This window comes from Lytechinus pictus, chromosome 1, assembly GCF_037042905.1.
Source record: "Lytechinus pictus isolate F3 Inbred chromosome 1, Lp3.0, whole genome shotgun sequence".
Taxonomy (NCBI): domain Eukaryota; kingdom Metazoa; phylum Echinodermata; class Echinoidea; order Temnopleuroida; family Toxopneustidae; genus Lytechinus; species Lytechinus pictus.
The window spans coordinates 20,151,188-20,223,276 of NC_087245.1; the positions used below are offsets into that span (position 1 = coordinate 20,151,188).

Genomic DNA, 72,089 nt, shown 5'->3' on the forward strand with positions numbered 1-72,089 from the left:
TAACAGTATTTTGCATTCCATATGAGCAAAATTAATACAAATATCAGGAGAGTTTTTCATTAAAAGAAATAGTATGAATTAATTAAACTGTAAGACAATTAATATGACCATTCATTAAACCATCAAAGCTACATATAAATAATATAAAGTACTGATAAGATGAAAAGCTTTTCACTACATACATAACTAATGAGAGAGGACAAGTTACAACACTACATGTACATCATTAAACCTGTTCAATAGTCATTAACACTAATACATCACAAAGGCCAGGCAAGAATGAAAACATTTTCTGGGGATAAGAAAAAAAAAGAAAAAAAAAATATATATTATATCTACCACCTCCGGAACTAAATCAGATCAGCAGAACAACAAAGTTTTGACCATAACCGAGGCAAAACATGTTTACTACCAGTCTACCACTGCATAAGCCATGTCCACGATTTTAACTTTGACACTGACCAAGCTTTTGCCCTCAGGCCTATATACATGTAAGTACGTTGTGTGATTACCTCTACGAAATTATTGTCTTCATTCTTAAAACTTTACCCCATTCAGCACTCAATTTCACTTATGGTGGAGTGACCTTAATTCATGTATTATTCTGCGAACAGTCTTAAAGATAAAATCTGCATTTGTGAAAATATTGGCAAAACATTGGCTTCTGCAGTCGCAAGTATCGCTGTGGCCACCGGCCACGTATTCTGGCGATTGCAATGTTTTCGAATCAGCGGTGAATTAATAACGTGCGAAGATAATAAGTATGGGCTTTAAATCATTGATTTTGATACTGATCAAAGCATAGACATGGAGTGAAATAGAGTGAAACACGAGAGTACATCTCACAGATTCATGGTTAAGGACTATTTTTGCATCAATTTAATCGAGCAGACCACCAAAAAATCCCACCTTTGTGAATCAATGTGTCAATATCTATGGATTTGTGTAGTGTTAGCAGTACCAAAGTGTAGTGGAACATACACGAACCATTACCTGGCTTAAAGGTCAAGTCCATTTCATACAATAAAATACAAAAGAAATAGTGAGTGGATGACGTCATAGTCTCCTCATTTGCATACCAGCCTGGATGTGCATATAACTGTTTTGGGAAATTAAGCAAACATTAAATACCATAACTTTTTTTATTTTATATGGGATTTTGATGAAATTTTCAGTGTTATGCTTGTTCGATTTTTCTCTTTTTATTCAAATCAACTTTTTGTTGGGGTGGACTTGTCCTTTAAGTATCCATATAATATTCACTTAATGTTATGTTTTGCCCTCATTGGTAGATCTCTACTCGTATAGTGACTGATTGTATTACTGACCGGCCTTGTATTTGTATCACCACACGCCCGCATTTACGCCTCAGAAAATAAGACAATACCTTTAAAACTTTGCAACATTATTCCAAAGGGAAATTGAATAGAAAAAAAGTGCAAAATTAAAAACCCCAAAACACACTTTCAAAGTCTTTATTTTCTAAAAATAACAAAATATGGTCAAACTTTTCCCCACAGAAAACACACGCTCAGTAATACAACACCATTTTCAAGTGACAAAAATATTTCAAAATGCGATGAGGGATGTGATTGGAAGCTGACAGCGTAAAAAAGAAACTTATTATTATAACAATTATTTATAATCACTATTAAATTTTAGTATTTGTTAAATAATAATTTTTATGTATACATTGTTCTTCAAAACGGCACTTTGTAACATCGCTAATAGTAGCTACATCATAACGAAGCGGTTCAAGGGTCAGATCTATTGTATTTGCTTTGTTGACAAACGGATCGAGGGATCTACACAAGATCGGTCTGGTAAGAAACCTTCAATTTTTCGCCTTTTCATTAACCAATTTTGGAAACCGTCATACGCATTAGGCGTATGAAGGTGTAAAAGTAAATAAAATCACCATTTACGTGATTTTTATCTTGAAAAGATGGATTTCCTAGGGAAATCCATCTTTGTTTTGGTGAGTCTCTTATACATATATGGCAGGCGGTTCAAGGCTCCATGATGATCGTATATGTCAAAATATTGAAAAAAACATCATCATGGAGTCCTCAAGCCAGGCTAGTTCTTGGCTCCACTCACCAAATACAGAGACCGAAGTTCTAGCTCAATCTGTACAGGGACTCAATGGCCATACTATAGTTTATGTCACTCATTCAATGAACAAGGTTTATGTATTAAATTTGGATAAAACAGGGAAGTGAAGTTGCACCACAGCCAAAGTAAGTCACTGTTTTTTCCCATTATAAGTTTATTTTTCCCCGTTTTGGTACATTTCAGGCCAAAAAGGAATTTAATAATCTTTATTTTGGTACTTTTGCCTTTTGGTAGTTCTTTTTATGAAATAAAGACAAAATCAAAAATCGATGAGCCCCGTCAGGGGGATTTTGCATTCTTAACCCCCTAATGATGGCTGCACGATAGCGAGCCTTACGTGTACGCAGGAGAAAATAAAACAAAAAATGTTAAAAAGCTCCTCGAAACAGACGGCTGCCAGCTGTCTAGGACACTTCACCACCATTACCGCACAGGAATCAACATGTGGGACTACAGTCTACAAATATCGCTCATCATCATGATTTTCAACCGTACAACTCACCAACTAAGCATAATTTTTGCCGATTTACCAAGAGCCATAATTCATTACTTGCTTGAAAATAATTTCACAATAGAAATGCGATTAAACGGCGATGAGTCTTTGTGAGTTTGACTCTTTCTCCAACAGTCAACACTGATTCAGGCAGCGACACTCCACTTTCATAACCGGTACTTTTACGGTATACCTACTTTTACCCTTTTACCCTCGGTATTACCAACTTCCGGTTTACAGGACTAACTCTAGCAGACGACATTTATCTTCAATCAATGTTATACTAGAGTCTAATTAGAAATTAGAAAATCCTTCATACATGCATTTTGTTAAGAAATCACATAAGCTACTTTTTGGAAATAATTTTCCCCCAGGTCGAAAAATCAAGGACAGTCTAATAAAAACAAGAAAAAAGTAAATAATGTCCCTGAATACGTGGCCGGTGTCGTAAGGGGGGGGGGGGGGGGGGACTACATGGGGCATCGGCTGCATATGGGCTTCCCTGAGGGTTTCTAGGAATGATAATGACATCACCAAGTGGGGCCACTGATCTGTACACTATCACTAATATTCAGATCAGTGAGCGGGGCCCAGTGCTTCATCACTGCATATTGAGCATATGAGCTTCAAGGCCGGAATGACACATGCAACATGGCGAATGTTCAATGTGGGAAATTTTCTAAAAAGTCGGAGACCTTTTTAACATGCAAATTTAATTTTGTGATATACTGATTCTACAAACAATATCATATTTCACAATTTTTCTGTATTTTCGTGTTTTACCTGGCCCCGGGTACCTGGCTTTCTCTTTCTTGCATGACCCGTGAAACCCCAGCTCTCATCTGTTAGCCAGAAGCCTATCAGTGATTTTTGTAAGTTATAAAAAAGGAGGGGAAAAAACAAAAAAGAAGGAGGCTGCATGCAATTCAATGGAGGGAAGGTTGATCGACATAAAGAATATTCAGGCCGGCCCTTATTGACCCCCCCCCCATCATCAAAATAATATATCATCTCGCCTGAAATTAATTTATAAATGGCTTGGATCAGGCTGCAATGAATATTCTGCCGGGGGGGGGGGGCACTTCCATTGACGAGTGGATACCAGGCGCGACCAAAGAAACGCGTAAAAAGGATATCTTTTTCAAGATTCGCCGCGTTCCGTACGTAAAAGTAAAAAAAAAAGTATATTCAGAACAAAAGAGTTCGCTAGGAAAGCTACGTGCTTATAAATACGGTCAAATTTGCGAGGGTATATAAAAAAGACAAAAATGCTTTATAAAGGATGTTGGTCTACTTTTTCTCCCCACACCTCGTGTTTAGAGTCCCGCCGATTTTAGCGAGTGTGTTATGTGCGTTCAGAAGTGTGCGGATCAAATAATAACATAATGTCATAAACTCTTCTGCTTCTTAATATTGCTGCTTCAAATCTAAAGCATGTTGATTGAAAAGCGTTTTCTAACACAGGGCATCAGCCAACAAAACCAAAACCAGGAAAGATGCCCCTTTGTAAATAATCAGATACGCCTTGATAGTCGCTACTGTCAAAACACCTGTATATTCTCATTAAGATGCACATAATCACTATGCGGCGGATCTCGTTCGATCAAAGAAATGCTAACGTTAAATGTCCATCTCTAATAGGTCCACGGTGATGACACCCAAGTTTATGTGCTGGTTCAAAAGAGTCATCAGAATGAAGCAATTTTGCAAATCCAGGATTGTATGACAGATATTAAGAATTGGTCTGTTCATAATGGTCTTAAACTTAATGAGGAGAAAACTGAGGTACTACATTTTACAAGTAAATTTAGGCAAAGTAAATCCATTGAGTCCATTTCATTTGGTAACACGGTAATACATACTGTTGGTTCTGCTCGAAACTTAGGTGTTAGACTTGATGAGCATTTGACTTTGTCAGGTCATGTGAAACAGATCTGTAAGGCTACTTCATTTGCTTTGCAAAAGATTGGGACAATTCGACCTTTTCTTTCGAAGAAATCAACAGAGAGACTTGTGCATGCTCAAGTAATGTCTCGCCTTGATTTCTGTAATGGTATTTTGTATGGCCTTCCTGAGAGTGAAATTCAGAAATTGCAAAGAATCCAAAATTCTGCTGCAAGGTTGGTGACTCGCACTAGACTATATGATCATATTACCCCAATCTTACGACAGCTTCATTGGCTTCCGATGGGACAGCGTATTGAATTTAAGATATTGACGTTAGTTTTCTTGTGCATGCAGGAATTGGGCCCTGCTTATTTGCAAGAATTGATCACTAAATACTCTTCTGCAAGAAATCTACGTTCCAAATCAAAATGTCAGTTGGCTTCCCAGTCGGTGTTAACAAATTTATATGGTGCGAGGTCATTTCAACACGCTGCAGCAGAGCTGTGGAACAAGTTACCATTTAACCTGAAACTTGCCGATACAATTGAGAGTTTTAAGAGTCTTTTAAAGCACTGGCGTAAATCCCGGGGGGATGGGGGGGATATATCCCCCCCCACTTTTCGAGGAGGGGGGGATGGCCTGTACAAACATCCCCCCACTTTTTACGAAAGAAATGAAAAAAAATCACAAGAGATAATTGTTTTATTGGTGAAAATTCTTCCTAAAATACCGCTTAACAAATAAAACAATATTATTGAATCATAAAATGCAAATAAAGAGCCAGTTCACAATTTCCAAACAAAATACTTATGTCCTTATTATAACATTGAAGACAAACCCCCGTTTCTTCCAATTCATCAATGTTAGGGTCTTTGGGAAGGGATTAAGATGGAATGTCAAAAAAATATGAATGTAATCTGTAATAAAACCATTAAACCATCATGGGGTAAAAAAGATAATAATATTGGAGGGGTATTTGCCATATGGACATACAGTGGCGTAACTACGGGGGGCATGGGGGCACATCCCCCCATCGGCTGACCAAAAAAAAAAAAAAAAAAAACGGGGAAAGGGGGAAAAGAGGGAGAAAGGAATAAAAACATAGTGAAAGAAGAAAATATTATTCATTATAATATATTATATCATAATTATGTTATGTTACATTACATAAGAAGCATTTTTATCATAACTTTATGATTTGCCCAGGGCCTACGTCTTCATTGTTCCTGGTGCTCGCACTGTCTGTTTAACGAGATATATAATCCTGTTGTACTGAAACATCCCGTTTTCAAGTCAATACAAACCAAATATATTTCCTAGCACTTGAGTTATCATTGTTTTATGTAGTGACATATATGCTTCTTTTTCATGTCTCAAAAAGTGATCGCCCCATGTTAAGGTCTTCGTATATATGAAACATTTCCTGTCCGTGATTACGTTCGCATTAGTGGATTGGTGAGATATGTCTGCTCTTCATGAATTCCGAAAAACAGTCCTTAAAATGTCCCTTCTTCTGATCTGAATATCAAAAATTTTCAGCTCGCGCTTCGCGCTCGCATCACTTGGTTAATGAAATATGTATGGTCCTAGTTAATTCCTACAAAGAAACCTTAGAATGCCCCACTTCAGGTCTGAATTATCTAAATTTTCAGCTCGCGCTTCGCGCTCGCATTGTTTAGCGAAACAGGTACCTATCATAATTACACAAATTTGATTATAATGTCCCTTTTTAGGTGTGAATATAAAAAATTTTAGCTCGCGCTCGCATTATTTGATCAGTGAGATACATATCCGTTTAATGACATTGTCCTTAAAATGTCTCTATTAGGTCAGTATAACTGGCAACTGAGCGCGCTTCGCGCGCTCACTAGCGCATTCACTCAGTGATTCAAAAATTTTGCTGGTGCCCCCCCCCCCCCAAAGCCGGGACCCACGGTACGCCACTGTGGACATATCAATGACAATTCCTCGCATATCTAAAAACATGATTGCAAACAAATGCCAAAATATTTCAGTCATCCCCCCCACCCATCAACACGGATTTACGCCAGTGTTTTAAAGACACATTTCTTTCTTTCTTTATAATAATATTTTTGGAATTTGTGCCAAGGTATTTTCATCTTTATATGACACTGACCATATATCTATTTCTCTTTTTTTCTCTTTTTCTTTTCTTCTTTCAAGCGCATAGGGACTTAAATTTACTTTTTGTGATATGCGCTATAAAAGAATGGTTCATTATTATTATTAAACAAAATCATAAACTACTCCACCACTAGCGTACATACGGGGGGCAGACTGCCCCCCCCCCTGACGAGTCACAACCCATGCAAGGGACATATCCCTGCCCCCTTGACGAGTCTTTTTTTTTTTTTTTTTTTTTTTTTTTTTTTTGCTTGTCCAATTTTTTTCTGGTACGAAATCCTTTATTTCTGGTTGAAGACCTTTTTTTTTTTTCCTTGTCAAATTTTTAGGCGGCCGATTTTGCCCCCCCCCCCCTGTGGAAAATCCTAGGTACGCCACTGTACTCCACGAAAAAATCGAAATGTCCAACCATTTCACTACGAAACATCGAAATTGCAATCAATAGAAACTTCAATACTCAGTGAATGTTCCTTGTCATAAATCTTTTATTTCCGTGGTCCACCCCAACCCCGAATGTCGTACATTATAGAAAATACGAACAACATGATTTCTGTCTGAAATAATGATTTTCTTGCACCCCCTACATTAAAAAAAATTAATTTGTTTAATGTAGGGCACTGCAAGAAAATCATTATTTCAGACAGAAATCGTGTTGTTAATAATGAACCACTCCACGGGAAAAAAAAAAGAAATTTCCAACCATTTTACGACAAACCATAAAAATTGCAACTTCAATACTGCAATAATTGATTAATGTGCAAGCATTCTGTAGCGATGCCCCAGATAACCCTGACTTCTCACCAGCTAGTCACCCCCGCCACCACCCCTTCATGAACTGACATGCCCCATGATGTCAGAGTGAAAATGATGTAGGCTTATACCAGAAGAACTGCATTTATTTTCGTAATGCAATAGCCATTTATACCGATATCACAAAATTATCATGATTGTAAAAAAATATATCAAATGCCCCCGAAGCAATAATTTTTATAAGACTTCTTCTATTTCATCTTCACATATACCGTACCGCGTACATTTAATACAAAAACGATTTTTAGTCGTAAGTTTCAGACTTAAAAGTGAATGAGATCGAGCATATTTTACTCACTTTAATTTCCCGATCAAATATCGATTTAGGCCTAGATAGAGGATAAGGTGGTGAGTGAGCATATTTGAATTTTTTTAGTTGTATCTAGTGCAATCTAATATTTATAGCAATTGGTAGTTGGTTCGTAATTTCATTCATTTATGAAATCACTTGCCTTACATTTTTTGTGTAGCCCCACATGTGGCATTTTTTGATGGAAAGAAGAGCACTGAAGGCAGCTGAAATTAGAGTAACCCAGGGAACTCCCGCCCACTGCGCGGGCGGGAGCCCAGGGGCTTACCGTGTATTTGACCATACTCACGGGACTAGCGTGATTTATGGTCTAAATATTTCTCCAAGTCCAAATGAATTGTGAAAACAGAAATTATGCACTTACCACGATTATATGGATGAAGGTCTAACGAGTGGCAGTTTCCTGAGTTGACATCCACTCCTAGTACCAATGAGGTCCAAACATTACATGTATGGACCTCATAGGCGACATCAGTGATAAAACCGGTTAGACATTGCCGTTTCTATTTGCACCCAAGAACTTTGGCAAATGTACGCCTTAATACATAGTGGATGGTAACAATTTAGGTATTAATTAGTTTTAAACATGATAAGGAAACTTCTACGACATTTGAAATTTAATGGATTGAGGTTAAACTTACATTTTCAGTCTTTTTTCTTGAATTCTTGGTGAGCGTTCCAAACGCTGTGGGGACTGATCAACTACGATGTGATTCACGTACTGGTCAGCTGATCGGTCAGGTGATCGGTTGGTTATCTTTTTGTCAGACGTTCATAATTTATATTACAATATATCAATCTTCAGTATCTTGATTTCAATTATCAGTATTGCAGGGAAAAGTCATTATCGATTGGAATCAATGGCAGATCGGGGGGGGGGGGGGGGGGTTGAGCATTTCTGGCCCGTTCCACCTTTTGAGATTCATAGTCAATATTTTGGATGTAAAAAAAAAATGTCGTTCGTACAAAGTTAAGTCCCCCCCCCCCCCACCTCCTTATGAGAATCACAGCAATATTTGTAATGGGGATATTTTGTTCATATTCTTTGCTCTTTTTTGTCCTTTTCTTTTTTGCTTCCCAAATTTATTTTACTTTGAACATATGACTTTCTATATTTAATGACAAACTTTTTTAGGGGGGTGGGGGCTTGCCAAATATAACGCGCGACAAGATGACCTTCTTTTTTTAGTGACAACTTTTTTTTTATTTGTCAAATTTTACGAGAGACAAAATGACCTTCGATCATTATTAATTAAACCTTTTTTTTGGAGGGTAGGGGGCTCGCCAAATAGTGACACACTTTTTTTTGTAAAATGTTATGCAAGAAAAAATGATCTTCAATCATTATCAGCTACCTTTCATTTTTTTTTAGGGGGGGGGGGGCTTGTCAAATTTTACGTGGGACAAATGACCTTCATTTTTTAGTGATTTTTTTTTTTATACTTGACAAATTTTAAGAGGAACAAAATGGCCTTCAATCATTTTTAGTTAAAACCTTTTTTTGGGAGGGGGGCTTGCCAAATATTTCACAAACAAAATGAACTTCAATTTTAGTGACCATCTTTTTATTACTTTTAAAATTTCACGCAGGACAAAATGACCTTCACTTTTTTTTAATGTTATGTTATATCGAGATTTTTTACCTGACTGCTAAAAAAGCACGAATGCCTGTGAGCAAGCAACCAGGGGACCAACGGCTTAAGGTCCTCTCCGAGGGACCTGGTAATGAGGATAAGCCTTAAGGGCACTAGCGCACCACTTGGGAATCGAACCCGGGTCACCGGAATCCGAAACCCCTGCTCTACCGACTGAGCCATCGCGCCTCCGATATGTTAAACTTGGGGGGGGGGGGGGGGGCTTGCCAAATATTACACGGACAAAATGAGTCTTTTATTTTTAGTAACCATCTTTTCTTTTTACTTGTCAAATCTTACGCGAGACAAAATGACAATTTTTCTGTGATAACCTTTTTGGGGGGGTTGTCAAATTTTACTTGAGAAATTGCACCCCCCTACTTTGGAAAATCGAAGATTAAGATCATGAGTATAGCCTACATCTCAGAGGCATAAACAGATGGGGGCATGGCTGGCCATCCCCCGAGTGGATTTCACCTGAAAAAAAAAACATAGGAGCAACGGAAGGAAGAAAGAAAGAAAAATGAAAGAAAGAACGAAAGGAAATTTAAAAAGGAAAGTAATGTGAGAACAAATAATCCGGGGGGGGGGGGGGGCTACTCAGATAATAAAAAAATCTGCCATCTGTAATTAAATTGGATTAGTTAATATCCAGAGGTCCCAGGGCTACCAACATACATGTAGCGCGGGCAGTGCATGGCGTACCTAGGATTTTCCACAGGGGGGCAAAATCGGCCGCCAAAAAATTTGACAAGCAAAAAAAAAGGAAAAAAAGGCTCTTCAATGAAAAAGGTCTTCAATCGTACCAGAAAAAATTTGACAAGCAAAAAAAAAGTCTTCAAGCTCGCCAGGGGGGGCAAAATAGGTATTCAAGCTCGTCGGGGGGGGGGCAAAATAGGTTTTCAAGCTCGTCAGGGGGGCCGGGGGGCAGAGATATGTAATTTGCATGGGTTTGTGACTCATCGGGGGGGGGGGCAGACTGCCCCCCCCTAGGTACGCTAGTGCTCGGCCCCTGCACAGACTCGTCTACATTGATTTCGATATTTAAGCGTCATTATAAAATTATAGCAAAAAGAACGCCTTGATTAAAGGCCATTACCCCTAGAGACTCGCGAGCGTCATGTGACAACTCGCCCTGGATTTGCACGTACAGGATCCTATGGCGACAAAATCCATCGCAAGAGTTGGCCAGAAGAGGCGATGAAAACACAAAATTTGGAAAGAAAAGAACCCGTGAGTACCCGTTTTACATTATAATTATGAAATTAGTATATAATTGATAACATAGACCTAAATTTAGGCCGTAATTTTGATTAATTTGCTGGAAATTCAAGGCCAAAACGTACCCGTCTGGCGTCGACTTTTCCAACACGCGTTGGAATAGCGGTGTAGCCCCAGAGTGTTGACATCGAGGCACAGACTGGAAGTAGGAACTTCAAAAAAACGAAAACTAAGTTCTCTCCTTCTACCCCCGTCTCGATCGGCCATTTTGTTACGATTCATAACAAAAATGGCCGATCGAGACGGGGGTAGAAGGAGAGAACTTTTCGTTTTTTTGAAGTTCCAGTCTGTGCCTCGATGTCAGGAAACTGCCACTCGTTAGACCTTTTCTTTATCCATATAATCGTGGTAAGTGCATAATTTCTGTTTTCACAATTCATTTGGAGAAATATTTAGACCATAAATCACGCTAGTCCCGTGAGTATGGTCAAATACACGGTAAGCCCCTGGGCTCCGGCCCGCTGTGCGGGCCGGAGCTCCCTGGGTTAAAATTAGAGGTGACACGGGCACGGCGACGGTTGACGCTCCTAGTATGACAATTTGCTCCGGTTGTATTATCTCAAAGGGCATAGGGTTAAGATTGTAAAGTTGTTTTTGGTTTAGAATACTGTAAAGATAAGGATTATTATGAATTAGACTAGATCTATTTGGAGGTTATTATGAATATGAATTTGACTCGGACTCGTTGGAGCAATTTGTTGGCTGGAGTCTAGTTTTTTAACATTTTTATTGCATATGTAGCATATTGGTCAATCCTATAGGCTATACTCTGTGGGCTAGTGGCTAGAAATAGGCATTGTAAAGTCTTTATGCTGACCTAGGACTGTTTGAGCCTCTGAGAGAGGAGCCGTGGAAACATGTCACATCATGTCAATAGATAATCAACTTGGCTGCCAGAAAATGTGAAAATGTCCTAAGTTTAACTACATTTTTCACTCAAAATATAGAAAGAAAATTTGAAGCCAACTCCCCTATTGACGTTTTAGACACATGTCTACAGCACAAATCTAGTGCCATTGCCTAGCCCACTTGTTCACTGCAACCTGCCTGTGGGGAATCTACAGGTAGGACTATGGCATGCCAATGCTCACTCACACGTATTGCGAGGTTAGTATTAGTATACTAACCTCGCACCACAAACCGCGTTTGGCAGTGGATTTCTAACTAGTGGGTCGCGCGTGCTGGGATCTCACTTCTTGGGTCCACAACACACGACTTCTATGGCTTGATTTTTCTGTGCGCAGCGGCATGTAATGAACCCTTTGGTGGCCAATGCTGTACAGAGCACACACTTTAAAAAATTATTAAAATATCACTTTTGTAACCATAATTACTAATTTCCATACAGTTGCAATTTATTTTTCATTTGTAACTTGGGAATAATTTTTGTATTCACTAGAGCGCTCAAAAACTTGAATTTTGGGCATATTTTTGTGTACGCCCTCTGTTGGTGGAAAGTAATATGGGAAGAAAATTTTCATTTTTTAATCTCTATTTTTTATTAAGAAAAAAATAATTTAAAGAATCAAATTGAATTAAGGGCCAAGTTGTATGACGAGTAGGTGTAATGGAAACTGTCAGTGTAAAAATATCAAGCATTTGTCCCATAGAAAAAGAGAAAATAAGCCAAACATTGCCACCCTTATTTTGCCACACATGGAGATATAACTGAGAACAAGGTTATATCATAACCTTGTTCATTGAATGAGTGGCCTAGCCTATCTATGGACAATTACATGCACTGCAAATTTGACGGAATAAAGCAATATTTTGGTATGTATTTCCACTCCCCCATCAAATAAGTTCTATTTTAGGGCTAGATATTGTATTTTGATCCTTCTCAATATTTTTATTTTCAATTTTAGCGGGGGGTTCATATGGAAGTCTTGCCGAGAACTTGAATAAGGGTGCACATTTGGGGCTTTTTCATAGATCTATAGACTAACTTGTTTGCACCATTTTGACTCCTATTTTTGTTGCTAGTATGCATACTTTGACCTCTTTATCATTTACATGTATGGTAATGCATGCCATATGGTATTATAGGAGAAGTTCACCCTGGCAAAAAGTTTCTTGTAAAAATATCAGAAAATATAATGAAAAAATTGCCAAAGGAATATCCATCAAAGAATGAAATAAGTTATTAGAATTTGAATTATTTGATTTGTGACATCATATGTGAGCAGCTTTCCAACATATCGTATGGTAAAAAAATCAATGAAATGTCATTTTCTCAGAAAATTGAAAATTATTTTTATTGCACCTTCAGTATATCAATAGACAAATCATTTCACACCCATTCCTAAAATGAAATGATTGAAAATATGAAATATTGAAACTTATGCATTTTGTATAGTATAACTTATGGGGAAACTGCTTGTTTATAACGTCACAAATCCAAAACTTTTAATTCTAATAACTTATTTAATCTTGATTGGATTTCCCTCAAACCTTCATCATTATTCTTTAAATAATTTTTCTGCGAGTTTTACAACCAACTTTTCTTTAGGGTGAACTTCCTCTTTAATGCAAGGGTGTAATAAAGCTCAACAAGGAGTTATTGTTTATTTCTTCATCATTTGATCTACAATAATAATGAAATCACTGAAACCAAAGCAAAAGGAAATTGTAAATAAGCTTTCATTATCATTCTTCAAATTTTTCTGCTCATGCTTGTCAGAACAGTAAGAAGATGGATCCAAATGGTAATGATGGACAGGACTCTGATCTGGATGAAGGGATAGAGCTTTATGATGATGACAATGACATCCCTGCAGGTGAATACCACTGGCTTTGTGACACTTGATTAAACAACACTTAAAATATTGTATTAGATTTTTAAATTCCTTATTTTCTTCATAATTTGTAAGTAATTAGTAAATTCCATCATTGCCCCCAAAACATAAAATATTGAAATGAACTATTTTATGAGATCAAAGGGTTTTCAAGATATCAAAGGTGTATGTCATTGTTATTGCTATTAAGTGCAGTGACCTGTTAAAATATTATATTTAATATTTAAAGTAATTTCTTTCCTAAATTCATTGATGCCTTCGATGTTTTCCCAAATTTTTGAATTTCACAAATTAATGTGCTCGCATGCTTTTTATACTTAGATAACATAGTAAATGAGATGGATGATATGGATTTCTATGATTACGATGAGTTGGAAGATGAAGGCGATGACGATGAAGGAAGAGGGGTCGATGAAGAAGGAGCTATGGCTGCAGAAGCTCCCAGGGATGATGCCGTCACTCGCTTCGAGAGTCATGCGGGTGAGAAAGCACAATTTGTAAATGGTCTAGGTAATCATCCAGTTGTATATTGCAGAAAGGAAAGTAAAAATGGAATGCACAGATTTTGTATCAAAGCATGTATTGTATGTTATGTGATTATGCAGCCATTTTGTTTTTGAAAGACGTGTATCAATCAAGTGTGATTTGTTCATGTCTTGGAAGGAAATCTTAAGTCATGTTCTGGATCTGATGAACATGACCAAGGGCTGGAACAATGGACCTCTGAATCAATGTGTAACTTTAACATGCAGCTTGATCAGTACAGGCATAGGACACAAAATGGTGTTGTGGGATAGTGCGTGACGTGAACAATTAGGCCTAAATGTTAATGTGATAACTGTGTCTTGGTTAGGATGCCTAGTGCTAAATGCTTGTAAATCTATTGTATCACATGTTGTGATACATCTGTTTAGTAATAATTATCATTTTATTTGTGTTAATTAGGTGCTGTTTTCTGTTGCGACATCCATCCTGCTGGTGGATGTTTGGCTGTCACTGGAGGGGAGGATGACAAGGCCTATATCTGGAATACCACCACAGGAGAATCAGTTTTAGAATGCACCGGTAAGACTCATAGTTAGGCCATTGGTTGCTTTATTCTGTAACTTCCAATCTCCCATAATCTTTTTGAGGGACCAACCTGCTCGAGTAGGTAATATGTTAAACTGCCGATTTAAAAAAAAAATGAATGAAGTTAATGTTTCGATATACAGTGGTGCTTGAAAGTTAGTGAACTCTACCAGAAAATGAACATATTTAAAGTATTGAAGTTCTGCCATGTTTTAGATATGTAATTGTGAAGTCAGATTTTCTAGACTTGCGGAACATTGTAGTGTTGTCTACTACATTCAATACTCACCATGAATGAGTGCATTTTGTGGTGGGATTCACTAACTTTTGAGCACAGCTGTAGGCCTTTGCCTTTATGCAGTGATATTTTCTGTTGAATGCAGTTGATGATGAAATCTACAGTGAAAATAATTTGCATGATTTTTTCTTATTTTTTACCTAGGTCACAATGACTCTGTGACTTGTGTTTGTTTCAGCTATGATGGTGAACTAGTCGCTACAGGTGATATGAGTGGAGTCATCAAAGTTTGGAAGCTAGCAGACAAAGATGAGATCTGGACGTATGAATGCTCAGATTTAGAGGTTTGTTCCATCATGTTATATTGTTCTTGAGCTGAGAGAATGTTTAATTACTGTGGTTAAAAAAAAATATTATCCTTGGAAGGCAGGGAATAATTTTCCTGGTATCGCACCGCAATTTGCTCCACATTTTTGAAAGACTGCAATGCATAAAGTCTTTTGTATAGCATATTTTTACATAGAACTGTATATATATATATATCTGAGTGAGCGCCCTGCGTGGCTGCCTTCCACTCAGTTCTCTATAGTTTTGCTATTTCTAGTGCTGTTTTAATTTTTCAGTCTTCTATTTTTACATCAGCTATATCTCATATACTTTGTGAATCTCCTGGACCAATTTTGTGTTGTATAATTCTGAATTTTTGATGTATTTCAGCTATATTGGATTTAGATTTTTATATCTTCTCTATGCTATTTTAGTGCACAGTCTCCATACTGATAGTCCTTCATGTACAGCATCTGTGCACTCAACTGTCTACTGGTTTGAGTTGATCTTTCTTACTGTGATGTGCTTACATGGTCTGTATAAGCTACCTTTAAGCTTTTAATACTATTGTCTAGGCCTGCTGCTTATAGTTGTCAGGTTCAGTACAATGGAAGGAATGAGACCTTTCTTTATTGTGAGTCTAATGCTGACTCTTCTCATGTTCTCAAACTACCATTGTACAACTTCATGTATTCGTACTTGTAGTTTACCATGTATTAATGTTTGGAAACAAATGCTTGTAAAGGTAAAAGGCTACTCAAATGCACGTATTTTGTACTATAACAATGCAATCCCTACTTTTAATGTTACATTGCTAATTAGTGGGGATGTTGAGAGTAACCCGGGCCCAGATAATGATGGCCAGGTCAATGTCAAGGCAGAGAATAAGCTGTATAGGCCTATATGTAGAAGTGTTAACACAAAATATCTGTATAGTACTCCAAAATTGTTAGAGCTTAACCCATACAATGTCCACTCAAGGTTCAAGAATCTTCGGGTCAGTGAAGCAACATGGAAACAAATCACGACACTACATATCAATAGAGTGAAGAAGACTCATAGAGGAAAGAGAGCAGGTAAACAGACGAGAGAGAAAGCAGAGAAAAACATGCACCTGAACAATGACTTTTTGAGTAAGAACATAAAATTTGCTATGTTGAATGCTAGGTCAGTAAAGAATAAAACTGCTGAACTCGCTGATTACATCATTGAACACAACTTAGACATTATTGCTGTCTGTGAAACCTGGCTATCACCTGATGACGCCTCTCCGATTGGCCAGCTGACACCTCATGGTTTCACTTTCAAGCATGTCCCCCGAGTAGGTAGAAGAGGGGGAGGAGTAGCTGTGCTTTTCAGAAGTCATCTTGATGTCAGAATCGTCGATAACCCAGATATAACCTCATTTGAGATGATTCAGATGACACTGAACCATGAACAGAAGTCACTGCGATTGATTGCTGTGTATCGTCCACCAGGTCAGAGACAGCTCCAGACGTTCTTCGATGAATTTTCCAATCTTCTTGATGGACACCTTCTCCAGACTTCTGACTTAATCATCACAGGAGATTTCAACATACCCATGGATTCTTCAACTCCCACATCTAATTCCTTCTCTGAGTTATTATCTGCCTACAATTTGACCCAACACATAAATGAGCCCACCCATAATCGTGGTCATGTATTAGATTTACTCATTACTCAAAAGTGTAATACTGTTCAACTACTTAAGATTCATGTAAAGGAAGGTATATCTGACCATTCAGTATTAATGTGTGAATTCAACATTCCCAAACGATCTTCCAATAAAAAGCTTGTTACTACACGTAACCTTAAATCTCTAGATCCAAAAGAGTTTGCAAATGACACTCATTTTAATTCGCTCATATTAACACATTCTTGTGCCAAAAGTGTTGATGAAAAGGTGAATTTGTATAATTCTTTACTTACTTCTGCACTTGATAAGCTGGCACCTAAGAAGCAGCTCATTGTAACAATTCACCCTAATACTGAATGGTACAATCAAGAAATAGCAAAAGCAAAACTCCTTCGTAGACAATTAGAAAGGAGAGCAAGGTCCACTAAACTGGAGATTCACAAACAAATGTATCGTACTCAGAAGCAACACGTAAATGCGTTAATTAAGAAAGCTCAATCAAACTATCATTCAAAGAAAGTTGAGGACTGCAAAAAAGATGCAAAGAAATTATATAAAGTTGCTAATAATTTACTTAATAGAAAACAACCATCTCCTTTGCCTCAACATTTCACCCATGGTAATCAATTACAACTTGCTAATCGTTTCAACCAATATTTTGTAGACAAAATTATCACAATTCGACAACACTTTCAAATTGATACTGTGCAACCGTCGAATAATGTTTGTGAACCTAATTCAATGTGGTGTGAATTTCAGCCAGTCACTCTCCACGAGATTGAAACTCTTGTCAAAAATTCACGAAACAAATCATGTGAACTTGATCCTGTCCCTACCGATCTGCTTAAGAAGTGTAGCTCATTCCTAGTACCCATTATTACTAGCATTATAAACGATAGCCTGATTTCAGGAGTTGTCCCACAAACTTTCAAAACAGCTGTCATCCATCCAACATTGAAAAAGTTGAGTTTAGATCAGGAATGCCTTAAAAATTATCGCCCAATTTCGAATTTATCTTTCTTGAGTAAGTTGCTTGAAAGGGTTGTTTTTTCGCAACTGACTTCATATCTACAGGAACATGAATTGGTTGACCCACGCCAATCTGCCTATAGGCCTGGTCATAGTGTAGAAACTTTACTTGTCAATTTAACTGATAACATATTCAGGGAATTAGATTGTGACAATATAACTGCTCTTGTCATGCTCGATATGAGCTCTGCTTTTGATACAATAGATCACGCTATATTAATACACAGACTTACATCTTTAGGTATCTCTGGTACTGTTCTGGACTGGTTCACGTCATATCTCACTGATCGGTCCCAGTATGTCAGAATTGGTAATTTTGCATCCTGCAAAAGTTCTTTACAATATGGTGTACCACAGGGTTCAGTTGGAGGCCCCCTGCTTTTCTCTTTGTATATTCAACCTATCAGTCAAATACTTAAAGAACACAATATCAACTATCACTGTTATGCAGATGACATACAAATCTATCTATCATTTAAACCCTCTTTATCTTCTCTATCATTGGCTATTGGAAAACTTGAAGCATGTCTAAAAGATGTAAAATCATGGCTCACCTTGAATGGTCTTAAACTGAATGATGACAAGTCAGAGTTTTTACTTTTAGGTTCAAGAAAGATGTTAAGTAAGATCAACTATCGATCTTGTCGTCTCAATATTGGTAGCACCTCCATTACACCATCAGATCGAGCTCGTAATTTGGGAGTTATTTTCGATCAGGACATGTCTTTTCGCCATCATCTAACATATGTTCAACAAAGTGTCAGGTATCAACTTCGAAATCTAAGTTTCATAAGAAAGTGTCTTTCCAAACCTGCGGCTGAAATCCTCATTCACTCTTTAATTTCCTCCCGTTTAGATTTTGCCAACTCATTGTTCTGCAATTTACCTAAGAAGGACATAATAAAACTTCAAAGACTACAAAATTCTGCAGCACGCCTACTGACACTGACAAAGAAGTCTGATTCAATAACTCCCATTCTCCGATCTCTCCATTGGCTACCAGTTGATAAAAGAATTATATTCAAAATTTTGTTACTAGTTCATCACTCTGTCTACTCTGTTTCCCCCTTATACCTGTGCAACTCAATTTCTCGATATTGCCCGACACGAAGTCTTCGTTCTTCATCAGATACATTGTTGCTTCAGATACCAAGAACCAGACACACATGGGGGGATAGGGCTTTCTCTGTCATGGGTCCAAAACTCTGGAACGAACTCCCGCTACGAATTCGACAGTTGTCTTCTACAGAATCATTCAAATCCCAACTAAAAACCTATCTATTCCCCTGAAATGATTAATTTAATAATTTAATTTGCCTTGTCCAGGAGATATTTTATTTTATTATTCTTTCTTTTTCTCTTTCCTTTTTTTTTTTTCCTAAGCGCCATGAGCACCTTAATGTGGACCTGTGCGCTATACAAATAACCACTATTATTATTATTTATTATTACTTAGTTGAGAGCTTTTCTCTAATGACCAAAAATGCTATTTAAATTTGTGAAGCAAAATCATTCCTTGGAAGGAATTCATACATTGAAATGATAAAAGGCATAAAAGGCAGCATTGCTAAAGCTGTGGTAATAATTGTGGGTTATAATGTGTGTCATCTCTAACAGTTATGAGCACTTTATAAGTTGTTGTTCTTTGTCTTGTTTGTCTTGACGTCGTCGTGGCAATCGTCACCCTATCAATATTATTATCATAAACATCATCATTATCATCTCTTATAGGAATGTAAGATTGGGTTGATTTATCGTAATAAATGTACTCTTTATATGTGATGAAATAAATGTATCTAATTGAAGTACATCACATATTTTTTTCAGACAAGTAACATAGCAATTTCTATAGTTACTCAGTAAAGATTTACCTGTTTGTAATATGTGCACACTCTTCCCTTCTGATGGACAGATGCAAATAATTTGCTGACAGGATCTGTACTGGTCATGAATTACCAACTCCGTTTCCCAATAGACCAGTCCATAGTTAGCTAATGGTTCAAATAACCTCTCATATTCCACAGTTATTGTCAAACGTGTTGGAGTAATATTATACACTTAGAGCAGCAACAGCAGTATCTCATGGAAGGCTTATAATTCCCTAATAAATAAAACCTGCTGGATATCTTGGAATGCGTATTGAGTAAACAATAGTCCGCTTTGGTAGAGTAGGCCTATTCTAAATAATGCATGTACATTTCCAGGTACCTAGCAACAAGCCATTCATGCTTTTCTAATGAATGATACTCCATGTTAGAATTCAGTTTGCATGAATCAACTGTTGCTCTGTCAGGCATTCCTCAAGAGTTGCATGCCAGTGTGTTTTTAGATTGAAGTTCAATCTAGACTAACCTCCACATGCTCAGATTATATCTATGAATTACTTAATCGATATTAAGTCAGCCTTCCATCAAATACTTAAATTGTTTCATTTTAAGTTATTTACAAGCACTTCTCTTTCTCCTTGATGTATTGTTAACATAATTTAAACTTAGTCACATTATTTCTTCAAGGTAGATTTGATCAGTTGTAGGTGAAGACTGGCTCGCCAATTGTCTGCACCAATTCTGTATATATCCATTAAACACAAGATTGATATATGTTAAAACTTGTTTAATTTATTAAATCAATTATTTATTTTTTAAAATTAATCCCCTTAGAACTTTATGCAATGTAAAATTTATTCCTCATAAGTAGTTTTCATGAACATTTCATTGCAGTGGCTGACATGGCATAGTGGTGCAAACATTCTCCTTGGTGGAACTGTAGAGGGCAGTGTTTGGATGTGGAAGATACCATCGGGTGACTGTAAGATGATGCAGGGGCATGGATGCCATCTTACGTGTGGAAAAATCTTCCCAGACGGTATATTGCTTTTTCATGGTTCATGGTTGTTTTTCTCTTCTTTCTTTTGAGGATTGAGGAAATTTACATGTAGGCCTATCAAAGTTTCATGGTCTCTAGTCTATAGATCAGAGTTATGGGATTGGGTTTAACTCCACGTGTTAATTTCCTTGGTAAAGAATTCATTCATATTATGCTACACCAGACCCAGGTGAGGTAAATAGGGACCTGGTAGGAATGTATCCCTCGAAACACACAGCAGCCAGTGTAATTTTACTATACTTATTGAAAGCTTAGATACATCTTATAAAGTGGAATAAGACATTATTGGACTAATAATGACAACTATAAATATCATTTTGATTGGTAATCAGAATCATTCTCATTGTTTGTTCATATATTGTTTACTTTAAAACTATCATATCTTTCTCTGAAGTATAGTGTATAGTTTATTCTAATTATATTTAAGAAGTGAATGATCTGTGAATTGTACTTAAAAGAAAATATTTCAACCATAATTCTAACTAATGCTATGTAACCTGCCACCCATCCCTGATCCAACAGCAACATTCTTGTTTTAATTAGAATTGTAGGAATATATGTTTCAATTATCTGAATTATGAATTTAGTATTTTAGAAAATAAAAACATATTATAACCAATCCTTTTATTTTGTTTTCTTCTAGAAATTGGATACAAATACTGTATTGATTTATTTTCTAATTGATTTTGAGAAAAAAAATTATGTGCTCATTTTAAGGACTATTTCCTTCTGGACAATGTTTTTAATCACATTTTGCTTTCTTTTCTTTTATTTTGTCTATATTTCTTCAAAATATTAGGAAAGAGATGCTGTGTAGGGTACAAAGATGGTTCAGTCAAGGTTTGGGATTTGAAACAAAATAACACAGTACATCATTTCAAAGGCAAGTATAATGTAAGATTAAAAGTGTTATACAAGTCTCTATCTGACTTAAACTGGAGCATTCCACATATTTAGTGTTTTAAATTTTGTAAGAATATTGATTTTTTTTAAAGTTTAAATCCCCTTACTGTCGGATGTTTATTGAATTGTGTATTGGTGAAACTAAATTAGAGGGAAATTTTGTAACGAATTTTACATGAGAAAATGCTATGGAATTCTTTATGTTTGTGTGTCTGTTTCATAGACCTATTCATTATCAAAAAGACATTATTCGGCCTTGAACCTTTGTCCTTGGCTGAATCGGTTTACAATTTACTGTTAGTTGGATTGATGTATGTCATAAAGCCCGATTCTTGTGCTGCTGCTCATCACTGACAGCAAATTACTTATTATCAAACCTTTATTCACCAGTTATACACATATTATACACAATAATTTATTACCTCTCACCAGACTTATATATTTATGGATGGATCTATTAAACCTGTTTCATGATGCTTTTGGTTGTACAAGATATACCAAGCTATAAATAGCTTTATTTAGAAGTATTTTTAAAGAGTATTATTCCTTATTTGATGATTTTGGAATGATTAAGAATGGTAAATTATCTTGATGTTTTTCAGATGGTAATGGACATGAGGGAGATGTGACAACATTAGACTGTAACCATGACAACATCCTAGGTTTATCTGGTTCAATCGATGGAACAGCGAAACTTCTCAATAGTAACACAGGAAAGGTTTGTAGACATGAATAAAGATTATTCTTTTAAGTTGATTTCACTTTATTATTTTTTATTCAAAGAAAAGGTGCTGTTAGCCTTTAAAACTTTACAGGATCAGACTACCATGTGTCAGCTTACCTACTCAATTGTTTCAGGCCATGTTTTATTTCACAGATTTATGATTCTACATAGCCTTGCTGCTTGATAGCCTGCATGTGTGATCTTTTTCCTTTGAAAAAAAGTCTGACTTTCTCACATTTTCATAGTCACTCTAAAACGTTTCTACATTTATAAAGGCAATTGATACATAATAGAAGCTTGGAAAACAGACTTTCAAACCTTGTTGAAATATGAGAATTTATTTTTTAATGGTTTTTGTCTCACCTGCATAGCAGAGTGAGACTATAGGCGCCGCTTTTCCGACGGCGACGGCGGCGGCGGCGGCGGCGGCGGCGGCGGCGGCGGCGGCGGCGGCGGCGACGGCGGCGTCAACACCAAATCTTAACCTGAGGTTAAGTTTTTGAAATGACAGCATAACTTAGAAAGTATATGGACCTAGTTCATGAAACTTGGCCATAAGGTTAATCAAGTATTACTGAACATCCTGCCTGAGTTTCATGTCACATGACCAAGGTCAAAGGTCATTTAGGGTCAATGAACTTAGACCATGTTGGGGGAATCAACATCAAAATCTTAACCTAAGGTTAAGTTTTTGAAATGTCATCATAAATTAGAAAATATATGGACCTAGTTCATGAAACTTATACATAAGGTTAATCAAGTATCACTGAACATCCTGCATGAGTTTCACGACACATGACCAAGGTCAAAGGTCATTTAGGGTCAATGAACTTTGGCCGAATTGGGGGTATCTGTTGAATTACCATCATAACTTTGAAAGTTTATGGATCTGATTCATGAAACTTGGACATAATAGTAATCAAGTATTACTGAACATCCTGTGCAAGTTTCAGGTCACATGATCAAGGTCAAAGGTCATTTAGGGTCAATGAACTTTGGCCAAATTGGGGTATTTGTTGAATTACAGCCATAAATTTGAAAGTGTGTTGGTCTAGTTCATAAAACTTGGACATAAGAGTAATCAAGTATCACTGAACATCCTGTGCGAGTTTCAGGTCACATGATCAAGGTCAAAGGTCATGTAAGGTCAAAGAACTTTGGCCATGTTGGGGGTATTTGTTGAATTGCCATCATACATGTATCTCTATAAGTGTATTGGTCTAATTCATAAAACGTGGAAATACGAGTAACCAAGTATCACTGAACATCTTGTGCGAGTTATAGTAGTTTTCAAAATCAGCACTGCTGCTATATTGAATCGCGTGATGCAGGTGAGACGGCCAGAGGCATTCCACTTGTTTAAAATTATGTTTGCAGGTTCTTGCTACATTTTCTGGTGGTGCTATCAAGGAAGATATTGGAGAAACAAACTCAGTGGAATCAGTAGGATTCTCACCAAGGTAAGTTCTCAACTGATGAAATAAAATGTATCTCCTGTCGAGAAGGCATGCTTGACACCTCAGGATGCTTATTTGCTATCCACCTTTGAAAATGAATAGCAATTACACAATGAGGATGCAGACGTGGTAACATACATGAAATAATTATGAGTCATTATTTTTACTTAGATTCATGTTGATTATTATATATGAGTTAACATCGATACACGTATATTGGTTAAAATTTCATGGACTGCTTGACATTCATCTTGTTAGCTACCTTATTTAGTAATGGTATTGTGTATTGAGAATCAGTCATGGCTACATTGTATAATCTTATGTCTACACAATCTTTTCCAAGTTCAATAACAAGGAAAACATTTCATTGGATTAATGCTCAAAACAATACAAAAATATACACCAATGATGTTCCATCATGAATGTTGCCAATTTGTACTTTATTTGTGACACTTCAGAAAGTCATAACTTACACAAGATTATTACCAGTATTCTATTCCATTGAGTTACTCATTCCTTAAATTTATTGCTTCTGTTCGAAAAAAAAACAGGATGGATGTTCCTTTAATGACAATTCTTTTCTTGTTTTTTTTTCTTCAGCCAATCCCTCGCTGCCTTGGGCTCCCTTAATGGCATGTTGAGTATCTGGGATCTTCCCACACAGAAGCTAAGGCATCAGTGTGACCATGGGGTAAGTTTATCATCATTTTGATCCCAACATTCTATCAGTGTCCTACGACTTTACCTACGAATTTACACTGAATATGAAAAAAAAGGAAAGGAAAATCAGAGTACTGTCTTGTTTCAATTGTAGCCATTGTAAATGATGAGGAAAGAAGGGAGAAGTACAAATGAGGTTGGAGTAACAGGGTAGCTGATATATATAATTCTGTGTGATTTAAATGTTTTTGATGTCATCAACTATCATTGATGATCTGGTACGAGTTGCAGGTCACATGATCAAAGTCAAAGGTCGTTTGAGGTCAAATGAATGGTGTTTTGTGAAAAATTATTAATCTTAGTTTCCAAAAATCTGCATCACTGCTATGTTGAATTGTGTCATGCAGGCGAGACTGCTAAGGGCGTTCCACTTGTTTTACATTTAAACTGTATATATTTTTTTGAGTATTTTTTTTGGTTTATAATCTGTAAATCAAAACTTCATTGCTCATTGATTTCCTCTTTCTTCACTGATTTGCAGGCTGGCATTGTTAGATTAGCCTGGGATGTTGAGACCCCAATGATCTTCACAGCTGGTCTGGATGGAATGGTCAAGTTATGGGATAGTCGGTCAGCAGAGAAGGTTGCCTCATGGACTGGTCACCAAGGAGAGATCCTCGATCTTGCAATTAGCAGGTCAGTGGTTCTCTGGTTGTGGAAACAATGTAGTTAATTGGTTTATTTGGAAAGCAAAGGTTGTTGATTCAATACCCAACATAGCATTAATTTCCTATGGCTAGGTATCTCCTTTAGGCATTCCATAATTCGTAGAATAATTGATCTTGCAATTAGCAGGTAAGTGGCTCTCTTGTTGTGGGAATAATGTCGTTAAGTGGTTTAGTTGGAAAGCAAAGGTCATTGATTCAATACCCAACATTAGCATTAATTCCTTGTGACTAGGTATCTCTGCCAGGCATTCCATACTTAGTAGAATAATTGGATCTTATAAATAGGATTAGTCATCATGATGACCACATGCTCGAAATATTTCCCGGGAATTTGGAAGGTGTACATGTTCATAAATGAATTGGATGACTTGGAAATTATTTCTCTTTAAAGTGCTTGGAGACAATGCTTTTATTTTATATCTATGTAAGAAGAGGGGCTAGTTGCAGAAAGTGTTTCTATCAAACGCAAATTGATTTTCAGCCAGTCAGGATTGCATATGCAGCACTTGTGTTTAAACACCTCAGGCACCAGAATATTCAAACTTGCACATTTGTTTCAAGCATGACCTCCCCATTATAATAAATCAATTGTTAAAAATCAAGTATAAATTACAATAAGTACAGCATACAAGCATATATAAGATTTTTTGTTAATTATACAAATATTCATCAGTGTTGAGACTCGGTTTAATTTGTATTTCTCAATAGCATTTCTCACAGGATATATATATCATGTAGAATAGATGATTTAGATTCCATATATTCCCTGTATATCAACTTATAAAACTCATTTCTTTCACTTTCATTCATCCGTCCTTGTCTTTTCTCTATCTTAGGGATGGTAACACCATAGTAACTGCATCAGGGGATACATCAGCAAGAGTTTTCAAGGTGCAGCAGCCAGACAGATAGAAGAATTCAAACCAAAGTCTACATCCTTTTCTCTCTCTTGAGCAGCGGAGTATTTTATTGTGAACACATAAGAGCTACCAGTATTTTTATCATGTCTTATTGTACTGGTACATTGTATAGCTTATAAAGCTTAAGAATGAACTATTTTACTACCCTGATATGTGGTTGTGAGGATGGCTGTACAGAATTGCCTTCAGTGTATTGGAAAGACCAGTACATTTTTAAGATAATGAATCAGAAGAAATGTGAGGATGAACATGTGCAAAGATCCCATGCACATTTCATAAAGAAACTATTGATCTGGCCTATTGATTATAGTGGTAACGATATTGGCAAAAAGCCTCAGCACTCAAATGTTTCCATCATAGTTCTCTAATTGCAAAGTTTCCATAATCATTAAAATTTGTATGAAACAGGCTAGAGACACTTTAATTGAGTTATTTCGGTAGAGTTGTCAGTTTGGAATGTGAAGACCTTGATATATTGATCTCTGATGTCACGGCAAATGTATTTTAAGGTTCATAAAGACAACAGGAAAATTAGATCTAAACTTACTACTAAATTTAACAACATTTTGATGGGGACATGCGTGGTAGAAAGTGTTTACGCATTGATTCATGATTTTTCCAGTTGTTGAACTCAGACCATATGAATGATAATTTTTATTGCTTTATTTCTAGGTATTAATCTGTTGTAGACAGGTTTGCCTTGAGTTTTACCATATTCAAATTTGCTTCTTCTTTTTTCTTTGGGGGCCTATTCATAAGGTAAAGAATCAAACCTTTCATGAATGAACTACTGTAATACCTGGAATTGGGATATCCTGAAATTATGTATTCCTTCATAATGTGTGAAATTTCAGATTTCCAAGTATAGTGCTCAAAAGATAGTACATGCCCATGTGTGCATCAGGAATTTGACAAATCGACATCATTATTTTATTCATGAAGGAGGAATGTATTTGCCTTTGGTTAGGGTATAATGGCATTTAACATTGTGTAGCATTTACCTATTTATCAAACAACATGTGCAAGATAGCTGGTTCAGAGATGTGAGCTGTAAGTCATATATTTCTTTGACATTAAAGGTCAGTGTCTTGATGGAAACTATCATATTTGACTGAAACATATCTGTAAACAAGCAGTTCCAGTTGCTTTGATAAACAAAGTTTCAGAAGACAAAATATGACATGCTTCCTCATTTGAGACGGATAAGAATAATTCACAACTTGTCATACTATGAGATTCTAGCCTATTGAGAACAGATTCTGATCCGTGTTGTGTATCATATACCACCAAATAACGAGATAAATACGTACATATATATATATGATACTGATTTTGTTGTCTCTAAAAAGGGGCTCTGATGAATCATTTGAGATTTTGAACATGGCATACAGCCTCTATTGTTTACTACAGAGAGTGGGCAGGTTACAGAGACACTCGGGTCAGTGACAAGCAATGGACGATATGTTCGGCAGGGACTTGTTACTTAATGAGGATGAGATTACCTGGCATAATGCTATGTTTTATGTGTGGACTTTAATTTAGATGTGAGAAAAGAAAGGAAGACAGAAAGATGGAGAAGCCAGAGTGTCTAATCCTTGACCCTTATGGTATATCTGCTGGGCTACGTCATTTAGACTATGTCATCAAGGAGTACTACTGTTGGCCGATTTATTGTTTGATTGATTGATTATATCCTACATAAATTAAATCATGTATGCGGATTGGTATAAATAGCATCTTGTTACCAAACATATTCTCACTATTTTGCGATGATGTTGAAAATGAAACGCCCACTGAAGAAAAATTACTATTCCGTGACGTCAATGATGGAATAGTCCATCGTTGACGTCATAGATCGCGCAATCTCTCGGGCGCAGGCACAAATCCACGTTCCGCTGTGCGTGTAGCTTCAGGAAAAGTAGGTCAGTCAGCGCAGCGCATTATCTATATTTTGGTTCAGATTAAAAAAAGATGAACTAGGTGTACAAGAACTAGATTATCAAGATCTGTTTGTAACATATTAAATGTAGGATATTAAACAAATATACCAGGCCTTTATTTCAAAAGTATAGAGGGAATTATTCATCCTTAGTTGTACTGGCAAAATTACCATTTTTCCCTCAGGGAAAGTACTGAAGTGTGACTTTACTGTCATGACAACGAACCAGAGTGGTCCTAAACAGAGTCACAGCTGACGATCGTCTATACACATTTGTATTTGAAAAAATTACCATCATTCTGAGGTTGCAAGCGATGAGATTCCGTTAGCAGCCATTTTCTCTGATGAGAAACACGCTCCGGATTCAGGCCGCCATGACACCTTGGCAACTGACGTCATCGCTTCAGTACTCTATAATTCCCGCTATACTTACTCAAAGCCTGGTATATTTGTATTTTATCACCGATTTACAAAATTTGACTCTCCATGCACATTGTTCTGTATCTTCTATTCAATCTTATATTTTCCACTGATATTGGTATGCTTGCAAAACTCTGAACTTTGTACTGTCTTAATATTAACCAACGAACGTCATTTATACAGCAATTTGAACATGGCTTGTGGCTTGGATAGGGCTTATTTATGCCATTCACTCACATTGAATGCAGTTGAACTGTTAATGATAAATTATTATTGTCACAGTGTATTATTTCAGATATTACTTGCCGTCATTTTACTCTATACAATAAGGAAGCTGGAAAAAAATACATCATGTGGAAGTTGGCTTTTCATGCAGATTTCACCATAAAATGAAATGTAGAGCTTTGACATAACCAGATTAATTATGCTGCATAATTGTTCAGTACCTAGCTATGGACTTCTGATAAAAAGGTGTTAGGTCTAAAGCAATTATTGTTCGTTTTATTTTTAAAGCTTTTTTCATTACATTTTCATTTTTCTAATCATGTGCCATGTGTGATTGATAATAACCAGGAAACATGGTAAAATTGACTTTTCTATAACCATTTTCAAAGAGGTTATTTTGAGCAATCTCTGTCTGGACCAGTCACTTGTTGAAAATCAAATGTTGAATGGAATTCTTGAAAAGTAATGTTGGAGTAGTCTCTTAATAAACCAAATTCAAGGAGATCCTTTGATAAACCAAGTTCAAAGAGACTACAAAGATCAGAGCCTTCAGAGGGCCTTTTTGCAAATATATTCAAAGACACCCTTTATTAAGCATGGTCAAAAGGGATTCTTTATGAACCGAAATCAAAGAGACTTCTCGCCCTTTCACACGGTAAAAAAAACCGTAATTTGAATGATTCCAGTGAAAAATAAGGCTAATGACGAATTTTTAGCACGTGTGAAACCAAACTAGAAAAGAATTCATTCCAATTAAGTTTCACTCAAATTATGGTACAAATTTTCTCTGTGATAGGTCCAATGATTCTAAAGACGAATTGCAATCATTACAAAGATGATTCATGATTCACGTGTGAAAAGCCCTTCATGAACTAAGTTTAATTGAGACCCCTTATGAACCAAATTCAAAGAGACGTCATTCACTTAGTTCAAAGACTGACTTTATAAACCCAGTTAAAAGAAATACTTTATGAACCAAGTTAGACACTCCTTTTATATCCTGGTTTATGTAACTTCCTCCATAGAGTCTGGGTTCAAAGAAACTTGATAAATAGCAAGGTCAAAAGAGTTCAGTGACTCTTTTGTCACTTGTGCTCAATATGTCAATGGACCAAGAACCAGGATGTCCCGACTCTTGCTGCTTTGTATTATCTTTTTGAGATCTTTCATCCAGTTTGTCTCCAGAGTACTTTCTTTTGTACTATGTTACAAGCCACATTGCTTGTATCTAAAAGTGATGGGGGGGGGGGTGGGCAGAAGTGTCATTCTGGAAAAAATTCAGATTTACAATTTATTTGATTTTACTTCATGTAACTATCAAAATGAATTTCAAATTTGCTTCCAAAGCAGTATCCAGGATTCACTTAACTTTTCCATTTTATATTTATATCATATGCACTTTCTGTCAGTGCATACATCTATCATTTGTATCACTCACATGGAGTATATAATAAAATATTCAAGTACAACACACCACTCTCTGAAATTGCTTAATGTTTGAAGTTGCTTTGTAGTTTAAATTAGAAGTCCATATTACAAAACTGATGTTGCTTTCATTCACAATTAATTTTTACACCCTTTTATCTCATTGAATACAAAAATGCTTTCACCTTTTTATAAATACTTTACCATCACACACATGTCTATTTGTTTTTTTTTCTTCACATATTACTTCTCTTTCACACCACACATTTTTCTACAATTTTGTTATTCATTTCACATTTTTGTTCACCATACTACCCATTTTTTATCACTTCTTTCTACTTGCAAAACAATTAAATTCACATTCAATAAACAGACAATGAACATGATTCTTACGTGCATATTATTTTAATACTTTTCTCCAACATTCCTAAGTTGATTAAAAAGGCAAATTTGCACGCATTAAACACTACTACAAGGTCAATCTATAAAGGGTTATAACAAAATGAATCCTGTAAGTGGTGTTATTGTTTATGGTTTTTTTTCTAGAAAAACTAAGATATTGATATCAGCACTCATAATATGGGACTGCATGTAAATCCAAGTATTCTGCTCTTCAGGCATATTACCCCTTAGAAAGACAAACCTTACAAGATACAATGATAAAATGGTGTGTGTGTGTGGGGTGGGGGGGGGGGTAGGCTTGTAATACATGGATGCTCTGATCCACAGAAAAGCTCAGACGGTTGTTAAAAAAGATTTGCCTCTGCAAAGAAATCTGTGAATAAACCACAGAAATGGATGAGCAAGATTTTGCCTAGTTCCGGGCCTTTTCTCATGAAGCAAACTTTTCTATGGGCATTTTGCATATGGTAGTCTTATTCAGCATGATAATACATGAAAGTGCATGGAACAAGAAATTATCTGAAGTATGATTTTTATGCAAAGAAGAACATCACACCTGCATATTGTGGAAATATCGCAAAATTGTTCAGGTAATCACTTTCCCTGTCCAGCTGATAGGGATTATGATTCAGGTCACTCAGAGTGAGTTTGGGTTTCATACGTGGCTTGAGATGAATATTTTCAATTTACGCAAACCAATATACGAACCAGAAGCCTAAACTACCCAGCAGTCATTACAACTATTGTCAACCTCTTTCCAGAAGGGAATTATTTTACACGTCAAATCATTGTAATAATAATAATATTTTTTTTATATAGCGCTCAAATGTAAGCATGATTTGGAGTACTTGCTGGTTGAGCAAATGTCCTCGAAATCTTCTTATAAGATGTACATGATTCAGAGAAACACAGTAATACATGTATAATGTACTCTGTTAAAAATACTGATGGTTTGTTTACAATGCCCTTTTCTGTACACAAACATGAACATTGTTCATGTTCTAATGAATACCGTAAAAAAAACATGCCATAGGAAGGATATATTTCTGAAAGCCAATAACTAGGCATTCACTAATAATTATAGAATATAATAATCATCCCTACATCTTCACCACATATATGTAAGATCAACAGGATTTGCGACTTGATATGCTCTTTGTCCAAAAGAACATTGAATAATGTAGACTATTTGAACGAATAATTTATATCTGGAATTCAAAGCCGTAGCTGATTCTTTTAGTCTCCATAAAGTGGAACTTGTGTCAACAATTTAAATATAATTGACTCCTGGCTAAGACTAATACATCAAGATTAGTCAGCCAAGGAGTGTCTGAAAGAAAGCTTCATTTCAGATAATTAAAGATATAATTGAGGGCATCCACTAATAAATTGTGAGTGTTGTTATCAGAAGGCATGATGAAAACAATTTTGATATAATTATCCTTGACAAAACCTAATGATAATGGGTGAAAATTAATTATATGACACCTAGATAGATCATTGTGATTTGATTGGTTGTTTGATATCGTTAATTCAGCCCATTTTGCAATGACGTCATCAACCGTGCAATTTTGGATCCACACAGTTTTGTCTATTGCACTCGCGCACCGAGACTGCAGCTCATGCACCAGCAGTGCGCATGTTGTAATGACGTAACAATCAACAGACCAAACTCGCACTGCATGAGCATGTTTTGCATCGAAATTCATGAATTTCATATGAAAAAAATTAGGTGTCATATAAACCAAATAATGATTTTTTTTTCATTCTTGCAATGGACAGAATACTTCATTCGGTGAAAGATGAAATAATGATCCATTCAACTCGACTACGCCTCTTTGAATGGATCATGTCATCTTTCACGTCATGAAGTATTCTGTCCATTGCACTCATAAACATTCATTATTTATTATTATAGTAATGAGTATTATTCATGGAGCTATCATGAAGTATAAATTAAATAAGAAAAAAACACTCTTTACCTATTAAAGCAGTTTAAGCAATGTTGAGGGGTTTCTATAATTATCTGCACAAGCGTACAGAGCAGTGACAGTTCATAGTATTGCAGTTAATAAGTTACAGATTAAAATCAGTACATATAGCTTTTGCTAGCACTAAATGTATAAGAAAGCTGTAATAAACAAAAAATCCAGGCTGGCTGGCCATGTTAGCCTGACATGACAAGACTTTGCCAAGGAAAAAAGGAAAATAAAGCTTTCATAACTTAATGTACCAAGTATTAACTGTGTAGCTTCTGTGGTATAAGCACCTAGATATACATGTAGTCACCTCCACGGAGTACAGTTTTTCTTTCCCTCACCCTCCCTATACTTTCAATCAATACACATGCTTTGTATAGAGGAAAACACCACCACTTCAGCAATCACACCTTTGCTCCACTGCAACTGCAAGTTGACTGCCGTGAACTCTGATATCCCTAAATAATAAATAGACATAGCACAGCAAGTAGAAAACTAATAGGATTATATAGGTAACAGGTCATGCTTCATGACAAATGAATAAATAAGGCATAACTAAAAAGCAACATACATGTAACACACCAGTAATGAAGTATACAGTTAATACACACACCATAATACCGATGGTAAAATAATACCAATTTTATGAAAGAAAATATCAGAATGGGTCTCCTTTATTTTCATTCATGCCAGAGATTGTATTGTATGAAGAGTGATGAGTCAGTTGTAGATCAATGGTGTTGTGAAACCCATGCTTTGAAGAATCTTGGAATTTAAGGGTACTAGTATACTATATTTAGGATCCGTTTAACATTCTTGTGGATATCATTGGGTTGTAGACTGTGGAGCTAAACACAACAAAATTACAAAAGGCTATTCAACTACATGCAGAATATGCCAAATACATAAGTATAAGGCATGTACTCCAACAAAACAATTCAAACCCCACATGGATTAATCTAAGAAGTTAGATAATCAGGGGTGGAAGTAAAAGTACTCAAGAGAATGGCCATTTTTTAACAGAAATCTTCCTTGCTATAGATAAGTAGCCACAATTTTCTTAAAATTATATGATCCTTCCAACCATATATTATTGAAGTACTGATTTTAAACTCAACAAGTTTCATTTAGGCATGCAATTGGGGACCGAATTCGCCATGCAGCATGAGGGATAGAAACACAAACAGTACCTGTTAAAACCACTGTAAGACAGTGAGACATTACCCCAATTATTCTTATCTCAAGGAAACTTTCTCAAGATTACCAAGTTGGTTGTGTCATAGCAAGAAAAAATATTATTTTTACATGCTACCTTGGCAATGTTTGCATATCAAGAATTGTCTGTAATTCTAATGCATTGAATGGGAATAACAATTTGTGTTGGTATTTATAGGTTCTGGGTTATTTGCCTTTCACCAGTGATATATTAGTAGTTTCAAGCCATCGCTGTTGAAATTTCTTGAACCTCATATTCCAAGTTATGGGAAATGCATCATGCTGTAATAAGAGGAATTGTTCCGGTAGTTGCCGTTACTGCAGTCTCCACAATCGACTTTGGTAGCAGCGTATGAATTCTCTCTTGCAGTGTCTTGCGCTTGGCCATGCCATCACAAACAGAACACTGCTTCTTGGAAGCAAGGTTGGATTCCGAGTCCATGTCTGAATCCTTAGGGTTCTTCATGCCTTGACGTCTTGACAACAGAGGACATTTAACGTCCGGAAGATATTCTGACGGGGTTGGAGTCGAAGTGCGCTGTCCTTGAGTTGCGGAGCGGTTGATCTGGTGTGAGCGACTTTTCATCGGACTTCCTGGATCACTGTTGTTGGAGAGAATCGCAGATGTGTCGTGGTAAGCAACAAGAAGGGCATGGTAGAATGAAATCAGAGCCTGGCCAACATCATCTACCTTAGTCCGTAACCAATAGTCATCCTTGAATTCTCTGGTAAGACATTGCTGACAACTTAAAGGCTCCAGCTTTTCATTACCTTGGAGGTGGCAAGGAGAGGTATTGCCGTCAGCCATTCTTCGAGAGTCGAGGTGATCCTGATCAAGGTTACAGCAACACTGCCTGCAATTCGGACAAGGGGATAGCTCAGAGGGTGCTGACGATTGGTCGGAAGCAGAGTGGACCACATTGGGTGGTGGCAGCATGATCTCGCTCTGGTGAGATGAAACCTGGGTTGCCTTGAGAGGGCGAACTCCGTGGAACACATGACTGTAGTTGTCCGAAGCCGGTGCCATTCCTGGAACTGCAGAGTGGTGCTGCATGAGCAGAACTGACCAACAGACGATGGCACTACACAAGGAGTATGCAGCCAGACACATACCAATCATCTACAAAAATGGAGAGACAAAAGAGGATAATTGATTACAAATATATACTGCAGGACCGGACCAATTCAATGTAAAGTATACATTAAATTTACAACATGACAGAGAAGGAACTCTCAGTAACAGTAATCTATACTTACATTTATTCACTCCACTTACTTTCATAATTTCTTGTAGAAGCAAATACTAAGACGATAATGTTAAACCAAACAACTGAACAGAGATTTCCAAAATGAGTTGGATAATGAATTTAAAAAATACCTTGTAAAAATAATTGCGGAAGTTTGTTAAAGGAGTTGGAAACAATTTGATGGCACTTATCAATAACTGTTACAAATGCGTGCATGGAAAACAAACTGATACCTCTAATGCACAGCAAAACTAGAAAAATCTGCCTATCTCTCAACTTTTACTCTGTCATCACTAAAAAATAATAGGGCAGAATTTGTGTTATTTGATTATCAACCATCGCAATATTACAATATGGTGACATACACCCCATGAATAACTGTCAATTAATGTCAGATATAATGTTCACATAACAATTTGTCTTGAGATAGGGATAAGACAGGTGCGATGGACAGGGAAATATATTGGTTTTGGGATGGCCCAGTGATCTGGATTTAGGGGTGGGGATAATGTGTGGGTTTATGACCTTACAGAGAGATTAATAACATTTCAAGAAAGGTTTCTAGTGTGTAACACATTAAAACTTCCATATTCTTTAAAACAATATTATGAGTCGATGTCTTCCTTGAAGTTTTAATGTCACAATATTTTTAACATCATCTTCATATTTTGCAGCCCTAGCAGAAGACCATTCTTTGAACCAAAACATACCTTCAAAGACTGGTCAAGCAGCTGAGAAATGGTGGTATACCAATCTCTATGCTCCATCAGTACATTGAAATCCGAGTAGGAAAACCAACCTCTCCGACGTCCCTCATTTAAGGCGATCCTAGAAAGAACAAGAGTTTGGAACTTTTTAGTAGTTTTCACCAGTCAGTACCCATCCAAGAAAAAGGCAGGAACAGTTTGACAAAGAGTAGACTAAAACTTATAGTCGCCATGTAAAGCACACTAGGCTTAAGTTGAACAGAAAATCAAGTATGGCCAATTCATAAATATCAATGAGAAAGTCTACTTAGAGTTTTAGCATGTTTAAAATCATTTCTTAAATTTACCATAATCATGCAAAGCTGATGTCTGCTATTCATTCCAATTACAATGTAATTCAAAACACATTTGATCCTACTTCCATTTCATTTTTTATCATATTCACTTGCATGTATCACATACTGTGCACCCTGAAAGTTCTGACCTGCTAAGACTAGCTTTTGCTAGATCCCGGCACAGACGTGAAGAAAATCCTGTCATATAAAGGCCACCACACACCTTACGACCCGACTGGTCGGCGACTGGCTTGCGACTGAGAGAGGGGAGATGAATCGCAAGGCGGTCATAAGCCTCGACACCGCACACCTTGCGATCCGATCTGCGACTCACGCATGCGCTTTTTGCTTTTGGGCATAGCAACTGAGAAAGTGCGCTTACTACTGCGTATGCGCGTTGTTTATCATAATACGCATCGTGCAGCTCTGCTGTGTGATTGGCTGGAAGTTGGATTGAGCTTGCGATCCAGTCATAAGGATTCGACATATCAAATCCTTACGATTTTCCTTGCGGCTTGTCTCTGACCGGTCTGCGACGCTCAAGCTGACAAGAGCTGTGACGTCACATCTCCCCTCACTCAGTCGCAAGCCAGTCGCAGACCAGTCGGGTCGTAAGGTGTGCGGTGGCCTTAACACACAGGTCTAAAGGTGGTACAAACAGCTCCAAATCCATGCAACATTTGATGCAACACACTTGTGCACCCAAATGAATTTTATGTAGGTGTACATAAAGCTAGGTGCAGCAGATGCACTGGGTGACAAATTTGGCTGCACCATGTCTATTTTATATGCATAATAATTACAACCTATTCTCAAGAAATGTTTTTTTTATTTTTGTACCATTTCGCTAAGCTCTTTGACCAGACTTAAGTACCTACGATTTAGTCTCGGGCTTAAAATGATATTTCTGAAATGAATTCAAATTCATTGGACAAATTTTTGATATCATAAAATCATATTCATGAGTTTAATCAGTCACTACATAATCACATTCCCAGATCTTGATCTAAGAGAGTGTAAATGATTAAAATTCAAATGTAAACAGAGTAAGACTTATCTGCATGCTGATAATAAAAACATGCATAGAACACACAAATTCTTGTGAAGCTTACCATGTTTCCATTTGTTGTAAGAACTCAAAGAATTCATCTGGTTTGATGTACAGGTCCCAGTCCTGAAATACATGCATGAATGGAATTAATACCATCAGTTTAGTAAACATCCTTGTCAATGATATCCTCAATTATGATATTTGCACAATCTACATTTTTTATCATATTGCTACACTATGATATAGTTTCTGAAAGCAATGTGTATTAGCGCTTTAAATAGTGACGGTAAAAGAACTTTTACAATTATGAGTGTCAATTCAGGGAGAGTGGAATAGATTCTATTGTACACTATTTATCTACCCTTTTCATTGGTTGGGATCAACCAATAACAATTCAAATTTCTACTCTTTTCAAATTCAGTCATAAAGGGAAAATACCAATACAAAAAAGGGAGAAAAAAATGGTTGAGAAAATAGGCAAGTTTTCCACAGGTCAATTTTCATCCATCATTAACAAAGAAAATCCAACAATTGTTTTTTGTTTCCTGTCTTTTTTGAATAAAAAATGATTGTAATGATTAATTACTTCAAATGAATACATGCTTCATTGAGGAGAATCTACTTATTTTTCATCATTTATCACATTTTAAATTAACATGATTTATTTGAGTCACAGTTAAAATATGAAAACATTAGAAATGGAGTCTGAACAAGAATTAGAAATATACTTACAATCGCTTCCAGAAAGTCTCGTTCCAGTTCATTAACCCTTTTAACATCAATTTTAGCTGTTAAAAATAAAAGAAATCATTTTTACATCTTTCAAATATCTTGTTGAACATCTATATTAAACTGTACAATAAATTGGCAAACAAAAATGTGGAACTTGCTATCAAAGAAAGATTGGGACCAAGCATACGCTTGTCCAGTTTGAATGTTTTCTTCATAGCAATTCAGTCTAAACTCAGACTTTTAGAGAGATTATTGCCAGTTAATACTGGATGAGGTCACCTTACTACATGTGTTCTAGTTCTTGACCAATAAATTGGGTGCTCCAACCCCCAAAGGCTTTCCAATGTTGATGGATAGTGCATGCAATTTAACAGTTCATGAATTAGTTTTCTATGGTACAACAATCACCTAGGCTCTACCTACAATGTATTGGGAGTTCTGCACACGAAGGACAATGTACGGCAAACCAGCAAATAACGGCAAGATTGTCGGCATGCATATGGTCTAAGCAGAGGTATGAAATGAGAGGTTTACTTCAAATTCGTCTAATGCCAATTCGTCCAATTGCCAACTCGTCTACTATCATTTGGTCTATCATTAGTTCGTCTACTCACCATATGGTCTACTTTCATTTAGTCCAATGCCATTCCATCTAATAACCAGTTGGTCCAATAACCATTTAGTCCATATACCATTTGGTCTCATTAAACTTAAGTGTTAATTGTGCAAAATGAATAAAAAGAAAATGGGTATTAGACCAAATGGTTATAAGACGAAATGGTAATAGACGAACTGGTCATTAGATGAAGTGATGATTGGACCAGATGATTATTGGACCAAATGGTTGTTAGACGAAATGTTGATGGACGGAATGGTATTAGACTAAATGAAGGTAGACCATGTGGTGAGTGGACGAGTTGGCAGAGGACGAATTGGCAATTTACCAGTATTACTCCTTGATTGCTTCACATACAAATGTTACCCACTTCAACCACAAAACAATGATGATCACCCCCTTGTTTAACCCTTTTTTTGAAAAAGAAAATAACTATGACTGTTTTCATTTCAAAGGTTAAACTTACCACTATCCGCCCATTCATCACTGAATATTTCCTCGTCTTCACCTTCATCATAGAGAAACTTAGTAGCCAGCATCTGAAGAAAAATAAATAAGGCATTAAAATCTATTAGAATGGGGCCAAAACAATGCAATAGTTGAAATATGTGCAACACCAAGTCTTTGCATACACAACAATGATCATGACAAATTTGGACAAATAAGGGCAGTTATTGCAATTTATTAGAGAACTTGCTAAAAGTCCTATTAAGTTGGGCTACAAAGAGGTTATTGAACCTTGTACTTAGCAGTTTAGTGAAATTCAGTTCCTTACAAGATATTTAAAACCCAAGGTTTTTTTTCAATTCGGAAAACGAAAGGAAACTGATGACCTGTAAGTATAATAGAAACTTGCTCAAAAGAATTGGGAATAGAGCCAAGGACACGAGCTCCAAGGACGGGATTGTGGGATTCTGTTTCTCTCATATACTTTGTACACAAGACTAAGCCTATAACAAAACATGTCCCTAAAGCTAGTGTCATTTCCATTCCTGGTACCCATTGTTATTAAACATGAATCTGTTACATGTATCTTTCCTTGTAATGTACATGTGATATTTAAGAAATACATTTAAGAAATAAATTGAAGTAAACTCACCATGGAAACCAGGAAGAGTTCAGTGGAAGTTACTTTCTGGAGGTAGGAAGATTTCTGTCGTTTGAGACGACGAGCGTACATCATACCCAGCATGGAAGACGAAGGGTTTATCTGTCCATTTCTGCACGCAAAAAATAATGATTAATTTCAGTTTCATTCATGCATATATGACTTGTTAAAGAGCTGTACTCAATTACTACATTAAAAAACACAACAAATCTGGAAGCAGCAATTGACTGAGAAAGATGGGGGGGGGGGGGGGGGGGGCTAGACAGCAATTTAGACCCAAAGATGTAAAATATTACATTTGTTATGTTAGGTTAAATTCAAAAGCTTATTTGTAATGAACAGAAGTGAGGAAATGGACCCCTTCATCTGTGACTATCTTCCAGATACCAACCAAAAAATTACTTTTTTTCTTTCCAGGGCTCTTTTTGGAGAAACTTAAAAATTTTCCAGGGCTACTTTTTCATTTTCCAGGGCTCTTTTTCCACTTTCCAGGGCTACAATTTCTACTTTCCAGGGCTACAATTTCTGGAGCTATTTCGCGGCTTTTTTGCGTTTGTGTGTGTGTGTGTGTGTGTATATATATACACGGTAGCTAGCATATACCAGGGAAGTATAACACTTCCCTGGTTTGACCTTCGCATTGTTTCTTCGAAGTGATTGTTTATGATTTTAGTGTTGTGATGATAGATGGATTTTGATGCTTGAACGATATCTGAGTTGATTCATGGACCTAATACAGACCTATTCAGATTAAATCATGGAGGTAGAACCTCCATGAATTAATCCAAGTTTGAATGTTTGATACTTGGTTGACGTGAGCTTTGCGTGTTTACTATTTAGTGTTATAGCCCATTTGTCAAATTAATCTAGAAAGATCTGTATTCGTGTCTAAAGACAATGTAAAAGAAAAAGAAAGTTCTGAATTTGTACAATTCTGAGGTAATTTATTAATATCATACAATATAGGTACCTGCAAATGTTATGAAGTTGAACAAATATCCTTCGTACATATTTGACTGAAAGTTATTTAAATGACACTTTTTAAAAAAGACTTTAAATTATTCATACAAAATAATGATATAAGTCATAAAGGTCATTGAATTGTTAAGCGTTCGTATCAGTTACACAGATTCATGACAAAAAGGCCTACCAGAACGTAAACTGGCAATTTCCATCATCCATCATGAATGCCTAGCCTTGCACAGCCTCTAATTGAAATGAACTTATCCACGTCTTTGCAAATTTTACCTGACCTAATTTCTCCACACAGTGAGAGAGGCCATGTGGCAGCCAAACCAAAACAGAATGAAAAGGGCGGCAATCTCGTACCCCCCCCCCCCCACCACCACCACAAGAATATCAGATTTCCAAACATGTGCTTCTCAAGATTGTGCAATACATGACGGAGACAAAGAAAGTTATGTAAACAAATTGCCGAGGGTTGATGTCCCTGAATTAAGGGGCTAGTCTACGTTTTCAGTCACTTAAGAAAATGGCGAACTGGCCAAAGGTGAAATACATCATTGAAAAAAAAATGAATGTTTGGATTAAAATAACGAAGATTAAATGAAATATGACTGAAAAATATCCATAGTTGAATCTCTACTTTTATTACTGACAGAACAATAACATCATTTTTTTATTAACTTCTTGCCAATATTCCAATAAGGCAAGACTCCCATTTAAGACTAGAATGAAAGAAAAAAATCAAAGCATGATTTTTTTTAAAGGGATACACGAGACTCTTGTTTTGAACAGAGATATAAAAATATTTAAAAACAAACAAGAGGTGATAAACACTTCATTAAAATTATAATGAAGTTCGTAGTGAATTACAACTTGTAAAAGGAGAAATTAACAAGAATAATAGGGAAATAAAGTTTGGAAGAAAAGAAGGAATGAGGAGAGACAAGCTTTGGGGGGAAGGATCAAGATGGGTGGCTGCAGCTCGACATGGGGCTAGATAAATGGGAGGGGGGGGGAGCAATCATCTATCAAGTCGCCCAAAATCTTACACCTTCACCAAACTTCTCACACAATCCACACACAAATCCCAGTTCATGATACAATCACAAGTGTCGCTCAACACATGCGCACGTGGTCTCTACTGGCATTTTACAGTCACACACACAGAAATACACACTACACACAATGCACACGATGCATCCCCATACCACATGCAGTCACACTGAGCCTAAAGCACACAAGCAGAGAAACCTTCTGCTCGAAGTATATGACTCCTCGGCTCCAAATTCTACATTTATTTTATCTCAGTGCTTGGAGTCGGCGCTGGGGCCGATTTTCGTCCATGAATGAGAGAGCATGGCAAAGACTTGAGTCCCTTTATCTCAGAACCGCCGCCGCTTGGTACTCGAGTCTCCAGAGATCAGGGTCGACTCCCCGACTCTGGCATAGAGAATCGGGTAGACTCGATTACCCGGCGCTGGCTCCCAAGCCTAGTTGAATTGACGGGGGCGATTATGAGTTTTGCAGTCGCCCTTGTGTGAATGTTTTTAGCCCTTTTCCGGGGCTCTTTTTGGACTTTCCGGGGCGAATTCGCCCGCCGCCCCCGTGTAATTTTTTGGTTGCCAGATACACTCACTTACCGATTAAACTTGGCAACATGGCGACGTGTAAACGTGCCCAGATTCTTCTCTGCAGCATTCTGGAACAGATCAACAGCAACATCTGAAAAATTGCAGATTAACAATATTCTATTTTTCTAAGGAAATATTTTGTACATTATGTATAAAAAAAACCACAAGACTGAAACATTCTTTTAAAAAAAGAATTACTTTATTTTCGCAATTTTATTGATTTTTATTTCAATATATACTGTACATGTACATGTAGGTATCAAGAAGTAAATTTTTGTTCTTGTTCAACAGGGTTTATTCAGGTTTCATGATTACACCTTTAGTGATCGCTGAAGGGGAAAACAATCTTTGATGTAAATGGTATTTTTCAAACTGTCTTGAACCATACATCATCAACATGGATTGGTACATTAGTAACAATAAATTGAAGGGAATTGAAATTTTGGTGATGCTGGACAGGCTATGTTTGTGAAAATAAAACCAATGTAAGTTTTAGTTAACGAACATTCATTTCTAATCCATTGGTACAAAGGCTGAATTACATGTACTTGTTTTCACTATTAGAAACAAAGTCATTTAACCATGAAAATATGTCCTATACAGTACAATGGTCTTTTTATCTTAAGATGCAAGTATCACATCACATAGAATGACTTATGATGTCTCTTTTTTTTTAAATTATATATTCAGCGTATGGATTGCTTGAGGGAATTTAAGGGTGTTAAAAGGGGGTTTCCAAGGAAGCTTCAGCTAGGGATTAAGGGGTTAATAAAAACTCACCAGCTACAGGCAATGATATCCCCTCGGTAGACTTTCCCAAATACAGGGTGTTTCTGAACCTTCTCTCCAAGGCATTATGTACAGGTAATTGCTGTAGAAAGAGAGAGAGAGTAGTTTACTGCATGTATAGAAAAGCATGAATACCATTGTCCTTAAAGTGAAAATAGTGGAGATACATGTTGTGGAATATTAATTTCAACTTTGATGTGGCTTCACTTGTCAAAAATTGTCTGTATATGTCACCAGAATAGAAACTGCCATCAGAAAAATATTCCCTCTTGAACATACATCAGTAATTCTAGAACTCTAAGGAGTTGTTAGAATGCAACAAAATTCTAGGGGAAAAATTATAGTTATGTTCATTTCTAGTGTGCCCTTACAAACTGTAAGCTGTTCTGTTGACCTGTTTATTGATACATTTTGAATAGAAATGGGTTTTAAATTTAACTTTCAAAACAAGGAGATAGAAGTTTGAATCTAATAAAAACTCATTCTATCTCAGAATATGTTTGATAAGCTGCAAATAATACTTCATACATGTTGGCCTAAAAGCAATTGACAATGAATTCAAATAAAACACCTGTTTTTATTCTCAAGACAACATCATACCGCTCTCTATATGCAGCTCGTAGCTAGGCTACTATCAAAGAGAACAAGATGGCAACATAAACATCGGCAAGTTTTTCCCCATCTTCTCATAATATATTTCTCGGTTTTTTAAATGAACAATAGTTTATAAATGAAATCAATAATGTAAATGTCGGAAATGAAGTTCGAGCTCATTGACATGTACATGATTTAAGGCTAGAAACTTGACAGGGAAAGTAGAATTTGGCGAGGCAAAAATTTTAATTTTGCCTGTCCAGTGCGCACATGATATACATGTACATGTAGGCACAATCTCTGGCTCCGTGGAGAGTAAAGCACACATTAGTGAATGAAACGTTAACTGTACCTCAGGTGATGGTTTGTGTGTAGGCTCCACTACACCTACCATAACCATCGGGCGATAAATACTCGCTCTCAAAAATCAGTGACAAACTTTTTGGTAAAAAAGGCAACACATCATGTCAAAAAAAGACATTAAGCGTCCTCTACAGTGACCAACTTACTAACGGACACAGACTTACTCCTTGCCTTTTCTTGTAAATGTCTCAAAATAGGTGGTGAGGTACGTTGACTGTATTATTAGTGTTCGAAAAACTATAAGTCTAGGCCAAGTCTAGGACTTCGGAGCCTCCTGGCTAACTTTAGTATAATTTACCTCATTTTACTTTTATACTTGACTTATGATATGATGGGGTGACCATAATTTACACATATTTTAGAAATTTTCATGATGAAGTTGATTTTCAATAAAAAATTTCTCCCAGTTCACACAAAAATTAATCAAAATCATAAATAACAGAAGGCAAGATCCTATAGTCAAATTCGCTTGATGGAATTATAAGGTCAAGGGTTGCGCTGGTATGGCGATATCAAAATTCCATGGCGATTGACTAATGCGCACTCGGCTGAAAAAGTGTCCTAAAAAAGTGTGACCTTAGTTTGCGCATGATCGTTTTGCAAAGCTTTAGAAAATAAATCAAGCAAAGGTAAGATAATTGTATCAGATGGAGGTTAAAATGCCAAATTCGGTAGGTATCACATTTTACTTATGGTACTTATTTGGAGACCTCTGCTTGCAAACTGGCAATTTCTTGATGCTTGTCGAGAAGATCAGATTTTCTCGGAGCAGACGCAAAGGCCAAAGCTAACCAAATTTGCCGATGTTTTGCCAATATTTTCACAATTTGAGACCTTACTTTCAAGAAAATTACCATATACTAAGGGGTTGGGTGTCTGGACACTTTATATTTTTGAAGCCTTCTTTTTTGTCTTTGGATTAAACTAAGCATATGAATTCAATAGATGTAATCATCTTCTATTTTGTTCTCTAGAATCTATATTTCCTAACATTTTGTACTAAAAATTGATGAAACTTCGCTTGTAAATTTTTTCAAATGACTATCTAAAATTGATCGTCCAGACACAACCTGTCCTGACACACAACAACTGGCTATATGGTAGGGGGTCCTAAAGCTACGCACAACTCCAATGCGCATGCAATTTCAATTGCAAAATGCGCACTCTGTGTGTGGAGCTAGTGACTGCAGTGTGACGAACGATTCCTATTCATTGTTTTCTACAGAGGCTGCAATAAATCGCTAAATACAGAGAAAACCAGCAACTGTTTGGAATTTTGGAGTTAAATTCACTTTGATTTCATATTTCCTATAAGAATATGAACATTATTTAGAAGTTTAGGCACAGGAAATACTTTTTCTTGGCATGATAAATTGAGTGCGTAGCTTTAGGACCCCTTCTATATCGGGCGGCGAAATCAAGAGGTGTTCGGAAAACACGCCGGGATTTTCGTATTAGTGAGTTTTGTGATATTTTCTTTTTTGGTTATGAATCTTTACAATATTTAACACAAATTTGTGAAAGATGATTTGTTAGAAATTTTTAGAATATTAAAATTGGCATACGGTAGTTTTTATCATTTGGAAACAAAGTGCGTAGCTTTAGGTCCCCGATCATACTATCATGTCATGACTACGACCCAACTTAGTCATTAGAGATCTGCCGGCTATCTAGACTAAGTTAGGCCTATTTTGGGTCGCTTTTTCTCAATTTCTGTTGTGTTGCCGTTCGTGATATCACTCAGTTTTTCAAGATATTAATTATTGTACAACGCCTAGTTAGCTTGTTGTACGCGAGCAAATGGGAGGCTGAATGTCAAACATTCGTACCGTTGCACAAAAGACGTACCATCCAAAATGTACCGTCCAAAATGTACCGTTGCACGGCTTTAGGAGGTGACGTCACAATACGATTCAATTCATTGCGCTCAGTAAAAATGCAGGTGCAATACGCGTATAGCCTGCTGGCTAAATGCGCAATGCTGCCCGAGGTGTTCGCTTGTGGGATTTTGCTTTTCGCTTTCCATATTTTTGCTCCCTTTTCATAGATTACTGCAGGAAAAACTCTTTGTTTTTTCATAAATTCGCTAAACTCCGAGGCGTTGTACAACACAAATAGCGAATATTCTTATTCGTGCAATGGTGCGAGATTTCGCATTCGGTGAAAGAAAGAAACATTCTATTCAACTCCGCTCACGCCTCGTTGAATAGAGCATCTTTCTTTCACCTCATGCGAAATCTCGCGCCATCGCACTCATGCCTATTCGCTATTTGTATATTGTACAACGCCTACTTAGCTTGTTGTACGCGAGCAAATGGGAGGCTGAATGTCAAACATTCGTACCGTTGCACAAAAGACGTACCATCCAAAATGTACCGTTGCACGGCTTTAGGAGGTGACGTCACAATACGATTCAATTCATTGCGCTCAGTAAAAATGCAGGTGCAATACGCGTATAGCCTGCTGGCTAAATGCGCAATGCTGCCCGAGGTGTTCGCTTGTGGGATTTTGCTTTTCGCTTTCCATATTTTTGCTCCCTTTTCATAGATTACTGCAGGAAAAACTCTTTGTTTTTTCATAAATTCGCTAAACTCCGAGGCGTTGTACAACACAAATAGCGAATATTCTTATTCGTGCAATGGTGCGAGATTTCGCATTCGGTGAAAGAAAGAAACATTCTATTCAACTCGGCTAACGCCTCGTTGAATAGAGCATCTTTCTTTCACCTCATGCAAAATCTCGCACCATTGCACTCATGCCTATTCGCTATTTGTATACCGTACTAGGCCTAGGCCTACTTGAATTAGATAAAGAGATATTCGACTGTGTACAAAATTAGGTAGGATGAGTGGGTCACACCACCATACTAAGTTACACGTCATGTGGCAATACCTTTATTTTTATTCACTTGGGTCTGAGTCACGCATGACACAGTCAACAAAGACAAAGTCTCGACTTCCCACGTTACAAACTGCGGGTGGGTGGGTTCTTTCAACAACGGTTTGGATCGGCAATGATCGGGGAAACGCGCGAAAGAAAAAAAGGGCGAGTCTCAAAGAAGACCAAGGTATTTTGGTCAAAGTGTTACGAATTTAAGAAATCATATTTTTTTAAATCAATACGAACCTCGAAGTCATTATAATTCTCGACATCTTCTTCCAAACGACGTAGACTCTCTAGAAACTCCATTCCTTTGACAATTTACCTCGTCATGTCATTCTTACACTTTCACATATGTTTACCTGCAACAAAATCCGATCGATCTTATCGCGATCGACGGTCGCGTTGTATACTGCCCTCTACGATAAAAAAAAATACTTCCGGGATCGAACTTGATATTGCATCGACAACATTCCGTTGCCATCTCGTTATCGGGCCCGTTATTTTCACTGACAAATTTGCTCTCAGCATTATAACCAGAGGCAAGGATTCTGAAAAAATGTATCAGTTGTCAATGAAATCACTTACGCAATTTGTTCATGAAATTCTTTCCAGGGTTCCTGGTCACAAACATGAGAGTCAATGATGCGAAACATATATGTAGGCCTAGATCTATATATCCACTTTATCTGTAAAATGCATTGATAAAAAAAAAAAAAAAAAAAAAAAAATCTCTCTGAGCTCTAATGGTGGGGTGGCCTGTATTATTATCCCCTAATAATATATACATATATATATATGTATATATATATATATATATATATATATATATATATATATATATATACAAGTGGCCCTCGTACGTAGCTCTTTCATTTTATTTTCTAGTATTAGTGATTGACATTTTATTATGTCTTGTTCTTCAATACTGAAATGGAGATTAAGATAATCTAATGTAAAACGCAACATTGCAAAATCGCAGCACTGATGCTTCAAATAATCCGGTAAATGTTAATAATAATGATGATAATAATAATAATAATTAATAATAACAATTATAATAATAATAATAATAATAATCCGCTTTTATATAGCGCTTAATACATCGGAACGACGAGTCTAAGCGCTTTGCAGATATAATTACCCCGGTTATTGGATTCAATCAGTCATTCCCGCACACAATGTGTGCACATCCTCCACTCCTGGGGAGTATTCAGTTCAGTATTCAATACTAGAAATTTATTGAAGCCAACTTATGAAAAGAGTCATTAAAACAAGGGTGGCGCCATGAAAATTTGATATTAGTCAAATAAAAGGAGATACAAGGGTGACTTCATTTTCCGTCAATGAATATGCCTGCAATGAGACACTTTCCTTTTGGAACTTTTTTGTTCGTTCCTCCAAACTCTTTGGGCTCTGATTCTGGACCTTCCTCCAGGTGCAAAGAGCTTCGATTTTACACCGTAACTAAGCGGTTTCCGCACTCACACCTTTATAAATCATTGCAAGCGGATTAATACAGTAACTTGTTTAATACATTTAACAGATTTTATCAGGAACGAAATTTCACATGGGCGCATGGTTGGAATGGTTCTCCTAGACTTACAAAAAGCCTTTGATACTGTAAATCATAACATACTTTTAAAGAAATTAGAAGTGATGGGTTTAGACTCTGCTTGTGTGACATGGTTTAGATCATATTTATCTAACCGTCATCAAGTAGTTACCATGCAGACGGTTCTTTCTGATTCACTGCCTATTAAATGCGGAGTCCCTCAAGGAAGCATTTTAGGCCCCATTCTTTTTATGTCTTACATCAATGATATGTGTACTTGTATAAACGAATCTAAATTAATTTTATATGCTGATGATAGTGTCTTGCTATATTCAGATACAAATCCCAAGATAATTGATAAAAAACTTAGTGCAGATCTGGCAAATTGCATTAAATGGATGTCTGACAACAAGCTTAGTTTACACGTTGGGAAAACAGAAAACATTTTATTTTGTTCGAAACGAAAGTTAAGATATACACACGATTTCAAGGTTTCATATAATAATCAGGTAATTGACAGAAAAGATTCAGTGAAATATTTGGGAATTAATTTAACAAGTAACCTATCATGGACGGGTTTGGTAGACTCAATCGTCAAAAAGGCAAATTCACGCTTGAAATTTTTGTATAGATATCAAACCTGTTTGAATATGAAGTCTAGACGTATTTTATGCTTTGCTTTAATACAATGTCTATTCGACTATGCTAATGCGGCTTGGTACGGTAGTCTGGGTGTTACGGATAAGAAAAAGCTAAGAATAATTCAAAATAAAATTGTGAGATACATAAATGTTTTAGGACCAAGAGCACATGTCGGATGTAAAGAACTTGAAAATGCAGGATTACTTCATGGAGATCACAGATCACAACAATTAGTATTACACCACGTGCATAAAATATTCTATTCGGATACATTAGATCATTATATAGCAAATAATTTCACCCGTGTATCAAATATCCATAGGTACGGTACTCAAAATAGTAATTTTAATTTTGTATTACCAAAACGTGAAGGACATATAGGGAACACTTTTTATTTTAATGGCATCCAATCTTGGAATGCTCTTCCCAATCAAGTAAAAGCAGTTAAAATATTTTCTCAATTTAAGAGTGCATTAAAGAAGCACCTAAAACTGGAAGCTACCCGAGAGCAATATAACCAGTAAAAATCACACATTTTGTACAGTTGGTTTCTAGTATTGTAGATAATGTAGGGTATGTTGAAATATAATCTTGTTTCATATATTAGGAGGATTGTTGTTTGCTTCAGATGTTTGCATATTATTTGACTGATGGATACGTATGTATGTATTTTATTATTTAAAAAAAAAAACCATATTCTAGTACTTGTCGTAGTTTATACTTTTTGTTACAATATGTTAATGTTTTATACTAACTATAGGACCCCATTGGAAATAAGCCTTTCGGCTTTCATGGGCTACCTGTCAAGGTATTCTTCAATTTTATTGTAATCTCCTGTGATATTCTTGACGAATAAAATCAATCAATCAATCAGTAAACCAAAGACCCTTGTAGTATCTTTGAATAAACTGATATTATCAGCAGTTGTCATTTGCATAGCCTCTGGCAAAAGAAGAAGGACTCCACCTTTCGGTGGAAAATTGTATGGTGCTGGTTGATTATTGGATGTCTCTTATGTTTGATATATTGTTTATCATATACATAGGCCTATGTTTTTAGGAAACGATTATTTTGAATTCACTGAACAATGTATTCATCATAGGGTTTTAGGCAACACCTGACGTGTAGGTGTAGCTCAATAATTTTGCGAGATTCTTAGAAAGATAAACAAGGTTCATTATCACCGCATTATCAGCTGTAGTCATCTTCATCATGAAGACATGTACAATATTATTGGTTGTGACCTTACGGAATTTTTTTTCCAGGGCCATGAGAACGATTTTTTGACGAGTAAAAAGCAAGGAAACAATCAAACAAACAAAACAAAAAATGCAATCATGTATGCCAAAACGGTGTGATTAAACATTAACTACCCCCTTCACATAAAGTTATGTCAACAAAAGTTATTAATGAGCTTTTGGTGATATAAAGATAAGCATAGTTCATTATCAGCTGCTGTCATCTTTATCATGATGACCAGTACAAGTAGATGTGACCTTACGAAAAAGGACGCCAGTTTTAAGCTTTCATGTAAATTTTTTCCCAAGGAGCCATAAAACGATTTTGTTCGTGGGTTTGTCGTCAGACAAAAAAAAAGAAAGATTATTTCTCCTAGTTTACTGAGATTCGTTGGGAGCAATAACATCCCTTTTTGGCTTGCTTGTCCATCTTATTTCCAGGGGGTGCTGTCTATGGTAAATTGAAAACGCAGCACCCCCTGAACAATCTTGGGAGGTTCTCCAGCACCCCGTTTCCAGGGCAATGATTTTTTTTCCTTCATCTTTTAAGTCCTTACGTTTTATCGTGCTTATCAGACTGTCTTTCAATTGAAATCAATTCATATCAATCTTCCAGTTTCTTCTATCATGTATTGTATATAAATTGAAAATGAAAAAATACTCTGAATGTCCCATCCTGGTTCCATTGCACAATCTCAATCTAATGAAATTGAACGTTGACCAGTTGCATTGTCGATAATGTTTTTGCTATTTCCATGGAGCACTGAGCGCTTTTTTTTCATGATGGAGTGCTGAAAGCTCGATTTTTGACATGATATTTATAAAAAAATATATCATATTTCACCCTTTTTCTTTCCCTTTTCTTTCTTTTCTCCTTTTTTCTTTGTCATGAAACTTTTAGTTGGTCCATGGCCCCATGCCCACATCTCCACATCGGCAGGAGTGGGGTAGAGGTGGAGGTAAAATAATGCGAGCGCGAAGCGCGAGGTTAAAATAAAATTATCGAAAAGTTGACATGAAAATGAGCCATTTTGAGAATATTGTTTAATTCTCCATCCATCAGTTTCCAACAATTTCTGATAGGAATCTTTCATTCAATAACAACAATCGTAAGAAAATTCCGAAAAATTGATGGTCATCACGCGTAGGCCTATACGTCAATCAATATCACCATCACGATCATGATTATCATGTACTTCCTCCTTATCGTCATTATCATACTGGTCATATGATTCATCATAAATATTATGATGTTCGTCTGTAAATTATTGGGGGATGATAACGCAGGCCACCCTATTCTTCTTTTCTTTTCCCTCTCTTTTCCTTTATTCTCTTTTCTCTTTTCCTTTGCCTTATTTTCCTTGTTTTATTCTTGGAAGTTTTATGACGTTCTATCGAACCCCCGTCCCCGACCCCCATGTCTAAGGGCTTGCAAATAAAGTCTTATTCTGTTTACAAAGATCACTTCCCAAAATGTCGTCATCATGGTTAACATACTGCGGTTCACCTAAGTATTCCGTATATTTCCCGTCCCTCAACCAAAGTCTTCCTGTTCAATTTTGCAGAGTAGGTTTGACACTAGATTAGGTAAGAATAAACAGCCCATTTCCCATTTGGGAGTGCAACGTATGATATGCATTGGTCCAGTTATTCATCCATCTTTATAGTTTTTCCCCCCATACGAAACATAGACAGAGAAGCTTAGACTATGGGCAGCCAGTCGGATGATAACAACTAGCGGAAAAGTAGAAACCCCATTGGGAAATATACTAAATTGATTGATAAGATACTGTGACATAAGAAATCTACTCACCCAATGACTTTGCAGATGATTATCCCTTTATATCTCCATGGCAACGATGGATTTTACACGAATTGGTATTAGTCGGGACCAACCTGACGCAAAGGTGTGTATAAAGTGCATGTTTACGGCGACTGCAAGCTTGACTTGTTTAAAACCCACAAATCCATCACTTTACTATAAATCGCATCATTTTTAAGTATCACTTAAGCATCTCCCGTCAAACAATGCATTTGATTTCCCCTCATTTTCCCTTTTTTTCTTTCTAGCTGTTTTCATCCCAGTCGTGACGTAATGCGTGGGGAAAGTGATAAGATATTAAGATCTATTCACTTATTATCGTGGGTGATCTTCGCTTTATATTTTGTTTATGAATTCACAAAACTTTGTAGTGACGGGAAATTTGTGTCAGGTGGGGTGCACAGTTCAAACTGTTTGGAGCCATTGAAAAAAGAAGTGAAACCAAAAGGCTCGCCCTGAAAAAATAATATAAATATCTCAATACTTTGTAGAACACACTTGCTAACTTGCGGGTGGTTCCAGGGAGCTCTGACCGTTGCCACCACCTATCGTTAAAAAGTGATGTTTTAACGTTATTCATCGAATTTATTTCTTTTCGCCTAATTTCCATCGAATTCCTTAGATACATGGTCGTTTAAATTTTGTCTTTTTTTGGGGGGTACGCCAAGTTCATATTTTGAAAATAATTAGTAATTAAAAACTTTTCTTTTATGTGACGCTCTCCCTCGTCTCCCAATAGGAAACCGTACACTGCAAAAACTGCGGTGTTTATTTAACACCAGTCCTGAATCTATATATGACCACACCAGAGAAGTGTTAAAACAACATCGGTTTGAAATTAAATCGATGTTGTTTTAACACTAATTGGTGTTGTATAAACACCTATCTGGAATTAGTCCAAAACCAAACCGGTGTTGTTGGAGCATTTCTCTGGTGTGGTCATATATAAACCCCTCAAAAAAGTTTGGAAATCTGTGTTTGGCCATTAATTTCTCCCAACTCCCAATTTTACACAATGCATATTTTATATCATTCAAAAGATCATTTAATTCACTTTAAAGTGATACCATGCTTGTTATGATCATGCCATCACAAAAGGAGCAGGATTCAAATGTGTTGGATGAGGTCTGAATTGAAAGTTGCAAAACGAGTAAAAAAAGTTTGGAAATCTAAGTTTGGCCATTAATTTCTCCCAATTTCCAATTTTACACAATACAAATTTTATATCATTCAAAAGATCATTTGATTCTCTTTAAAATGATACCATGCTTGTCATGATCATGCCATCACGAAAAGAGCAGGATTCAAAAGTGTTGGATGAGGTCTGAATTGAAAAGCTGCAAAACGAGCAGAAATAGTCATGAAGGGTCAATACAGAACATGATTCTTTTGTCTGTCAATAGAGATGAAAATCCATTCAAATCAATCCCCTGCTTCTGTAGTGATGGTTCTGTAAGATAACATGGTTTGAGTCGCGGTTTGAAATACTCATGCATGCAGAGGCGTCGATCCTAGGGAGGGGGGGGGGCGATCGCCCCACCAATGAAAATATTGGGGGGGGGGGCAAACATATCGTTTTGCCCCCCCCCCCCAATAATTCCGTATGCATGTGCAAAAATAAAATAAGATTGCAGTGTTACACATAAATCAGCAAGCGAGATTGAGATACACAACTCGTTCTTTATTTAAAATCGTGCTCAAAATGTCCGTTTTTCAGATTGGAATATAAAAATTTTCAGCTCGCGCTTCGCGCTCGCATCATTTATGTACCAAAACCCATACTTTTCATGATTAATTAGGTGAACAGAATGTCCCGTTCTCAGTTCTAAACCTAAAAAGAACTCCCGCTCCGATTTGCAATAATCTTTTGTTGAATATATATCTTGTTCTTTATTAAAAACGTCCATTAACCTGTCAATTTTTTCAGATCGAAATATCAAAATTTTCAGCTCGCGCTTCGCGCTCGCATCTATTGTTATTTTAGATACCCATCCTAATCATTGGTACCAAAAATGAATCTTTTAGGTCAGAATATAAAGGAATTTCAGCTCGCTCTCGTTACTCGCATTATCTGTGTAGTGAGATATGTATATCCTCCACATGAGTTACTGCTACAAACAGTCCTAAACAGGTACCATTCCTGTTTTCAGGTCAGCATTCTAAAAAATTTCAGCTCGCGCTTCGCGCTCGCATTAATTTGTTGGTGAGATATGTGTCCGAGTCTCTTTCTCACATATATATATAATTAGGCCTGTGTGTGTGTGTGGGTGAGTTTGTTTGGTGTGATCGAGCGCCTTTAGAACGATTCATGATTTTGCCCCCCAATCTGAAAAATGGATCGACGCCCCTGCATGCATGTTTGTTTGTTTGTTATGTGTTTGCTTGTGCAGAGGTGTGTTTGATTCCATGTTAATGTTGATGTTAAGGTGCATGAAAATAATTAAAAGAAACCGCTGAGAAACTCACTCATCACCACTGAAAAAAGAACAGTGACTTTCAATATTGTGTCATTTTGCAACTTTTGAATTTTGACCTTGCCCCACATTTCAAGGCACTGCACCTCCATGTGAACGATAATCACATCATGTAGGGTATTATTTTAAAGAAAATTAAATAATCTACTCATTAATATTAATTACACATTGATATGTACTAGAACCGATGAGGAATCATCTATCAAAGTCAAAAGAAACCGCTGAGAAACTCAATCATCACCACGGAAAAAAGAACAGTGACTTTGAATATTGTGTCATTTTGCAGCTTTTGAAATTTGACCTTGCCCCACATTTCAAGGCACTGCACCTCTATGTGACCCATAATCATATCATGTAGGGTATCATTTTAAAGAGAATAAATGCTCTATTAATTAATATTGATTACACATTTATATTTACTAAAACCGAGGAGGGTTAATCGATCAAAGTCAGATTTCCAAACGTTTTTTGAGGAATTTAGATTCCGGACTGGTGTTAAATTAACACCGCAGTTTTTGCAGTGTAGTATAAACTCCGCCTCCTGAAATTGTTTGCTTCGTTGCACCACCGCGGTGCACCGGTAGGACAGCACAATTTCGCCCGGCAGTGCCCCAGTGGCAGGTTTGTGATGAAGCGGAAGAAATATGCTTGATATTTTATCATGTGTAAGATTATTTGGTACAATTTTAGGTAAAAATGCAATTTCGTGAGGACAATTTTCGAGCGACATCGCGTATTTACAGCATTTTGCGTTATTTTACAAAACATTCGTGCACTCTCCTACTTTAATCAATACTGTGTAAAAAATTATATTCTTAAAAACGGAGTGCCAAATTCAAAACTTTAAGAGCTCGTATAATCCATTTTGATTCATAGCACTTTGGGTGCTAAACACACACTGACACGTCCACCCAACTCACACCCACACACTGCTAAACACACACAGACACTTTCACCCAACTCACACCCACACACTGCTAAACACACACATACACTTCCACCCACCTCAAACCCACACACTGCTAAACAGACACTTCCACACACTGCTAAACACACACGGACACTTCCATTCACCTCAAACCCACACACTGCTAAACACACACAGACACTTCCACCCACCTCAGACCCACACACACACAAATAAAACCCACAAAAAGTACGTGATGTGCGAAATGAAGCAACCAAAGGTGCTGTGTTTAGCATTAAAAGTGCTGAAAATCAGCTCACCTGAGAACATTCGCTATAAAGTGTTAAATTTAACACTTTATTTACTTTGGATTAATTTAGAGTGTGCATCACCATCAGTGGCGTACCGTGGGTCACGGCATTGGGGGGGCACCAGCAAAAATTTTGAGTCACTAAGTGAGCGCGCGAAGCGCGCTCAGTTGCCAGGTATACTGACCAAATAGAGACATTTTAAGGACATAGCTATTAAACGGATATTCTCTCACTGGTCAAATAATGCGAGCGCGGAGCGCGAGCTTAAGATTTTTGATATTCAGACCTAAAAAGAGACATTATAATCAATCTTTTGTAATCATGATACGTACCTGTCTAAATAATGCGAGCGCGAATCGCGAGCTGAAATTTTTGTAAATATTGACCCCAAACAGGACGATTTTAAGGACTATATTTTAGGAATCCATTAAGAGTATACACATCTCACCATAGTCATCTAATGCGAGTGCCAATAAGCGCTTGCTGATTTTGTTATAATTACATTTAAACATGCTCATAAAGCACTTGTTATCATGATTAACATACCCATCTTACTAATCAAATCTTGCGAGCGCGAAGCGCGAGCTGAAAATTTAGGAAATTCAGACCTGAAGAGGGGCATTTTAAGGCTTGTTTGTAGGAATTCACGGAGACTATACATGGTTTATAACCAAATGATGCGAGCGCGAAGCGCGAGCTGAAAATTTTTGATATTCAGATTAGAAAAAGGGACATTTTAAGGACTGATTCTAGGAATTTATGGAGAGCAGACATATTTCACCAATCCACTACTGCGAACGTAAGCACGGACAGGAAATGTTTTATATTAAGACCTGAAAATGGGGCAATCTCTTTAAGTAGTCATGAAAAAGAAGCATACTATAATAAAACAATAATAACTCAAAATGCGAGGAAATATATTTGGCAGCTTGGTGTATGTTGACTTGAAAACGGGAGGTTTTAGTATAACAGGATTATATTTCTCGGTAAACACACAATGCGAGCACCAGGAACAATGAAGACATAGGCCCTGAGCAAATTATGTTTCATAAACTTATTAAAGAAAATGTTTCTTATGTATTTTAATATAACATAATTATGATATGATATAAAATTATAATGAACAATAGTGTCTTCTTTCCCACTACGTTTCTCTTCCTTTCTCCCTCTTTTTCTCCTTTTCCCCGTTTTTTTTTTTTTTTTTTTGGTCAGCCGATTGGGGGGGGCACGTGCCCCCCCATGCCCCCCCCGTAGTTACGCCACTGATCACCATGATCATATTGTTTTCACGGTGTGTTTCGATTTACCTTTTTCTTAATAGATAAACACGTTTTTAGTTTATTCTTGAAGATAAGATAAGCATAGCCCAAATATAATTATTTTTATTTGTTATGTGAAACTATACATAATATGCTAAATCAGCGCTTTTAAGAGCTCGAATAGTGACTGCGACTCAGATTGATTTTATTTATTAATCTCCGTTTCATATTTGTACATGATAAACAAAACGAGTCCAAAATATTACAAGACACAATATCATATCAGTTGTTGATTTACTATAGTGTTTGGGGTGCGCTGGGTAGCAAGTCACGAGTTGTTACTATCTCGTCAGGTGCTGCGGATCAGCACTTGAAGTGCTTGAGCTCTTAAAAGAGCTGATTTAGCTCTTAATTTTTTTTTTTGGGGTGTATAAAGTTGTAAGTACAATTTCTCTATCCATGAACTCCCTAATTCATTTGAAATATCAGAAGGGCCATCAATGGTGAGAAACCTGCTAACGGTTTATTCGATTCGTCATATTCCAAAATAGTATCTTTTTCTTATTTTCATCATTCTTGTTTGATGTTCAATACATAATGTGGGTGGTATTGAGGTCATTTGCGAGTTAACATCCGATAATCACGTTATATTTTAGCCTTGGTATACAATTACGTAACGTCTGGGCACGTCAACCCCTTATGAAAACCTTCCAGGTTCATTTATTGTCAAATGTGTTACTTTTCCCTTTGATCGCAATCACCTATTTTTTTTTTTTCGTGTCCATACAAATAAATATTTATCAACATTAATTAGCATCTATCATAGTAATGTAGATTTTATCTTTCAATGACAAAGCCACGTCATTAATTCATATACCTCTTTTATTTTAACCGAAGGAGATATATCTTATTAAACAGATTATTTTATCCCGTTTGTTTGATTGAAAAATGGATTGAAATTGATAAAGTGGGACGGGCATGGTGTTTGCTTCTTCTTCGTTATCAGGTTCGTTTCATGGTCTGTTGTTTTGACACTTCCTATTGCTCTATTAGCTATCCTTCCACGTTGTGTTATTAATGGAAATATGGAGCCTTCCATGTACTTCTTAATCCTCTTAATTCCACCTCCACCAACCGCCCATGAACCTCTGTCCCAATATCCTGACGCCTTTTTCCACCTCTCTCTTCTTCTCACTCTAACCCCCTCTCCCCCCCTCTGATCCACTCCTTCCCCTTTCCCACTCCCCCAACCCGTCTTTGATTCCACCTCACATCCTTCTCTTTCTCCCCTCTCTACATTTCGTCCCTTTTTTACTATCTCTAAATACATCCGACCTATTTTTTTTCAAAGTCTTAAGTGGAATTATCTTCAGATTTCTTGGTCCTTTTAGTCACTTGATTGTTCTTAAATAAGATGCATAAAGAAAGAAAACAAATATTGTCAAATCTCCTTTAAAAATGTTGTTTTCATAGTTTAAAAAATTACATTCAACTTGATTAGATTCATTATAAGAATATGTAGATTGGATTTTTTTTGTTTACAAAAACGTGACGCATTCAAAGAAAAATAAGTAAAAAATAAATTATTAGTTATAATGTATATGCTTTACCGTAGTGTACGTCACCAAAGTCGATAACATTTTGTCACTTAAAAGTAGTTAAAGATTGTAGAAAAACATATATTTACACTTCATCCTCATGACAATTACTTTGTATACCGCCATCACTATAAAAATCAATAAAATGTTATAATCATGATAGTACTAACGTTTAATATGGAAAACATAATTATAAAAGAAAACTAGATGAATAAAGACAAATTTAAACCTTTCATCAAAAATCAAACGTTTTTCTTTATTTTTCTCTTATGTCACAATGTAAAGGACTCTTTTTACAATATGTTTAAATCAGATCTTCGAGCAAGCAGATACAGCCACTACAATATACAATATAAATAATACATCACTTAAAAGTTCTTCAAATAACAGTAATAATCTAGATATTATTTTATTACTTTATGATTTATTAATTTATGTAAAGCATGATAAAAAAGAAACTGTTTTGCCAGGTGTTACGACACATTAAATTGATCACGAATAATTTGCATTTTAATAAACTATGTGACATTCATCAAAACCAAACTTGTTAAATCTGAAAATATCACTTTTTTCATAACAATTTTTTTTTACTGGAGCATAATTTTAGGTAATCTATGTTCTTTAAGGAATAAACCCCTTTGATTCCACTCTCGATGTTGTAGCAGATTATGAATGCATCATAGTGAATTCGTACAAAATCAATTTGTCAAATGTATGTATGAATTATGATTATTATCACTATCAGTAAAATGTTATATTTCAAATATGAAATGGTCGGAGGCAAAAAATGATGAACATATTACTACAGTATAGATTAGATAACCACACGTCACAATAATATGCTCTGACACTGCAACTGCAATTGTATGGATCACAAAAATATATAAAAACCGTTATCATGAAAAAATACTAATTTTTCAATCTCAAGTAAGGCTTAAATAAATCCTTACATAAGACAATGTACTTTTTTAAATCACAAGCTGATTAAAAGAAAACATGATAATGTGAGCGGATTCTTTTTTAAACAAAATCGTTCAATGGTTTATTCTAAATGCTTGTGTATAGATGAATTAATTTTACGAGGGATGTCGAACTGTGGCTCTGCTGGGCAATCAAAAATGATATACCTAACATGTATGTATTTATTGAAGTTTAAAATGACTACCGACTTAAAATAGAATATGAAATCATTTGTATTCAGTAAAGTAATTAAGAGTACAAAGAATTACACAGAAGTAAAAAAGAAATGTGCTTTTTATGATGACACTGTTAGTTACAAGGCTTACACGCATATTTCTGGAGGCGAGGAATACGCCGGCGAGGATTTAACTCTGAAAAACAAGGATGGGGTAGTTACGTAAAAATAGTATGGATCATTGTTCACTGTTTTGATCTATACTTGAATAAAGTTTCAATTTAATGAAAATATGCAATCTTCCTTGGGAAGGAAGATTGACAATGGAATATAAAACGGGTGTTAAAATTTCTGGTGAAGGGGACCACTGTAGCACTCTCCTCTGTGTATATACTATACTTTTTCCTGTATTACCCCCTTACGAAAAAAGACTGTCATATAAAGATCGACGATAAAAAATCACTGGGGTTGTAACTGTATATGAAAAATTGTTTTAGACCACTTCAATATTCATGTTAAATATCATGTCATGTATTGTTAAAATAAATCACATTCCACTGTATTTTAGTTTTATATTAACGTATATATATGGTTTTGTCTTGTTATCGATATATTAATCTATAAAACATTACATTCACGATAGTCTTCTCACTTAAGGGAAAATTGCCTTCTTAGCATAGAATCAGGTAAGTAATGCACATTTAAATATCGATTTATCATGCTTAAATGTCATTTGCTTGTACATAAAACAGGAGTATAGAATTCTCTCCTGTAGTCTCATGCGTTTATTTATGATCATTCTGTATGACACATCACATCACGCTACCTGAGTTTAATTACCTTCACCCAAGCCTTAACACATTATTGGCATTGGCGTTGATTCCTTGTACGATTAAAACTCCGATGAATTATTACATCTATACATTCATCCACTGTAAAATCAGTATATAAAGATAAATTCTAAATAGACGTATGATACATTGATTTGATTTTATGTCTTAGATTTCTGAGGTTGTTATTTATGATCCAGGGTCTTTTCTATCTAAGCATTCTCTTTACTCCAAGTTTCATATGAGCAATATATTTCCCTTCATGAACAAGTGTTGAAAGGGTTTAAGGGCGTAGGTGTGATATATGTACTAAATCACAAGAGATGTGATTAAAACGAATTTCGAACACATAAACGAGGACGAAAATACCCTTTAGTGATAATTATAGTAGTTGGCTTTCACATGAAACCATGTGTGATTGATGTTTGCAAAATACGAATGAAATCTAAGATTACATACTGCATTGAAGATACCGAGTTAGCATCTCATATTGATATATCTATCTGCAAAAGTATAATTTCCACAGGTAATAAGTTATGAGGTGCCAATATTGAAATATATATAGTGCATTAAGGCATTAATTTTCCAAAGAAAATGATACTAATTTACAAAGTACTAAAAACATGAACGAAACAATATATTACATTTAAAGATCGATAGACCATGTCAAGCATTCTCATATATCATTCGTATAGAATTTTTTTTAAATTTTAGAATTGGCTTAGTTTCATTCTCATATTCAATTTTATTCTAATATATAATGCAATTTTCTTTTTTTATCGGTTAGGAAGTTCCCCTTTTTTGATATACCTAGGTACCATTAAACAAAACTTATTTCGATTCCATAGGATTTTTGTAAATTCTTAAAGTGATTCAAAGCATTTACCTTTATATTTTTTGTAATTTTTCATTATTTTTTGAAAAGCATTTTTCATATGGTAAATGGGGAAGTGATTTATCGTTGTTATGCTACAAAATCTTCATAATCTATAACATCACCACTCCTTTTGCCAAAGAAGCCTCCCCAGCCGTACATATCAGCTTTGTCCCTTTTGCCAAACCACATACCCCAGTTGTAGTCATCAGGTCTTCTCTGGCGGTGCATCGTTGGATCTTCTAGTTGCCGATCAATGGGTATATCATTTGGAACGCGTTTCCCGAAAAAGAACCCGTGTCCGTAATCATTCCCGCGTTTGTCATCTTCTAGTTCTGTCGATCCCACCGCTGCCACCACTTCCGGTGGTAAATCCCGATCGCTGTCTTTGGCCAAGTTGGAAAGGTCTTCCTTTGGCGCCATGTCGAGTTCAAGACTCCAATCTTTTGCCTTTGGTTTGGGCGGCCATGCCGGAAGGACATCAATGTTGAGTGACTTGACTTTGGGAGAAACTTGGCGACCTTTAATCCCTCTTAGCGTACCTCTGGAATCCGTCCCTCTGACGATGTGGTCTTTGAGCATTCGTAGGAATGACGCAACCCCAGCGAGACTCTTATGTGATTGTTCTGTTGATTTGGCCGGAAATGACGTCACTGGTGCTAGCAGCATGAAGAACAGAGAGAGCAGGGCAAGAAACCATCGTGTTCCCATTGCGGCGCCCTATAAGAAAATATAAGAGAAGAGACCATGCTTTTAAGTATTGGGAAAAATGCAACTATTTCAAGACATAAATAGATTCCAATGAAAGACTCGCAAATATCATCACCATATTTATTAAAACATTATACATCATCATCAAATTCCTGTTCATAGTAGGTCTCATATTGCAGAACTATCTTAGGACAAGTCCCAAATTGTGAAGAAAAAGTATGGAAATTTGGAAATAGAATAATGAAAATTGTACCACTCTAGTTTTATACTTGAAGAGGCAATTCTCATTACCCATTTTGATTATTGTATACGTTTACCCTTACCGATGATGATTAGGAACATTGATATATATAATTTGTACTTAAAAATGCATTATGATGACGCTTCTACATTTACCTTTTTCATGAATGTCTTGCATATATGCAAACCATTCATGACAAAAGTTATTTATTCTATATAAAATACTGCCAATTTCAAAATATTCTTTACAGGTTTCAGACAAGGTAAGAAAAGGGGGTTTATTTGGAACACAGCAAAACAAAAAGAAGAAAGAAGTAATTAAGTTGATCCTGAAAGTTCTTAAACTCGAAAAAGCAGAGATCGTCAAAAAATAAATGAAACTAAAATAGTTTAAAGAAAAGATGAAACATTTAAAATGCTAAAATAGAGGATGAAGCAGGGACTCCCAACTGACTGGATGAAGGGTCACGAGAACCTAGACTAGTAGAGTACAAAGAAACAAGAAAATATGACGGGGATGAAGTTCGTGGGCAACAGTAATATTCTGTCTGGTATACATGCAGACGAGCAATCACAACCTTTGAATTTCATGAGCCGAAAATATTTCATTATTTCTTTCGTCAGTTGCACCAAGTTGTTATAAATAACGAATTGTCTGTTTTTCTTATAAATTTTACATTTTCTTTTTCCTGTTTTCTAATCCCATGCGGGAACGCTGCAACCTCAAGGCCTTCTATTTTTATTGCTATGAAAATTCAAATAATTCATGGGTCTGCCTAAAACAGTAGAGCATAAAATTCTGTTTAGTGACCTTCAATTATTATGGAATTATTCTAGACTTGCCTAGTCTAATTCAATTTCATTATACGACGTTATTAGCGCGTATATAATCATCAATATTTTAAGTTTGTGAACTGAAATTGGCCCCATTTCATAAAAGTCTGTGTGAAAAGCAAATTTCCCGTTAATTCGTTAAATTTTTTAGGCAATCTATTTTCAGAGTGATAGAAATATTGTCCTCGATATGTTTGAATTTCTCTTAGATTATGAATTTGTTGATGATTTTAATTACTATAAAAGGATCAATATTATAAATTACATTTTGCTATTTTTTTTACTTCTTGGGAAAATAGTACACATATTAAGACATTTTATATAACTTAGGGGCGATTAATTTCTCACGCGAGCGTATTATTTGATCTGTTTTATATATCTGATTTGTTTGTCAATTAAGAAATAACTGAAGAAATAATTTAGAATGTAATTTAGCAAGCAACGAAAAAGACAGACTGTATGACAAAGCAAGTAATTAAATGTATATCTTAACAGAAATGAGACAGAATACCCATGAGTTGGTAAAATATTTGTAAACATCAGCGTTATATAATATGACACACTATTTATTTACACAACATTGTTTCAAGTTTATTTTACTCACCCGTGATCATTCTATTAAAAATACTGAGCAATTTTCTTTGGAAACATCGACATCAGGTTTTGACCAAATATCAAACATTTCATGGTAAATCGTATATGCGTATTTTTACTTTGACTTCAGTTCTACAATAATGATCATTAAAAATTTTAATGAAAATAATATAGTTTTTATGACTTACTTATATTTTATCGACATACTTAGTGTGAAGTTCAACATCAATTTAAAGAAATTATGATCTTATACATTCATCTGCGCACACAACATCATGCCTATACGTATTTCGGTGAAAGAGAAGTTTACTACGATATGGTACAAAAGCAAGCGATGTCATAACTTCTATAACTCTCTTTAGACATGTTAGAAGCGTCGCCTAGATAAGATGTCATTGACCTGGTTGGTCTTGAGTAATTATTTCAAATTTTCAATCATCTTGACAACCAACTTGAGCGCTGGCTGGATGAGTAACATTAATTCTGATTCTCAAGTGTCAATACCACTCTTACAAGAACCACTCGTCGTGGTCTCGCATGATCGAATACTTAAACACTCATTTTAACCACAGCAAAGCCTGCTCGGGATTGAGCATGAAGATTTTGGGAGTGGTGTGTCCTTCAAAGCGGTAAAACACGGGTCTTCCAACTCAGAGGGGCTTGAGTGAATTGATTCTGTCTTTTTATTTTGGTAATATTTAATCAGAATTACCCCATCAATTTTAGAAATAATACCATTACATAAAGGTGTGATGTAAGTTATTTCTTATATATTTATTGTGCAGCTTCATTAATTATTTATTTTATTAGTTTAATTAATTTTTTTGTTATACTTCTTTATTTGTTGTATATATTTATTTATTCCTTTTATGTTTATCTATCTGTTCGTGTTAAGCTGTCGGTTAGGGGTATTATTCGGTGCTATGAGAAAAGGGCTACGGACTTCGAAGAGGGTAGGGTGTCTCAAATATCCCATTCCCTTTAACAATAATCAATGTTACCAGTAAGTGTATCATAAAAAGCTGTGCAGTAAGGTTATGAACAACCTTACAAACATCTAGAATATGACAAGCCAAGATGTATTGAAGTTATTCTGACACACAATAGAGTAAGGTAAATAAATATATTAGAGATAAAAAGATTCATTAAAAAATACAATTTTGCCTCATCACAAACATTAAAAATACACCCAAACTGCATTAAAATGTAGTGAAAACAAAACTGAATTCGCCTTTTGGCAGACAATACGCCAGACATTGTAAAGTCAATGTGTCCCTTCACGAAAGGGTTTGTGAAACAATCCTCTGGTGTTGTGGTTCATTTCCTTGACTCTAATATAAATCTTAGATACTGTGCTTCTGCCTTAATGCATCACGAGGAAATAAATCCCTTCACGAAGGCGGTTTCATGCAGCTCCTGCAAACTCAAAACTCGTCTGCCGTGTATGGTACTATGGTTTACTTCATTTTCTGCTTTTGTTTCCAGGAAATAAAATAAAATAATGATATAGTTTTCGATCATCAGCGAGGATTCTAAATCGCAAAGATAACAGAGGTGATGGTGACAAGAAATCTGATGAAATATCAAGAAGGCACCAGGCAGCAGCAATACAGAAACAGGACGGTCTTATAGGGTCATGGGGCTACATTTATGAATAATACGACCATTAATCACACCAATCGAAACAGGAATATGAACTACCTTGGCCTTTAGATCTGTGTGAATTTAAATGGTTATTTATTGTAAAAAATGCCAAAGCGTGAACAGAAGTAGGGCGAAATATTTGAGCTCAGGAATATATTTACCCGAACCCATGTAGGAGAAAAAAAAACATAAAAGTGAAATAACAAAACTTTATAGTTAATGATGAAATATGATTGCGCATAGGTATTTTTTTTTAGCAATAAGAGAAATTCCTGTTTTGTATCACACAGGAATTTCTCTTATTGCTCAAAAATACCTATTCGTACTAAATACTTTTCGGGGGAGAATCATTTTCTCTGAACCAATTTGATCTTCGTTCTATCATCTCATTGCTTATTTTTCTTATTGTTACGTAACGAGTAATGTTATTGCGCAGTATTTTCTTTACTGTTACGTGACAATTTGATCATCACAAACAAGCGTTACTATGACTACATTTGTTTCTGTGAAGGGCGCGCATCATCAGCCAGTCATCATAGCAACATCTGTCTGAGGATGCGCTCTAGCTCTCTGATTGATCTGATACCACACATTGTAAACTCCTGAAGAAGACGGAGGACCGTCGAAAATTCGAGTGAACAATAAAAACTTTATTGACAATCAAAGCATTATCGTCAGCATTATTTTATTATATTTATATATATGTAGACATATATATATATATATATATATATATATATATATATATATACTTATCACCACTGAAGTAAAGGAAGTGTCGATTTTGATATACCCAGTATTAAGTTTTTACGCTATCCAAGTACGATGCGTTATTATACTATAGATAAAGAGATTGATATGAAAATCTTCACGGAGGAATATTTGAATGTCACTCAGCTTTTACACTCTCGTTATCGACATGACATTCAAATATGCCTCTGTGAAGATTTTCAAATCTATTTTTTTGTCACAGGTATAACAACACTTATAAAAAGCATTTTTATACTGGGTGTATAAAGAAAGAAAATCAATCACATACATGTATTTCTTAAAAAAAATATCACAAATTATTGACAATATAATAACATCACTTAAAACTTCATATTATTTATATTTGCATGATTCTTTGACACATATTAGTTACCATGCATCACAAAAATTGTTCTAAAGAAGCCGTAGAGCAAAACAGTAGGTGTATTTGAAGGAAAATTGTTAGTGTGTTTCAAGGATCTATGCAAATATTTCCAATGCTTTATCAAAGTCTTACTTTGGTGTATTTTAAATTAAAATTCTGAATCTTTTCATTCAAAAGCAAAGGTCTGTTGACAAAACTTAAAAAAGATCATGAATCCAGCAATTTCAGTAAATTGTATTTGTTTTCTTTCATTCATTTTTATTGTTGACCAGGTCCAGTATGTGTTTCATGCAAATGAAATAACTTCACAATAACTTCTTCACAATAATAGGTTTCAGTGATGAATGGTCCCAGAAAATTCATTGAGGTATCATTGAAATGTAAATAATCTGTATGTTTTAAATAACGCGATTTTTATTGTTACTGATCCAATATTTTTCTTAAACGAAGAAATCAAAATTTGGTTTCCATTTTCCTGTACACCCTGTAAAGGGCATACCTTGCATGGGTATGAAACACTCGAATATGAAAGCAAATCAAGTAACAACGCACATATCTTCCCACGCTGTCATCAATCATTGATTCAACCAAGAGAAAGACAAATCTTACTTATTTCCAAGTTATATTCCCGATCTCTGTTTTTTCATGAATCATAATTTGGCTTCTTCATTTCATTACTATCTCAGACGCGCGAACTTTTGATGAAACTTTCCCCCTGCATCCACTTTGAGTGATGGGATTCATTCCGTTCCCTGCCAGGACAACCCGCCTTTCGTGTTTACCAATCGTTTCACGGAGGGGAATATTGCCAAATATCGGGGTTTTTCTATTTCACGAGCCCTCGACATTATTTGCCCGCATGTAGTTTGGCCATTTGTCATTTTTGAAGAGAATCTTCCCGCCAAAAGGAGTCTCCATTCTACAGGAAATGGGGAATACTCGGGCCAAGCCGGTTGAGTAATATAGCAATGAAAAGAGGACGCTTGGTCATTCACTTCGAACCTACTTGGTCATTCTATCCGTCGTCTTTTTATCATTAAAGATGAAACAATGATTTCTTTTTTCTTCTAGGATTTCAAAATCATTACGAATACCCTGTAGAGATAACAAGGAAATAGATTCTTTTTGTTTTATACGAAAATATTGATTGATATAAATGACATATGAAAACAAACCAATGACTGCCCGACGTCATGTCCAGACATCAAATCGATTTTGTAAGATCCAGTAAAATGAGAAATCAGATGATAGTGTTGTCTAGCCTAGATTAAAATTCAAGAACATTGTGAGACACAAATTCAGTAAATTATCACTCATACATGGTTTTTCTTCTCTTCGAAAATAATTCACAATTGTCTTTTCATGAGTAAATGAAAATTAAGTACTTGTAAGAAAACTGGATTTCGGTTATAATTTTTACTCGAAAAAAATCGGACCGATTCAAGGAAAAAAAACACGCCATATCGACCACCATTTGCTACACTCTCGATAAAGCTTGATCTAAATGACCAGCATGTTTTGAATATGACAGATATGGTCAAACCTAACCAAATTATTGGGAAATTTCTTCCAATATTATTGTTGAAGACCATTTTCCACCAGGACACAAAAGAATTGTCATTTTGTCCAATCCTTTATTACGAGTAAATGGTCCTGAACTTCTCAAGCATACCCGAGTTCTTTACGCAAGATGCAACAGTTTAAGAATGTAGTCATGAAATATATACCCAATATAATGATAAATCCTTTTTTCCGATGAAGATCATATAGTCATCAGAATATAACTATGTATAATGATTCAAGACTGTTTAATGGCACACAAGTGTATATGAACTCTAAATGACCGATTGAGCTTGGGGATTGTTCTCCTACGTTGCAACGAAACAGTTTTTTTAAAATAAAGATCTCTCCTCTTCAGCCTTCTACAACATTTCATCATTCTATTCATGGAAAGTTTAATGACTAATATGATCCCAGGGGTGTTTTATAAAGCTGTTCGTAAGTTAACAGACTGTTGATCCTTTCTTACGCGCTAAATAATCACCAATGAACATTTAAAGGTGAATAACATTTACCACAAGAGAGGGTCACCAGTCGTACTTAAAGTCACTCTTAACTTACGATCAGCTTTATGAAAAGGCCCCCTGCTTTCATTCATTTCATTTTCAGATCCATAAAACTGAGAGAAATAAGAGAAAGAGAGGGGGCAAATAGAAGGGGAGTAGAGCATAAAAGCGAAAGTCCATGCGATAATAACCCACACCTGGTCGAATTACCGTCATTTTAATCGCTTCGTTTGCTTAACCAAGGAGTAACGGAGCTGACCGTGACGTCATCAATAGCCTTTACACGTCTAATGATGAGAACCTGGATTCATCTTTACCTCATTTGCATCACAGTGACGTAAGACAAAACTATTAGTATTTGATTATTCACCGAAGGAATAACGTCGATGGGATATACATGTAACATTTTAAAATAATTGAGTCCGAAATCTAAACTACTAGACAACTAATATAAACCAACGTCGGTTTTCTAAAAGAGCAGGCTTAAACAAAACAAAATGGTGTTGTTGTTATTTTTTTACATGAACTGTTACAGTACCAGAAAACAACCCTTGAATTTCAAATGAGCAATTTTGATTGGATTAAATTCAAGTTGTAATTGATATTTGTAATTATGGTATATCACTGCATTCCGAATGCGACCATGCAGCTTTAGGCTATTCTCTCAATAAAAAGAGTTGAAATAAAGAAGGCTGTACTTTAGGAAGGATGAAACTGGATCAAAGTTATGCTAATGAAGCCGACATATCAAATACATCATCCTACAATTGACATTTATTCATCGCCTGTCGGGAAATGTGCCTTTCAATTTCAATATTATTGAGGCAGTCTGCTCTCTTTAACCTCAATTCTATCTTAATAACTCAATGTAAAATGACCCTATCCATGCTTGCAAAAAAAATGAAGATCTGAAACTTGCATCTTAGAAGCATTTTCTTGTGTTTTAAAATTAGTGAAAGTGTATTTATCCACATAGACAATAGCAAACATTGTGGGATTGGTAAGGCGAATTTTATCGCACCTAAATCGATTTATTAATTTCTTTAAAATTCTATGCAGTTTAAATGTAAAATATATATATTTCATTTTCCACTTAGTCCACTTTACGTTATAAATTGGGTTTAAGGGACTTACAATTCATTTTAATAAAAAGTCGAGTTTAAGATTCATCCAAACCCGATTAAAAAGGAGAACAATAGTCTATCTAAACATGACCTGCAAGTTTCAAAATTTAATTTTGATAAAAGTTCAGAACACTCCAAAAATGTTTTCATTTTCACAGCAATAATGATGTTCCCGCATTGCTGTGTTTGATTTTAACTTCGTGCTTTAGTTTTATAGCTTTGCTATTCTTACACATCAAGTCAGAAGATTTATCTTGTAATTGGTTGAAAATATTTCATTGGATATCGAGTATAGGAGGATCTTTGTTTCATCTCAGATTACGCATGAATGAAAATTTTTTCACAAAACATATAAACATTGCTTTTTTAAATATTGATTTAGTATTCATTCATGTGTGAGGCCATAATTGATCACAGTGATAACAATTTCCCAAGAGAAATAGTACAAGAAATGATTTTTTATCAATTTATAGACGGTAAAATGCTAAGCGATTGCTGGGAATACACACAATGTCTTATGACAATTCATACATTTTCCATTGCCTTTTTAGAAGATATGCTAATGAGCTATCACTTTCTTACGTAAGGCCGTAGCATCCTAAACAAATCTCGGCCCCCTTTTCTCCACAATTTGGTTTTGACATTAATATGTTTTCTTCTCGTTCATCTATGCGTAAAACATTTATATCATAATTATTTGGTGTCAAACTGAAGAGGAAAAGTTGGATTTTATGATGATATAGATAAAATAACATAAATTGTTTGGGTATGTTGAAATAATAACTTTGAACTCCTGTTTCCGATTTGTTGGGACTCACTATAATAATTATATAGTGTAATTTCATACAAGGTTGTAAAAAACGAGTACTAATAAGTAATTTGATCATTTGAAACTGCATATTATTCAAGAATTGAGTGGTGTTACCGACAAATGAACCTGTATGATGTACAAAGTTTTAATCAAACAATTCATGACAGGTCGTTTACCTGTTATAAAATGAATATACCAAAGAGTCATGGGAAATTTGTTGAACAGGCAAAGTCCATATTTTCTAAGCGTCAAAAAGGCAGGTGGAATAATGGTATGACGACAAATAATATTTTCTGATAGAATGGCGTTATCTCCAGAACTTTTTCAAAAGGAAACGGAGACGAAGGTGAAGATGATCATGATAATGATGATGTTCATTTTTGGATGATGGTAATTACATTTATGTTGATGACGATTGGGTTTCTATGGAGACGGCGGAGAAGTAAATAATGCAATGACGAGATTTTAATTTTCTAACATTTATGATAGCTAATGATACCTGTCATGAACTACATTGACAAAACCCGCAAAGGACTACTGCAAAATTCTACTGACATAATGGTTCATATGTGTATGTCCTATATGGCGTCTGCCAAGAGTTCAATGTGTTCAGTCGGAAATGACGCCATTACGTACAGTACCTGCCACACGTGACAACCCCCCACAGTCGGGCGTTTTGTTTACAAACGTGACAGGGGGCAGTTTCACCGGGCGTCCTCGAGGCCAGGGACCCAATTCCTAATCGGTTTAACTTACCGGATGATCGGAACGAATTTGTATCGACTGGATCAACACAAAAAGTGGGCCATGAAATGATGCAAAATATCTTGAGGTCCATTAAAAAGAGATCCGCCGAGCTACCGGTGGTGAAAATAGGTCGGGACGAAGTACCTTGCAATACGCTACCAACATGACCAAAAAGACTTCATTAAATTTAATGTGATGGACTGAGCTCTACATGAAGCGTGTCTAAACACACTAGCCAAGACTAAATTGCTCATTCCAGAGGAAATACCATTAGAAATAAATTATTTCAAGTATGAATCTATCTCAAATGACCGCAATGTATTTTGCATCATCTAGCAGTCTGAAAATTTGTAATAACGTTCTCCAATATGATTGTGTTAACAGTTTCAATAATATTCAACCATATTTCTTTCACTTATACATTTTTTTTTGGGGGGGTCGATTTTTTTTCTATCCACGTAATTAATTACTACATTAATTGGTTAGAGGTAAGATTTTGGTATATTTAACCAATATTACCCATTGTGTTGATCAATTTTCAGGTTTGTTTTTCGAGCACATACTATAGCCACATATTTGTCATCTTGACCAATAGTTTTAGAGTTTACTTCGAGTTAGGAATATTCTTCCATTTCTATTTTTCTTATAGATTAAATAAGAAAATAAATCTTACAAAATGAATAACACAACAAAATGATGTATGGTAAAAAATATCACAGTTAAATTTTAAAAATAAAAATGATAAATAAATAGGCTGCATTGAAGTTGGAGCAATGTATATCTGGAAAGCGAAACATGGAAACTGGTACACCTAGGAAATAAAAAAAAGACGAATTATAATTTG

The 72,089-nt window shown here is 35.9% G+C and overlaps 2 protein-coding genes and 1 long non-coding RNA gene across 8 annotated transcripts in view; 1 reads left to right on the forward strand and 2 right to left on the reverse strand.

Moving 5' to 3' along the window:
- LOC129266411 (uncharacterized) overlaps positions 1-2,809 on the reverse strand; it is a 5,354-nt gene extending 2,545 nt beyond the window's left edge. Inside the window, exon 1 of the long non-coding RNA XR_008585071.2 lies at positions 2,618-2,809. This is a non-coding gene — a long non-coding RNA (uncharacterized LOC129266411). The remainder of the gene's footprint in view (positions 1-2,617) is intronic.
- Positions 2,810-7,462: 4,653 nt separating this feature from the next.
- LOC129259063 (angio-associated migratory cell protein-like) lies at positions 7,463-30,125 on the forward strand. Of its 6 annotated transcripts, XR_010293223.1 has the most exons (14): positions 7,463-7,798; positions 13,361-13,452; positions 13,792-13,950; positions 14,416-14,535; positions 14,984-15,123; positions 20,513-20,657; positions 21,478-21,561; positions 22,184-22,299; positions 23,683-23,765; positions 24,363-24,453; positions 24,964-25,118; positions 25,987-28,096; positions 28,449-29,199; positions 29,516-30,125. XR_010293223.1 is itself a non-coding variant. In XM_064097789.1 (12 exons), the coding sequence occupies exons 2-12, from the start codon at positions 13,368-13,370 to the stop codon at positions 26,060-26,062; spliced, it is 1,254 nt and encodes a 417-aa protein (XP_063953859.1). In that variant the 5' UTR covers positions 7,463-7,798; positions 13,361-13,367; the 3' UTR covers positions 26,063-30,125. The 6 variants fall into 6 exon arrangements, 2 of the variants coding, with proteins under 2 accessions (XP_063953859.1, XP_063953867.1); XR_010293219.1 differs by having other exon boundaries at positions 25,987-29,199; XR_010293220.1 differs by having other exon boundaries at positions 28,449-30,125.
- Positions 30,126-30,937: 812 nt separating this feature from the next.
- Positions 30,938-47,117, reverse strand: LOC129264388 (protein CNPPD1-like). Its single transcript, XM_064097784.1, has 9 exons — positions 46,941-47,117; positions 42,849-42,939; positions 42,078-42,159; positions 39,463-39,583; positions 38,830-38,902; positions 37,748-37,803; positions 37,077-37,138; positions 35,633-35,750; positions 30,938-34,795 (listed from the first exon to the last, which is right to left on the reverse strand). Exons 1-9 carry the CDS (start codon positions 47,001-47,003, stop codon positions 33,953-33,955), a joined length of 1,509 nt encoding a protein of 502 aa, XP_063953854.1. The 5' UTR covers positions 47,004-47,117; the 3' UTR covers positions 30,938-33,952.
- Positions 47,118-72,089: the final 24,972 nt, after the last annotated feature.

Bases quoted from the DNA above. Each gene is read 5' to 3' on its own strand.
- LOC129259063 (XM_064097789.1), top strand. From the start codon at position 13,368: ATGGATCCAAATGGTAATGATGGACAGGACTCTGATCTGGATGAAGGG. The intron at 13,951-14,415 runs GTGAGAAAGCAC...TGTGTTAATTAG, and splicing joins TCGCTTCGAGAGTCATGCGG to GTGCTGTTTTCTGTTGCGAC. The intron at 25,119-25,986 runs GTCAGTGGTTCT...TCTCTATCTTAG, and splicing joins CTCGATCTTGCAATTAGCAG to GGATGGTAACACCATAGTAA.
- LOC129264388 (XM_064097784.1), bottom strand. From the start codon at position 47,003: ATGGAGTTTCTAGAGAGTCTACGTCGTTTGGAAGAAGATGTCGAGAAT. The intron at 39,584-42,077 runs GTAAGTGAGTGT...TTTTGCGTGCAG, and splicing joins CATGTTGCCAAGTTTAATCG to AAATGGACAGATAAACCCTT. The intron at 37,804-38,829 runs GTAAGTTTAACC...TATTTTTAACAG, and splicing joins TGATGAATGGGCGGATAGTG to CTAAAATTGATGTTAAAAGG.